The sequence below is a fragment of the Cryptomeria japonica genome, chromosome 6 (assembly GCF_030272615.1).
Source record: "Cryptomeria japonica chromosome 6, Sugi_1.0, whole genome shotgun sequence".
Lineage (NCBI taxonomy): Eukaryota > Viridiplantae > Streptophyta > Pinopsida > Cupressales > Cupressaceae > Cryptomeria > Cryptomeria japonica.
Window position 1 is genome coordinate 282,697,200 of NC_081410.1, and position 72,089 is coordinate 282,769,288.

Sequence of the window (72,089 nt, forward strand, 5' to 3'; positions counted from 1 at the left end):
GGGAAAGCACTAAAATCAAGAAGAGCTCCACAAAATCAAATGAATGCAAATGACCAAATGAAAGGGAAAATTCACTATTTATAGCTCAAAATTAGGGTTTTTCCCACTCGAACAACTGCGGTCCCCCTAACCTTCAACACACTCGTAGCACAGTCAAACGAATTCGAAATCACATGAAACTTCACATAGTTACTCACTAACACAATATCAAAAAAATGGTCTAAGTTTCATAATTTTTTGACCACTTTCATCGGGGCATATTGGGGCATAAATTTTTGTTTTCTTTGAAACAATGTCGTCTCGACATTGTGTCAAAGAGGGGAAAATGTAGACACTAAAAATTTTCTTTTTTATCATCACTAATTATTCATCCTAATTAATTAAGTAATTATTTAATTATTTAAATACGCTAATTATTCTTCTAAACTGACTTAATCATCACCATTCAACATTTCTATCTATTAATTGATTCATCATCAAGCCCCTTTTCCAAATATTAATTATTTAATTAATTACGATTATTTCCATAATTAAATAATCTTTATTATTTAATTAATCACATTTCTAATATTTAAATATTTCATTTAAATTATTTAAATCAATTAACTTATTCCTACAAATCCCCAAATGCGAATTTCAAATAATTTCATCTAATTTCATTTCTCTCAAATTCACAATTCCCCAAATGTGGATTTCATTTTTTTTCATCTAATTCCAAATCATCAAATTAATATTTCACCAAATCTAAATTTCAATAAATTTTTGTAAATTTCATGTGCATTTTAACATTTGAAAGTTCAAATTCAAATCCAAATTGAAAATGAAAATCAAATTCAACTTCAAAAACACATGTTGAAATCATAACTGGTTGATCAAATCAGTTGATTAATCGGTTAACTCAGTTAGCTCTCCAATCACCCATTTTCACTTCAAATCACCTTTTCTAATTGATCAATCAATCCCTTTATCTCTCCAATCCATCCAGTCAACTAAGCAATCTATTTAGTTGAGTACTCAATCAAATGAGTTAACAAGTCAATCAATCTGAGTTAACAAATCAATCAACTCTGTTAACTGATCAATCTAAATCAGTTCACTCCCAATCAGGACTTGAGAGTTCAAAATCCCTCCCCTTCTCTCATGAAAATATATATAAACAACATCATTTTCCCAAATCAATCTAGATCACACTTTTCAAAAGCAATTACCAATCTATGTAGGAATTTCAGTGCAATACCTGAGAGCCACCCCAATTTCGAAGAAGAACAATGGAAGCTACAATGCGATTGAGGGGGTTTTTCAATTGTTTAATTCCTTCATATTTATATTTATTCTACTGGTTTACGTTTGGCTTTGTTTAATTAGTTAAGGATCTATGATCATCCTTATTTCCTTATTAACCATATTAAATTGATGATATTCAAGCATGAACCATTGGATCCCTGTTGCAAATGCCAGAGAATAGTACTAAATGTGAATTCCTAGTTGAACATATCTTCGTGCCTACATATGACATGCCAGAATCATATATGGTCTACTAACTTGTTGGCCTCGATTCTCCTTAGTATCAAGACACGTACGCAACCAAGCCATCCCCCCCATCTCACTAAAACCCAACAACAAACATTCATTTGCCAATCCTCTCATTACACCTGTAGACACCTAAAAATGGTCAACGCTTGCGGAGTCATACTTTAACATTTGCGCATTGCCTCATTTTAGGTTTTTGCGTCGCATTAACATTTCTCCTATGTCACGCACTTGGTTTTTATCATTTGCGAGCATCGAGTCATTCTTCTACATTCTTCATTCATCTTACTCTGGAATTTGGTCTTGTCGACAACACTCTCCAGTCATGATTTTAATCGATCTTATCTTATTGCATCAATGTGTGTGCTCATTTGTCATCATTTTGGACATCGTCAATCCTAATTAGGGTTTTGTCCTCTTGTCAATCTTGCGATCGATTTGTCATCGATCGTTGTCCTCTTGTCAATCTTGTCATTTTGCGATCGATTTGTCATCTATCGTTGTCATGTTCGATCTTGTCATTTTGCGATCGATTTGTCATCGATCGTGGTCATTTTCAATATTGTCATTTCGCAATCTATTTTGTCATCAATCCTTGTCTTTTTGTCAATCTTGTCATTTCGCGATCGATTTGTCATCGATCATCGTCCTTCTCAATCGTGTCAATTTGGATCAATTTGTCATTGTTCCTCGTCAATTGGCGCATTTTATCAATCAAATCATTTATCACATTGGTCGTTTATCAATTCAAAATCATGATCGATATCAATTATCTTCAATCAAGACCTAATTGTCATTCCCGCATTGCTAATTCATCTTCTAGGGTTTCATGATTTAATCATTTAACCTTGTGTGTCATTTCTTCCTTTAGGATTAATAAATTATTTATTTATCCTAAGTCTTCTCATTACAATTAAATGTTCTTTTAATTGGCTAATTATTCCTCTTTGTGAATTAATTAATAAATGATAAATTATTAATTAATTTACCTAATTTCTAATTTCCATCAATTTCTTAATTCCTAATTCTTAATTCTCTAATTTCCTAATTTTCTAAATTCCTAATTTCAATTTCCTCCTATTTCTCTCCTAAATTCATGGAAATGACATGTCAATTTGTCATAATTGACAATCAATCAATTTTTGACATAGAAGTTTGTCATAATTTGTCATAAATTATCAATCAACAAATTTTGCATAGAAAGTGCATAATTTGTCATAATTTGTCATAATTGACATAATTGACTTGCAATTTCCATTTAAATTGAATCATGCTAATCTTGTCATCTATCCAATTTCTCTATAAATTGGATGAATTTCTTCAATCAAGACCCCTTGATTCTTGATCCCTAATCAGACTATTGAATTTCTAATAACTTTGTCAAATCACGCTTCGAGTATTCTTGTGTCAATGTCAATCTTGCTTTCACAATTAGGTTTATGCACTTGAAGGTGAGATCTACAACAAAACTATTTGGAGAAGAAAGAAGAACAATGGAGCCGCATGAAGGGAACATCTAGTTTGCATAATCTTTTTGAATGTTTTATCTTTATGTCTCTATTGAATGTGTTTAGGACAGATCATTGCAATTGTGCTTTCGTGATTGAGCTAATGATTAATATGTTTATAATGTTTGTGATGATTTCCCGAATTCCTATGCTACAACACCATCATTAGAGAAACCCTATTTCGAAGGCACTTCGATGGAACCCTCCTAAGGGGTTTAGACAATGAAGAAGTTGAACGAGCACTACGAGAAGTACATGAAGGTATATGCAGAGCACACTCAAGTGGCCTCATGTTGACTAAAAAGCTCCTAAGAATGGGGTTACTATTGTCCTACTATGGAACAAGAGGACTATCATTATGTCAAGAAACGCATACCCTATCAGAAGCATGGAGACAAGATACACGTGCCATCTCGAGCATTACAATCATTCATCACACCTTGGCCCTTTTGATAGTGGGGGCTCGATCTCATTGGAAAAATCTAGCCCACTTCCGCCAATAGCCACAAATTCATCATCACCACAAATGAATATTTCACTAAGTGGGTGGAAGCAATGCCACTTACTTATACCACTGGCACCCAAATATCAAATTTTATCCTAAACTACCTCATTTGTCGGTATGGCATTCTAAAGGTCGTCATCACAAACAATGAAAGACCTTTCAAAAATCAGGATGTCAAAGAACTGTGTCACAAATTCAGTGTCCAACATCGCTTCTCCATGACTTATCCACCTCATATTACCCACAAGGTGTTGCAAGGTGTGCATCCTTGGTCTCCTTGTGTTGTGCAGTGCAACACTCGAGTTTGTGACATGGCTTAGTTGCCTCCTTTGGATTCTATAACTCTAGTGGTTTTATCATGCATTAACAGGTCGATCTTTTGGTGCAACGACAACCGCACTTGTAACAAGTGGTATCAAAGCTTGGTCACAAGTTCAAACCCCTCACTTGTGCTAGGGGAAATTGTTGCAAGGTGTGTGCCCTTGGTCTCCTTGTGTTGTGTAGTGCAACGCTCAGGTTTGTGACATAGCTTAACTGCCTCCTGTGGATTTTATTAAGTCTAGTGGTTGTATCGAGCATTAACAGGTCTATAATTTGGTGCAATGGCAACTGCACTTGTAACACAAGGTAATGGTCAAGCTAAGGCTTCAAATAAAACCCTTATCAAAATCTGGAAAAAAGGCAATCCAAGAAGTTGGCTATGGTTGGCACTAGTAGATTCACCTTGCCCTTTGGGCCTACCACACCAGCATTCACACACCCATCAAATCCACCCCATATTCCCTTATCTTTGGTACAGAAGTTGTCCTACCACTTGAGATCAAGATTCCATCGCTGAGGATATCACTATAGAATATTCTTCTTGATGAAGAATACACATTAGAAAGACTTCAAGAATTGGAACTATTGGATGAACGATGCCTCAATGTTTTGAATCACCTCACGGTTTATCAAAACCACCTCTGGCTTAGTTACAAAAAGAAATTCCAAGTGAGAGAGTTTGAAGTTGGTGATCTTTGTCCTCAAGGAAAATTAGAGAAATCTACAAGATCATGAAAAGAAAGGCAAGTTTGAGCCTAGTTGGCTTGTACCTTATGTTATCACTACTAAATATGGCTCTGGAGCCTATCAATTGGCTACACTTGAAGGAGAACCATTGGATGAACCAATAAATATCATCCATCTGAAGAGATTCTATGCTTAAATCTTTATGGAATCCCAACTTTCAAAAAAAAAAAACATAAAAAAGCAGAAAAAAATACAAAAAATCAAAAAGCATAAAAAAATACAATAAAAATTGTAAAATACAAAAAAGTAAAGAAAAATCATTTCGTCCATCAGTGAAAACCACTCTATGGCGCTATGGGCAAGTATCTCGGTGAAAACCTATTTTTGAGGTGTCAAGGTAAATAAATCGAATCCACCATCTATTTGGACAATTATCGCATTCTCACTCACCCCTTCATTCCATTCATGCACAATCCATTTTATCTAGTCATTCCATCTTCCATCGCAACTCTAGTCCTACCCTTGTGCAGGCACTCTTCACCCTAGTCACACACTTTTAACACACACCACTTTCATCCTATCACTACCTCCTACCACATGAGATGATGAGCTAATCCACTACTACGAATAAGGATATCCCCATCAAATCTGAGCTTCCCATCCATCTGAACTGACCTAGACTTGTATGCAATCCAAACACCTATCCATAATGTGATCACCAAATCCAAGCATAGATCCTCTTGACTAGCATTTCCCCCAGTCAGCTTAATCTATTGCCTATCATCAATCTATCCTATCATCAATGCCCATCAAGATGCATCCTTCCCATGCATGGTAGTTTATCCAAATTTATGTCCTACTCTTAGTAAGAGATGTTTGTTTGCCAAACAAGTCATTTGCCAGAATGATCTTTTCACTTTGATTTTATTTTTTGTCCTAGGACTACACTTATTCATGGCTGCCTTAATCATCCTATATCTTGGTACATCTAGGTTGGTGTACCTCGGGGCATAGTTTTTGTGGTATGGAATGCTTGTGATTTCTCTTGTACGATCCAACAAGTCTCACATTCACACCATCAGGAGTGTTTGTGAACTTGTGTACATTGAGATAATAGATTGTCTGAGAGTCTAGTCCATGCATGGGATATTCATAACATTTTTTATTCCTATAATCAGTGATGTCGATAATCCTTTGCAATATCAAAACCTAGGATTTCTCTCCACATAATGCATAATAATAATCCCATCCTCTTGGTTCATAAGCCATTCAACCCATCATAACTTCTTTTATTCCATCTCCCCTTTTCCCGTAAGGCTCTGGTCTATTCACCTTCCTCATCCCTCCCCTTTTCTCTTTCATCCTATGGTCCTATACATTTTGAGTGCACACCTGTGTTCTTGGAACCTACATGTCCTCTCGAGGGGGCATGCTACTACCTCCTCGTCATCTTTCCTCAGCCCACCAGTGATTGAGGCATCACATTACTAGTCCTTGTCTTTTTCTATGAACTATGTTTTATTCTTCTTTGATATAACATCACCTCATGCTGCTATATCAAAGAGGGGTAAAATGTAGACACATAAAATTAATTAAATTAATATTCAATTAATTATCCCATGTTGCATAATTAAATAATTTAATCGCATTAGCCCTTTTCTGTGGCCAAATTAATTAAACTCCCCTTCCATCCATATAATTAATTTATTAATTAATTATATTTGTCTCATTTTCCTTTAAAGTTTGATTTATTTGAATAAATCAAATTCAACTTTAGTCAAATATTCCAATCCTCCTCCTAATCCCAATTAATTAAATTAATTACAATTAATTAAGTTAATTTGGTGATTCTGACAAACCCACATTTTAACCCCCTTCATTAAGCAAATTTAACCTAAGCCTAATCCCTATTAACATGTGTCCTATATTTAAATGTTACACACATACCCAATTCCACATGTGACTCCCCTCATAAATGACCTACATGCACAAGTCATTTCACCTATCTACCTCACCTTTGACCAAGGGGTGCTCACACATGTGTGGGAATTCTCTTTCTTATGGAGCCACCCTACATCTTCCCCTTTTACTCCGCATGTCATAACCCCCCTTCCAATAGCCCTTACAATTTGCTAAAAGTGTTTCCACTTGTTAGCCTCATGGTCTTCCCAAAATTTTCTCACACACGTGTGAGCAAATCTTACCCTCTTCCCCATGACAAGTGTTCTTCCCGAGATGTGCTCACACGTGTGAGCACACCTTGCCCTCTTCCCCATGCCAAGTATTCTTCCTAAGGATTGACACTTGGTCTGCATGTCAAAAGGCTATGTGCCTTGCCCACTTCATCTCCTCACCTTCAATCTTAGCCCTTGATTTGACTTCCAATCTTGACCATCCATTTTGAATCTCCAAAGTCTATAAATTGAAGCCTTCATTTATCAAAAATCATCCACTTTTCATCACATCCTGGTGCTGGCCTTTTAGTCATAAATCCATCCCATTAGAAAGTTTATGTTTTCATTGTGAAAGCATAATCATCTCTACAGCACACTCATCATGTTCACATCTTCATCCACCCTTCCTTATTTTGTTATGCAAATGTGAGCAATCCACATTTCACCCTCCATCAAATCTCCCACTCTTCATTCGTCAATCTTGGAGCAACGAGATCGTGGAGATGAGGATGACAAGGAAGAATCAAGTTGCATGGGAGCGTCATAAGGGAAGTGTCTTTCATGTATTTGCCTATTTTTTATATATGCCAACCCTCTTCCTTGAGAAGCCATTAAATGGATAATTCATAGGTTATATTGATTACTAATGATTGGTAACAGTCCATTTTTCATGGCATTATAGTAAGTATGGGAAACAATAGATGGAACATAAAGAATATCAATGATAAAAGAATAGATAACTTAAGAAGAGGCAAAACAACACTACAAAACAATGAAGGTGTGATATTAATAAAATGAGATGTAAGAAAAACACTAGTAATATAACTAACACCCATAAGGCTGATAAAATTATAAGGTACTAAGAGGGGGGAGTGAATCAGTGCAAGCAAAAACAATATAAATCTGATCACCACTTTAACTAACTTGAAACTTAACAAACATGCAAGGAAAATAACCACATAAACCAACACCCAATAAAGCATCCAACTCATAACACAAAGTTTTTCACGTGGAAACCCAAATGGGAAAAACCACGGTGGGAATTAGCACCCACAAGATTAATTATCTACAGAATAGGGATCTGACCGGTTAAGGTCTTACAACTACTCTATTAGGAGCACACCCAGTTAAGAGTGTCTTAGCCCGGTTAAGAGCTATTACAATAAGGCCTATTAGGACCAACCCCGTTAGGAGCTACCCAGCTATGGGATTTAAACAACACAAGTTAATGTGTGACCCTGTTAGGGGATTTAACCTTCGGACCTGTGAGGATCCTACCGCACTCGGTTAGGAGTGACCTTGTGAGAGGATTTTATCTTGTTGCAACTGCTAGGGAACAACAATTTTAACTAATCTGCATATAGAACCTATGTGGCTAATTAGATCTACTTCAGTTCCGCTTCTAACACCGACTAAACAGCAATACAGAGCTTCACCTTTCACTGCACAATCAAATTCGCACTACGGATTTCATATATGATACATCATCACACAATATACTCCTTTTTTATAAATAACTCTACTAAGTCAGCTAAGAACCCTTGGAACAATTTCCTAGGCTCCATGTATCTAGACAATCTTTCACAATATGCTTTACTCATGTTGGCCACAAACAACTTAGCTCAAAAATAAAACATTAAGTCTACCAGTTTACCGATCTAAGTAACTTTGTTCTACCGGTTAACCGTTCTTCCTGACTGACTGCTCTGGACATCATAACTCGCTCATTCCATCAAATCTACTGATGCGGTTTCGGTCATAGACTCCTACCAATGTCATGAACATACATTCCAAACCGCAACACTTAATTCTTCATCGATCTTCCGTACCGGTTGCTTGAACATTGCACAGTCCCTGTTTATCGGTTCACTGTTTAACTACTTCCACTATCGGTTTGGCTTTGCCAGTTGGACTAAAAGACTTAGATGACTAACAAAACATGGTTTCCATTAATGACAACACAAAAATAAGTCATCACTCAACCTATTACAACAAAATCATCATCATCAAGCCAACAATTTCCCTCTTTGGCATTGATGGCAACACTTAGGAATTTTTTTGTCAACTAAGTGTCACATTACAAAAATTATGACTCATAAATACATTACATGACTCCCCCTTAGCAATTACATGCTATTACAAAATTTTAACTGACCAATACTACTCCCCCTTTGACATAAATGACAAAGGTAATAAAATACATGTGAAACAAAATGAATACAATAGACCAAAATTTGTATTACTGGTGCAAAGTGTATAGGAGTCAACAGGTTACATATTACATTTTTGAAAAAATGTCATCAAAATTAATCTTCAAAGCTTTCAAGTCATTATCCCATGTTTCCAAAATAGTGGATTTGATCTCAATGTGTGTCCAGATCTGGTATGCAAGATCTTCCATGACATCTATAGTGCTCATCTCCGGTGTTAGCAATATTGCCTCTATTTCCTTGTAGCCTCTCTACAAAATTTATAACTTGGGAACTATATGTGTATGTAACTCCTATAGAGTTGCAGTCCTCTTAACCTTTTCTGCCTCATATGACTTCAACTTATGATGTACACTTACAATAGAACGACCAAAAATTGTAGCTGAATCATTTAGAGGATCAAATGATTCACTCATAACCTTTATTGGTTGTTGTTCCGCCTTGAAATTCTTCTCTATATCATCAAGAAATAATGAAAAATTACAAATTGTAGACAATATTTTACCTCCAGTCTTTAGTACATCATTTATTTGTTCCATATTATCACTAAGACCTACCATGTCTCTGTCAATTTCCTTGATCAAAATTGCAATCCTTCTCTTCTCATATTCCTTCTCAACATTCTTGATTGCAGCTTCTTCCAGGCTCTTCATCTGCTCGCTTGCTGATGTAACCAAATGTTCCAGTTTGTCAATAAGTGTAGGAAGACTGTCAATATCAGTCTCCGGAAGTGTACTGGAAATTATATCTATTGCACTTTGAATAGTTTGAGCTTCTTTTCTCTGTGCTTTCATAATCTTTTTCTATGCCTTAGATTGCATGACAAATGCAATCTCCATTAGCTCAGTTGGACTCAACATGTCCATGTTAATCGATCCTTGTATAGATATAGTGTCATCCTCATCATCATCATCATCATCAACAATTTTATTTGATGTAAGTGACCGGGGAGTCACTTTATGTTCTTGCTCTTCCATTTGTTTTTCTTCCTCCTTTCGTTTCTCTGCATCCTTCTCATGTTTCGTTGCTTTCTCTTCAGCTTTCTCCTCTTCCTTTTCCTTGTTCTTCACTAGTGGTGTAGTGGTTTGCACATCTTTTGTTTATGTAACTATCGATGGCTCTTATGCTTCTGTCTTGTCCGGTTGCTCAGTGGGTTGTACATTTTTTGTTTGTACATTTTCTTCAGTCTCAATCTCTTCTACATCTTTGTCTTTATCCTTACCAGTGGAGATGTCTTACGGTAACATTGTCTCTTCATCAATGATAATGATTGTCTCTTGCTTAGTGCTTGTGTTAGAAAAAACAACCTCATATGGTATGATATCATTAATATTCACATTGTCAAGGAGATCTTCTCCCTTAAGTCTCTTTGGTTCCTCTTCTTCTTCTTCAGGGACTAATCCTAAAAACTTATTCAAAATCTCCTTAGTCTGATCTTGTACTGACTGGGATTCTCCAACAAGTAATCTTGTAAGCCTTTTCTTTGATCTAAAGAATGGTTTTGAATTCAAAAAGATATTTTGTAATTCCTCCTTGGAGGCTTCCGATTGTAAAATTACAAGAACAAATTCAATAATTTCCTTGTCTTGTTTTATTGCAGCTTGCCATCTTGCATCTAATTTACTGTACAACGAATTTGGTATTTGCCCTTGCAATTCAATCAGAGCTTTACTGAACTTATTCATTAACAAAAGTACTGCATCTTCAATTTTCCTTTGCTCTTCTTCACTAAATTTGTCATAAAGTTTATTCAAACCAGCTAATATACCATACTCCTTAATGTGTAACAATAATTTTTCAAAGGGAGTAAGTTTAGTTACTAGTTTCTTAACTGATTTTACAATAGACACTCCAAAAACCTTTGATTTCTTACCAATGACTCTTGTCTCTTTCTCCTCTCCTTCAGACTCTGTTTCTTCTTCATCTGTAACTCTCTTTGCTTTCTCCTTCTTCCTCTTACCAGTGACTACTGGTGCTTTAGGTACAGGGGGCTTGATTTTTTTCCCCTTTCTCTTGAATTGAATTTTAGAAGGTTTCTCCTTAGCAGTTGTGCTTCTTGTTTGTCTACTGGTACTAGTACCGGTTGGGGCACTAGAGGAATCATCTTTCCTTTCTTCAAACTCATCTCTAGCCTCTGCAATTGCCTCTTTAGTAAAACCTTGTTCAATTGCAAATTGTTCCACTTCTTTTCTTACCTTCCTTGCAATGACTGGTTTTGCTAACTCAAAATGTACCTCAATAGATTTCTCCTTATATGTTTCAAACCTTGTTGCATTTGGATCTACCGATGTAGATAGAAGATGATTAGCATAAGCAATCAAAACAACAACTTCTACCTCATAACCCATGGGCATCACCCATGATGTCCTAGGTTCTACTGCCTCCATCTGACAAGTGTTAGTATCAACCATGAAACAGATAGAATCTTCGTACTTTTTAACAACCTATTTCAATATCCTTTCTCTTTCATGCATCCTCTTCTGAAAATCTTTAAAATATCCCCAAATTACCTTTGTAAACTCATTGCCAATCATCTTGATGTTGTTCTTGATTTGTAACATTGTTGGTGTACCTTTTGACCATTGTATATCACCAATACTGGGAAAGGAGTTCTGAAAATAGAAAAATAAACCTATGATCAACTGTCCAAATTTAAATTTCTTCTTTTTATCCTTCTTGATAGATTCCATATTTAATATCAATTGGGTTCTCAGGGCTTCAACGAAATCATAGTTTGTATTTTCTTTTATCATCCGGGAGGCAGTGTGAATCGTAGCTCCGGGAATACTGTTTGTTCTGCTTGAATGATAAACCCTATATCCGATGACCATAGATGCAAATTTCACCTCAGGGTCTTCAATCTCATTTATAGTCATTGCTCGACCATCCCATTTAGACTTTGTTAATCGGATGACTTCATCCTTCGAGATTGATCTCAGCATAAGAACTTCACCGGTTGCCCACAATCCAATGATGACATGAATAGCTTCCTTTGTAATCTTATGTGGTCGATCAAGCCACATAAACTGGCCATGTATTCTTCTCAAGACATATCTGATATGGTCGTCTTTGAATTCATCAAGAAAGTTCATCGCATGGTGAAAACCCTTGTCGATAACCCTTCGGAATTGATCTTTTATAACTCCTTGCTTATCACACAAAGTCCGATACTGATTAAAGATAGCAATAGTTCCCAAATATTCTGGTTTGCAATGAATATAGGATCGGGCATCTTCCACATGTAATACACCATAGGGTATGCTGGATAGGGCTCGAGTTGGATCGGTTTCCATCGACTTATGTGGATGCATCTTGAATTCCGGTCGAGGCCTTTCAGTAACATCTACAAAGTGTGGTGTATCCATTGCAAAATATCAAACTTGGCCTTAGATTCTCATATAAATACCTTTTCAACTTCTTCGCTGCTAGGGTTTCTGCACTTTTCGGTCTGAACGCACTTCACCAATTCACTTCTCCACAAATCTCTTCAATCCGGAATCAACCTTACCAATGTAGTAATTAAAACCTCTTCTCTACTTTAGTTGCTCTCCAAATGCTCTCGATAATGAAAAGGTAACAAATGAAACTTGTAAAACATTTTTTATTTACCTTTCACAAACTGCATTAAATGCTATACCTAGTTGAACAAACTCTAAACACTGTTCAACCCTAAAACATGCTACCAGTTCTCATAACACATCCAACTTACCGGTTTCAACTCAAAATCATTACTCATCATCAAATTACATCTGAATATGCAGATTTAACTTACCGCACATTCCTTCAGGGGGTCCAAAAATGGATTTGACAATAAGCTCCCCCTAAGCTTTATAACTAGCTTAGTTTACTGGTGAGGGGTTCTCCACACTAGGTGAAGAATTAGAATCTTTTGATGGTTTCTCCTCACTTTTATTTCTCCAGATCTTGTTCATCTCTTCTTTGGTGTCCTCTACATCAACCTTCTTCTTACCTTTCTGATCATAGACTGATTAACCGGTTGGTTCATTCTTGCTATACAAAACTTTGCAAGGTGTCCAGGTTTGTGACAATGAAAACAAGCCATTCCAGATGCTCTCTAGGGTCCATCATTGTCTCTACTAGTTCTTCTCTGACAATTCATAGCAACATGTCCAAAGTTGTGACAAATTGAACAAGTCACATTCTGTCTATACTCCATCTCATAAGGATTAGATCGATTCACATAAGGTCTCTACCAAGTAGGGTTTCTCAGATTATTGAAAGATCTCTTCCATTCACCATTAGGTCTTTGATTCATGTAAGGTCTCTGAATGTTTGCTCCAGACTTGCACTCAATAGCTCTATGCCCATACTTGTTGCAAGTGTAACAATAGACATCAAAAGTTCTAGGCTTATATCCTTCATAAGTATTAGACCTATAACCATCAAAAGAACTAGATCTGCTTCTATAAACATTAGCAGTATGACCTGGCTTATGACAATTAAAGCATACTGGTTTGTCGGGTTTCTTACCGATGTTCTTCTTTGTCTTAGGTGCAGATTTGCCTTCATGCATGATGTCCTTAGTACCAGAAGGCTCTCCTTTCTCAAAGGTAGTGTATCCCAAGCCATGTGTATCTCCATTCTGCCTTTGTGACTGGATCTGCTTATCAAGCATAACAGAGCTCTTGTTGTATTTAGCTAGGATCTCATTAGCATCAACCAATTCCTTAGTAAGATCTTCATTCTTCTTCATAAGACTTTCTCTAAGAGACATAGCCATGTCTAGATTAGCCTAAATTTCTTCTTTTTCTTCTTTTTCCTCATGAAGATGTGCATGCAGAGTATCAATCTCTCAGTTTAGCTTTAAGATCTCATCATCTTTCTCTCTGATTTTGTCTTCAGCAGCCCCCCAGGCTTCCAACTCTTGACTCATCCTGATAGTTAGGGTTTCCATCTCTCTCCTCAGATTTGTCTTATCATCATTCAACTTTTCCACCTCATTAGCCAAGAACTGTTTTCACTAATTTCATACAATTGTTCAACCAACTCTCTCCTCTTAGCCAATGAAGCTTTATACTTGACCCTTAACTCACCTAGGGCTTCTTTAGATTCTGCAAGCTGGTTAGAAAGCTCCCTATAACTCATATCCCCCATGATAGCCTTAAGGATCCTTCCCAAGCGGTTAAGCCTTAAAGGAATTGGGCTCTGATACCAATTGATAAACTCATAAGGCATTGAGAGGTGGGGGGGGGGGGGGTGAATCAGTGCAAGCATAAACAATATAAATCCGATCACCACTTTAACTAGCTTGAAACTTAACAAACATGCAAGGAATATAACCACATAAACCAACACCAAATAAAGCATGCAACTCGTAACATAAAGTTTTTCATGTGGAAACCCAAATGGGAAAAACCACGGTGGGAATTAGTACCCACAATATCAACTATCTACAGAATAGGGATCTGACCAGTTAAGGTCTTACAATTTCTTTGTTAGGAGCACACCCGGTTAAGAGTGTCTTAGCCTGATTAAGAGCTATTACAATAAGCCCTGTTAGGAGCTACCCAACTATGGGATTTAAACAACACAAGTTAATGTGTGACCCTGTTAAGGGATTTAACCTTTAGACTTGTGAGGATCCTACCGCACCCTGTTAGGAGTGACCTTGTGAGAGGATTTCATCTTGCTGCAACTGCTAGGGAACAACAAGTTTAACTGATCCGCATATAACACCTATGTGCCTGATTAGATCCACTTCAGTTCTGCTTCTAATATCGATTAAACATCAATACAAAGCTTCACCTTTCACCACACAATCAAATTTGCACTATAGATTTCATATATGATACATCATCACACGATATACTCCTTTTTATAAACAACTCTGCTAAGTCAGCTAAGAACCCTTGGAACAATTTCCTAGGTTCATTGTAGCTAGACAATCTCGCACATTAAGCTTTATTCATGTTGGCCACAAACAACTTAACTCAAAAATAAAATATTAAGTCTACCGGTTTACCGATCTAAGTAACTCTGTTCTACCAGTTAACTGTTCTTCCTGACTAACTACTCAATACATCATAACTCGCTTATTCCATCAAATCTACTAATGCGGTTTCGGTCATAGACTCCTGCCAATGTCATGAACATATATTTCAAACCGCAACACTTAATTCTTCATCGATCTTTCGTATTGGTTGCTTGAACATTGCACAATCCCTGTTTATCGGTTCACTATTTAACTGCTTCCACTACCGGTTTGGCTTGCCGGTTGGACTAAAAGACTTAGATGACTAACAAAACATGGTTGCCATTAATGACAACACAAAAACAAGTCATCACTCAACCTATTACAATAAAACCATCATCATCAAGCCAATAAAGGCATGAAATGGGTGGAATAGTAGTAGGATAAAGAAAGGTATATTGATAAAGAAGGGAGATAGAACATGAGTAGGAACACAAGAGCAACAAACATGAGAGTTAGGTGTCATGCTAAAAGGTATACGAAGATCCTAAGAGGTGGGAGGAATGAAAATGGTAGGATGTTGGGATAAAGAGGAACTTACACCATGTAATGAATTAGAAGAGGTAATCTTAATGCCAAATCTTTGAAGATTTTGTGAGCCAAATGATGAGCCAAGTAGCAAATTATATAGAGAAGGAAATGTAGCATTACAAAGCTCTTGCTCATCCTCATATGCCGCATGATTAAATTATTCCCTTATGTGATTAAAATTATCCATAGAACCAATAAGAATATCTTGATAAGTTGAGTGAGGGGACTTATGAGGATTGAGACAAGCTTGTATTCTTAAAGGGAAAAGGTGATATCAATGATACTTAAACATGAAAACAATACACAAACTCTAAGGAATAACAAAATCTAACACACAAAAAAGGTATTGATATGAATGCAAGTTAGATTTGTAAAATAAATAAGAGATTAGAAATAAATCTTGGGGCCAAAAACCTAATAATATTCATATTTGATCCTATGATTTATGAATCGGGACAAAAAATGGAGAAAAGATATATGACTTAGAAAGTAGTTCACTTTGATTCCTACTATCAAAATTTATACGAAAAAATGATACCTAATGAAACTATTTGAAAATTCACTAAAAAAGAGACTTTCCTTTGGTCAAACCCCAAATAAACTGATTATAAACAAAAACTAAATAGAATAAGCACCTATCGATTGCCAAATATGTATACCTTGATGGCTGAGTGCTTAAATGTACTAAGAAAAATAAGAAGTGATAAATTCAAGATCAAATCAAATTCCAAAGATCAAACTAAATTCGATAAATATACCATGAGTAAGAAAACTAACACACACTAAGCATTGAATAAAAAGCTAAACGAGGATGCTAGTTTCACCGTTAAAGAAAGTCCTTGTATTCTTTTTCTTCGGGTTTGGGTGTGGAAATGGAAATTTGTTAGAATTTAAGGGAGGAATTGGTGAAGCGCGAGGGTTGCTTCTCTCTGTCCGTGAAGTTTTTCATATCTTCGTAGGCAGACAAAGACAAGAAACACGCATTAACATACATACGCATTCCTCCCTCATACTCCTCTCTCTTTTTTCCTGATAGCAATCGCAATCGGAAAACAGCAGAGAAACTTTTGCTCTCCTCCTCAGCCGCACGAGGCTTAAACAATACCAAAACAAAAGCAAGCACACCAAAGAATCCAAGCGCTCAGACGCACCGCAGCGGATTCGACCGGGCGACCGTGTTCAATTGGATTGGCTCGGCTGTGGGGATAAGGGTTTGGGCATAAATATGTATGTATCGCGTTGAATCCTTATTAATTTCACATCAGGGGGCATTATTAGGGTTTTATAAATAAATACCAAGTTCGGCTTTCTTAACGTGAATCATTCACGCATGCATACGAGTGAGGTTCCGATCCGATTTTTTTACTTTGGATGTGATGTCACATTTATCCTTATTTTTCTTGATCCGTCGCCCCAAATATTGCATGGTTCCCGTTGGCATTCTGGATTTGTCTTATTCGATTAACGCTGCAATTAATATTTCCATTACCCTATTCGTATTGTTATTGAGATTGTTGGAGTGAGTCGGTTATCCAAATTCAATTTCTCTTCTAAGTTAAAAAAGGAAGAGAAAACTTTCCTTTGTTCCCCTTGGTTCACAGTGAGTTACTCACAATTGAATTTACTTTCTCAACTGCTTGTTTGCTTAATATCCAATGTTACGGTTGAAATCTACTTCTTGTAAATACATTTCAGGAAGATATGTTTGTTCAGTAAAATTTAAATTTAACCTCTAACAATTTTTAAAGCACTGCTTAAGCCTAATTGACGTTTTATTGTTAGTGTTTGACATAGAAATAATTCAGCCAGCATTTCTGAACAAGGCTGATTCCCATGTGAATGAAATATGGCATTTTATGGTACTGCTGCTGATCTGACAAATGAAAAGGTTGAAGAGAGGGCGCAGCTTTCTTTGCATAATATTGGGAGGGTAGATGGTGGTTCAAGTGACAGGGATAAAGATTTTGTTGCACATATTCTGAGTGAAGATGAAACAGTTGGAGTGGGTGGTCATGATGCCTTAGGCAGTAGGGGACAGGAGCAGGGGCGTCCGCAATCTTCGAGGAGAATGGTGGGCAAATGGGGCTCTGGGTTTTGGAAGGATCGCCAAATGGTGGATATTGAGGATGGTTCTACTTCTGACTGTGAGAAGGATTCGAAAAAGTCAGACTCAGATTTCCAAGTTGAAGAAGGAGGAGGATCAGAAGCATCTGATGTTGGAGAAGCAGGGGGAGATTATTACGAGCACAAGGAAGGTGAACAGGATAGGAAGGACCAAACAGAGGTATCTGCTGAGGAGATGCTGTCTGATGATTATTATGAGCAAGGTGGGGAAGAAAGAAGTCAATCAATATCAGGCAACAGGATTGGATTCTTAAATTCTAGGTTGCCATCAAGAGCTATTAATGGAAACAAGAGTCTTGCAAAGAGAGTAAAGACTGTGAAATCAGATGATGATTACGAATACCATGAAGAGGAGGAGGATGAAGAAGATGGTAGGCATTTTGCTACCTAATCCTGTTATATCTAGCATGACCTTTGAAGCAGCCCCGAAGTTATATAGTTTTTGTTATTTTTATTATTGACAATTTTTAAGTTGTTGAATACTAATTGTTTGTTACTTGGCAACCAACAATTACAAATTTTTGCTTTTCCTCACAAAACTGTAGAAGATGATCCAGACGATGTGGATTTTATTCCTATTTCTACTGGCAGCTGCCGAGGTCGGCGTCAAATAAGGAAGGTAAGAATGGGTTAAGAAATACCTGTTTAAGGTCACTTGGAATAAAAGCACTTGGAAGAAAATCTTACAGTCAGAGCTTGAGGTACATGAGGCTTTGGTCTTTGTGAGCTTTGTTTAACTATGCAAGTGTTAACTTAAAGTGTTATACCATTCAACAGAAGGGTAAACAAGATAGATATAGTCTGTTAATTATACCTACTAGTTTATGTCCAGTGGTATTTGTATGGGTGTAGAATGCAAGATTCTTCACATCATAGTGGGCATGCGTTAGGAATTTGCGGTAGCTACCAATTGCCCAAGCTGTGTATACTTCTTGTCCATCATCAAACCTGAAAAAATTAGGCAGAGGACAAAGTACAAAAACTAAGCCAAATGACAGCCTTCATAATAACTGTAGCGTTCTTATAGGAAGTCATGTAAATGTCTGCTCAAATTTGATCCTTGCTTTATCAAGAGTAGTACCCTGCAAGTGAGTAAAGAGGCTGTATGTGATAAGTAGCTGTCCAATTTGCAGTGACAGATTGGCCATTAAATGTCCAATCATTTCACGTTATCAGTACAGTGTTTTAGTGCTTTGATTCAAACATAATGAATTGCATGGACTGTAGATTTGTGGTTATTTTTCATCTCAAACAACATTCTTTTTTTTGCTTATCTGTGAGGACATAGTTGTTTATCTTGAAGGCTGTTTTTCATATGTTTAGCTTTAGCATTATGTTTTATTTTTTTTAAAAGAAATAATTACTTACTAGTCACTATGATTGTCAGGTTGAGCTCTCTGAAAGTGAAGAATATGTGGAAGAAGAAGAAGAGGATCAAGATGCAGGATTTTCAGATAGTGATGAAGATTATACAGGGTGTAGTTATCGAGGTAGCCGCAGAGTTACAAGAGCGGCTCAATCTGGGAGAGGCACACATTTTTTTAGTGGATCTACACGTCCCAAAAGGGGGAGAAAAGCATCAGAAGAGGATGAATCTTCTGCACAAGACACAGATAAAGATAGTGATGAAGATTTCCATCGCCCATCAGTGAAAGTTGCAACACTTAATAAAAAAAGTGGGATTCGGCAAACATCATCTGGGAGTAAGGTTATACGCTCGAACGAATTACGCACATCAACTAGATCAGTTCGTAAAATATCATATGCTGAAAGTGAAGAAAGTGCAGATGAGGAAGAAGAGAGAGCAAAGAAGCGGGTCAAGGTTTGGACCAAACAACCCTTTGACATTTTTAGCATTCAAAAGATGGATTTAAACAATGAACAACCCTTTGACATTTTTAGCATTCAAAAGATGGATTTAAACAATGAAAATAATATTGTAAATTCATAATCTTATATATGAAAAAAGGACCTTGAGATTGTGATTTGACTGAAGATCACTGACATTTATAATGAGGAATTTTACACATTTCTTTTCATTAAACTTCTATTGTGTCTTCATTTTTGTAAATGGTAAGAAGCATGTTCCCTTTGCCATCAGATATCCCAGAATTGGATAGATATCTGCTGCGAACACTTCTGACCCCGTCAGGGTGCTTTCTCACATTGGAAAAAATTATTTATGTTTATGTAGATTTCTGTGGAAGATGTGGAAGAAGATGATGCCGATGCAATTGAGAGAGTGTTGTGGCATCAGCCTAAAGGAATGATACAAGCTGCAGTTGAGGAAGAAGGGCAACCTGATCCTGTTGTATTTACCACCTCAAGAGATGAGGACCTAGATTGGAATGAAACAGTATTTTTGATTAAATGGAAAGGACAGTCGTATTTGCATTGTCAGTGGCAAACTTTGGCTGATCTTCAACATGTAAGCTGCTCATCTTCTCAGTGGAAAGGATTCTAATCAATTTACGGCTGCATGGACGGTTTACACATAAACAAATTAAAACTTACACAAAACCATTTATTTCTCTGTCTAGGATTCACAAAATTTCTTTTGTTATGCAAGTGATTTGTAGAATTAGTAACGACATCCACTCCTATTGTTTTTATATAGCTAAGTGGATTCAAAAAAGTCTTAAATTATATGAAGAAGGTGGAGGAAGAGTTTAACCTGAGGCAGGCACTCTCACGTGAAGAGGTACTCTGATGACTGGTTTTCTAATGTTGTTTCTTATACACAATTCTCTTACAAACTTTTTAAATACTTGTTAATTTCTTTCCTTATATCCATATTATCTTATTCCAAGTTAGGGTTTCTTCTCTTTGCGTCTGTTTATTCCATGCTATATTTTTTTTTTTATAATTTGTTCAGAGGTGTGTCATAAATCATGGGCCTTCTCAATATCTTGTAATATAGTAGCTGTTATGGCTAATTAAAGTCGTGAACTTATCATTGTGCTTGAGACTTCCAGGCAGAGGTTCATGATGTTGGCAAGGAAATGGAGTTGGACCTTCTTAAGCAATACAGACAGGTTTCATTTGTAGTTTGGCTAATTTATCTACAGGTCTATTTTTAGAAAAAAATAAAAGTAGCTGCATTTTTTTTGTCTATATTGTTTTAATAATTATGTATGTATATTGAATTTTGAGTAGGTTGAGAGAGTATTTGCAGACAGAACAGTCAAAACTGAGTCAGATGAAGAGGTCCAGAATTACTTGGTTAAGTGGAAGGGTCTCTCATATGCAGAAGCCACGTGGTAAGTTAATTTTATGATTTTGATATCTTTGATTGAATAGATATGATACTGTAGATGCACTTTATGTTAATATGATATGCAATACATATGACTCAATAGAAAAGATAACAATACGACATTAAGTCAGTGTTTGTATAAACTTTATCAAGAAGCTTTCTCTAGACACACAGTCGAAGGTGTGTTAGATTGCTAAGGATTTTTTTTGGAGCTGATTTCAAACTCTTCTAAGATTAGAAATAAACATTCCAACTAAAGAGTTTTTATAATGAATAAATATTTATCTTTGGATGATGTTTTTGGGAAAACCAAATGAGTTTATTTAAATTGTCTGTGGAGCTCTTGCAGCAATTCTCATCTTTATGATCTCTTTTGCATGTAGGATAGATGGTACACAGAATTTAAAGTTATGCACCATATGGCGATAGAATTAGTATTTAGTATTTATGCATAAAAAATTGGGTGAGTAGTATTATTTCTTATACTTTACAAGGTGCATTATCTAAACTCAGACTATCGTCTTCTCATTTTAGGGAGAAGGATACAGACATTACTTTCGCTCAAGATGCAATTGATGAATATAAGGTAAGACCTCCTAAGATAGTAGGTCTTTCTGAAAGTTGACATGGGTTGCCTCAGTGAAGCCAGGCTATCTGTTTAAAGAATCATAAATATCATTTATCTGATTGTTTTTTTCCACCATTTTTATAAGTCCAATATTTGTGTCCAAGTTAGTGGTGGATTTTGTAAAATGTGAGATACATATGAAAATCTCAAAGAAGAAAACTTAGACAACAAGGTTAAAATAATAAAACATACAATAAATCTAAATGTGATTATTTATCGACGAATTGCTCCCGTTGGGACTTTTACTGTTTTGATCCTTTTATTGCCTGAAATATTTTCTGTGCATTTGTATTTTGTGTTCTTGTTGATATTCAGGCCCGTGAAGCTGCAATGACTTTTCAAGGAAAAATGGTGGATGCCCAGAGAAAGAAAAGCAAAGGTATATTTTTCTATCAATGCTATATACAAACGTTTATGAGTATTTGTGATGGTTATATTTGTAGATATGATCCATATGCTTGATCTCTCATAAAACTGCCAAAGAATACCATTCACGTTCATTGCAAGCTCACAGATATGAATTTAAGTAGCAGGTATACTGTAAATAATGTTAATTAGATTAATTCCATCAATGGTTAAATGTGAAATTAATAAACAGAATTATGCTAATTACTAATCTAGTTCCATCAATGGATAGATTTATTATATGTTCTTGAGTGAACTGTTATACTTACACTTGTGAACCCATTGAGTTATTCCTTTATGGCACATTGTTGGGCACTTTTCTTTTCTTTGAAATTGAAAAATTCCATTTCTAAAGTGGGTTGCTCAAATATTAATAAATGGCAGGGACCTCCTGGCCTCATCGAGTAATCATTTAGGTGCCACTTATTTCTCAGTTTTTTATGTCTTGGTTGATCATGTTACTATCCCTGTGTCATTGCGGTTATTCAGTTTGTGGCAATTTCCATTTGCCAATAAACTTATCCTTTCTGCTGATAAGAATATCCAGATGAGCCACTATCAGAAATTGGAATTTGTGTTTTTGTTTACTGATAGAATGAGTGGGTATCTTTTAGCTGGAATACTAGAAGTGAGGGTTTCCAAGGTGATAGTTTGGTAGGACTACCCAAACTTTCATGTTTCCAAGTTGGTAGTCTTTTTAGTCTTATATCATTTGTAGTTGTAACCCTGTCTAAGATGATATTACATTGATTTTGATTTGGTAGCCTTTTGATTTCAATTGGGATTTAGATTCCTTCTGTCATGTGCCTATTACCAGACATGTCTGTGCTTGTGTTAGAATGAGCTCTGCATGTCGATCAGATACATCTATCCAGAAATAGAGAGTATACCAGACAAGTCTTTGTTCCAAGTGACAAAAAAAGTAAGTTCACTAAAATAAAAGACTACAATGAAAAAAATTTAGATCTTTGTCTCGAATACCATATATGAGCTGCTTGCTGTTTAAACTAAAGTACTTGTCAACCTGGTTTTTGGATTCTGTGCTATAGATAATGTATAATAAAATAATAATGAAATGATAAGTTAGAGGATCATATGCGGAGAAGGTAACATTTAAAACATAGGTTTCTTTGACACAAATAGGAGAGTTCTCAGGCCCATCAATCAATATGAATTCTTGAAATCTTTAAGGTGATTGTAAAGGTAAAAGGTAAAGGTGGATTTTTGGTTACAGCCTAGGCACATGTGTCTTAGGCATATGAGAAATCTCCCTTGGGTTTTGACCTCATGAACTATCTAGGTTTTAATACGAGCCTTGCGAATACATCTACACCATTATCACATGACTGAAATGTTTTATCATCCAAAGTGGAAAATTTTATCTGAAAGGAGCTATGGGAACCTTTTATGACCATTTGGAGAGGAGTTTGGAGTGAATTACTCTCTCATGAGAGATCCTTGGTTTGAAGGGTAGGCATCATGTAAAGAACTTACCATTCCTTCAGATAATTTCTGAGTTATTTCATCTCGAATTTGCATTATCTTCATGGGTAGACATTTACATGAGATGGTGTTTCCCATTGCAGAAGGAAACACTGCACATGGCACTTTGATATCTTATTTATAGCACAGGGTGATTATTGTGATTGGAAGTCATTGGAATCTAAAGACATGCACATGGTTATATGGAGGAAGCTATATGCATGTATTATATAGAGTTGCTGGATACTTACTCTCCCCTCTGGATACATGTATCTGTGTATCCGATACCAGATAGGGATATGATACTCTTGGATACTTTATCCAGGTGTATTCATATATGAGCTTACATTTGGTCAGTATCTGAAATGTCTGAATATACACACACACATGCATAGTATGTTTGCACATGCTGGTGCCTAGTTAGATCGTACATGGGTGACACATGGAACATCGACATCCACTTGTTATGCTTCCATATGTGTGCCACTTGGCCGCCTCTACACCATAGGAAACAATCATACAACTGGTATCATATGCATCTGATACATGGCGGTATCCCTGCCATATGCAACATTAATAGAATTGGCACAATATGGGTTTGACATTTGGTGTTACACTGTCAACTTGCGCCACACGCCGTACACATTAGACACCTGTTAGCATCCACACGGAGCCTAACTGATGGCCTTCCTATACTATTGTGTATAAATATGCTTTATATGTCTTTATAGTTACGAGAGGAACACATATATAGATTGTCATCGAACCCTTTGATCATTTCCCTTGTTCTTTCTAAATAGAATTGGCATATTTGTGAGAAGCCTTTTGCATCTTGGATGTGTTTTTGGTATGCATATTTGTTTTCCATTATGCTTTCTATCAGCTTTTTCCATTGCTAGCTAATTAGTAGGATCATTTACCAGTTCACTTGGGAATTAAATCATTGGTATTAAAGCTAATACACATTTCTTTCATGCCATTGCAAACATGTGCACATGTAATTAGCAATCACATCACACCTTATTCAATTTGGAAAAGTTTAGACAAACATTAAAGAAAATGTCCAATGAATGAATACTGAAGGTCTCAATAAACATTTAATAAATGCATGATGTTGCCTTGGAAACAAAGTGCCAATAATTATTTGTACAGTTTTGTGACTTCATAAATCAATTTGGACTAGCACCACAAAACCTGACAGAATTTGTGTAGCATCACAATCCTTTCAGAGTTCAAGTCAGTCCAAATATTTTTATGTTCCAAGGCAAAATTAATGACATAGTACTAGATGGTTATATTTTTTTGGTAACTCAGGGTATCCCCGCATCCCAGCCCAGCGCCCAAACCTGTTACCTTACCTTGGCCATTAAGAACCAAGTTGGGGCTCAGGAGGGGTGAGGTGAGGCAAGACTAGTCCCTGGGGATGGACCAAGCAGCCCGCTTGCCAGACCCATCGGGTGAGTACAAGGCCTCAGTGTCGAACCCGGAACCAATGGGGAGCAAATCCATGGCCCAAGCCAATTACGCTACCTTGTCAGGGTACATAGTACTAGATGGTTGGTCTCAATAGCTTGAAGCATTTTTTTTTGTCAATTGCTTCATTGATGCTAAGAAGATTTTATTTGTAGTGCTGAAAATGTCTAGTGACATGGATAACCAGCCAATTCTGACTTGGGATGTCATGTTTCATCAATAAGTGGAATTGCAAGCATATTAATAGGGTTGCAGCCATAAAACCCAGGTAAGCAGGGCCGACTGAATAGGATAAGGAAATAAAAATAAATGAATAAATAATTAATAAAATCGCATTTCCTTATAGGGCCAACCTGGTATCAATTTGTAATGTCCCTTACTTGATTTACCCTAGAATCTGCCCACACAAATAATTGACAAAGCTATTATCAGTTCGATATCATAAATCTGGGCATGATCTGTTATGGGCCAGATCATGGTTCACACTTGCTGCTTGATATGGGTATAGCCTTTCTTGGTCTGGATTGCTGTCCTCCTTTTATTGGTTGCTGAAGATATTTTAAATCTGATTTGATTTGTCTTCTTCTTGGTTCAATGGTAATTGAATTGGTTTCCTATTGATATGATTGTTTGATTTGATAAGATGAGAGCAGGATTGCAGATTACAGTGATGCCCTGCAGTAATTAATTATTCTATCTCAAAGATGGAACGATGCTGTTGATACCTTAAATTTCTGTATTTTACTTATATGTTGACCTGCTATTCTGCTTTTATCCAATCAGATCTCCTTTCATACTGTTGATACAAAGGACATAATTCCCAGGGGATGTTTCCCTCTTCCTTGAAGCGAACCCTATCCACTGCTGGGTTTAATTAATATGTTTTTTTGATAAACATTCCCCCCTCTTATCCCAGTTGGCCCCCCTTTTGAATTAATCCAGGTTGGCCCTATAGGGAAATTCAATTTTCTTTATTTTTATTTCCTTATCCTATTTGGTCAGCCTGGCTTACCTGGGTTTTATGGTTGCGACCCTATTAATATGCTTGCAATTCCACTTATTGATGGGACATGACAGTCCACCCTTCCCCCCCCTTTTGAATTAATCCAGGTTGGCCCTATAGGGAAATTCGATTTTATTTATTTTTATTTCCTTATCCTATTTGGTCAGCCCGGCTTACCTGGGTTTTATGGTTGCGAGCCTATTAATATGCTTGCAATTCCACTTATTGACAGGACATGACAGTCCACCCTTCCCATAATTGCTTGTCCTCAAGCAATGTCATTTTTTAAAGATGAATTATTTTGCCCATGATAGGATCAAATCAACTTTGGGTATTTAGAAGTGAGCCATTCCACAACAAAACAAGGACTGGAATTTTGCAAGGATTGTCATTTTAAAAGAAGTTTCTTTCATCTTGTTTCTCATCACCTCGTAACAGTTTAGATTGTCCCAGTGTTTGTCCAGTATTGTCGACATCTCTCTATATTAAGGCAAGAACCTATAATTAAGATGAGGATTACAAGCATTACATTTTATGCACTGTTCTTTTCTAAATAATTTCATAATGTAATCATAGACCTGCATGAAGTAGACATGCTGGAAACACATCAGGTATGAACCAAACATGGAGCATACACATAAATATATGCATACATGGCGCATACACGGACATAACGTATTGTTAGATCACTTCTTATTGTCTAGAATGCATCCATTGATTTATTTTTACCTTGCAGGCAAGCAGGATCAAAGAAGAAAGAAAGAGTATTTGAATCTGCAGAAGGCAAGAGCATCGAAGGGTTTGTTAGGAGCTAGGAAGGGGGCCTAACCTTGGCTTACTACTCCCACGAGCCCGGAAGGGGGCCTAATCCTACCTTGCTGCTTATAATCCACTTAGAGCCAGAAAGATGCCTAATCCCACCTTTATGCTCCCATGAACCGGGAAGGGGGCCTATCCCCACCTTGCTGCTTATATGCCACTTAGAGTGAGAAAGAGGGCCTAACCCCACCCTTTTGCTCCCATAAGCTGGGTAGGGGGCCTATCCCCACCGTGCCACTCATAAGCCACTTAGAGCCAAAAAGAGGGCCTAACCTCACTCTTTTGCTCCCATGAGTTGGGAAGGGGGCCTATCCCCACTTTGTCGCTCATAAGCCTCTTAGAGCCAAAAAGAGGGCCTAACCTCCCTTCTGCTCCCATGAGCTGGGAAGGGGGCCTATCCCCACCTCGCCACTCATAAGCAACTTAGAGCCAAAAAGAGGGCCAAACCCCACCTTTTTGCTCCTATGAAGGTCCTCAATTTGTTGACCATTTGTTTGCTCATTCTGGATTTACCCCAAAATTCGCCCTAGTATTCAATCATAGTAAGGTTTGGATGATGAAGCATGATAGGTTTGCCTGAAGCCATCCCCACACTATCCCAAGAGCGGATACTCACCCTATTGGCCCAGTGGCAGGCACATTGGACATCCACTCGCGGTGGTCTATGTAGTGCGGTGCTTGTATCTGCTTTCCCTAGTCATGCTTCATCCCTTTAAGTCAATAGTCTAACCTCGTAGAGATGGGAGAGGAGATCGTAATAGGCGGCCCCATAATCTACCTATGTAAGCCCAAGACCGGACACTCACCCTATCGGTCCCAGTGGCAGGCACATTGGACATCCACTCTGGGTGATCTGCCTAGATGGTGATTTTATAATTGCTCCCCTTCCTTACACCTCCTTCCCTCCCTACAATATTAATTATTAAAGCTATTATCTGTTTGATATAGCGAATCTAGATCTGATTTGTTACACATCTGATCCCAGTTTGCCTTTGCTTCGCAGAATGATCTTTTGTGATCTGTATTGGCATTCTTTGTAATGATCGGTGCAGATACTTCAATCTTCCTTGTTCGCTTATACATATTAGGAGTCGATTTGCTCTTGTGAGCGCTGATGCTAATTGATCTCCTTTCCATGATGATTTCTGCTCATAAGGTCTGCAATAATTCTCCAATAATGTATGCTCATAAGGTCTGAAACAATCTGCTCATAGTTCTGCTCAGATCTCTCTAGACTAGGAATTATATTCAACCAATTGACAAAGCTATTATCAGTTCAATATCATAAATCTGGGCATGATCTGTTATGGGCCAGATCTTGGTCCGCTTTTGCTGCTTGATTTGGATATGGCTTTCTCTCAGTCTGGATTGCTGTCCTCCTTTTATTGGTTGCTGAAGATGTTTCAAATCTGATTTGATTGGTCTTCTTCTTGGTTTGATGGTAATTGAATTTGTTTTCTTTTGATATGATTGCCTGATTTGATAGATGAGTGCAGGATGCAGATTGCAGTGACGTCCTGTAGTAATTAATTATTCTAATTCAAAGATGGAACAATTCTGTCGATATCTTAAATTTTTGTATTTTAATTATATGTTGACCTGCTATTCTACTTTTATTATCCAATCAGATCTCCTTCCGTACTGTTTGATGCCCCTTCTCCACAATTAGACTCACCCTCTAAGTCGCTGAATCGGGTACGGGAACAGGAATGGGGGTATGTGGGTACAAAACGCCAGTATGACAGAATTTTTTTGGGGGTTGGGTATGTCTTTGGTACGTTCATATATATATATATATGCATGCATGCATGTATGTATATACAATGATACATTCATATGTACATATACACATATATATACATACATATGTACATATGTATGTATGTCTTTGGTATGTTCATATACATATATATATATATATATATATATATACATACATATATATACATACTTATGTACATATACATATATATATGTATGTATGTAGCTAGAGAATAGAATTAAGTTTAAAATGTCATATGCCAATGCACATGTTTAACAAAACCATTACAAATTTCAAATTTTGAAACATAACATACTAATTTAAATCGAGTTTTCAATATCAAAAAGATCAAACTAGAATCACTAAACATTTCAGAAACATTTGGGCACTAAAAAACACAAACCCCAGATGCACCCATAGGAGATTTGGTTCAGAAACTGATTCCGGTACGTTTCGTACCCGGGATCACTCGAAAAGTCCCACAATTTAGCAACTTAGCTCACCCTTTATATTCCTCATGAAGGGATGAAGAGTCCCCCTTCCTCACAAGGGACATAATTTCCTGAAGGGATGTGTCCCTTCCTTGAAGCAAACCCTACTCCACTGCTGGGTTTAATTAATATGTTTTTTTTGATAAACATTCCTCCTCTCTCTTATCCCAGTCGGCCCTCCTTTTGAATTAATCCAGGTCGGCACTATAGGGAAATGCAATTATATTATTGTAGACGTATAAAAATGACCACTTTCCTAAGTGAATAATTAATATTCATTTTAACCTCATTCTTCTATTTTAATTAAATGAATTACTTAATTTATTTAATTAAGTTCACCTAAGCCTTTCATAACCTTTGATTAAATAAATCATTTTATTTAATTAATTCCCCTTTCTCCCTTTTTAATTAAATTTACATTTAATTAAATTGATCTTTGCAAGTAAATTCCTTTTTCCTCCACTTGCAAAATCATACATCTCCCACATGCCTCCTAAAACATTCTTTTAGAACCCATCTAATCCTAATCAATTAGCCTAATCCCTTCAATCATCCCCTTTCCTTAAATTTGAGGATGTCACTTCTCAAAATTGGAGGAAAGTCTTCCAAAAGCATTAAAGACTTTATGTCTTCAACAAGCTAACTTGTTGAGTTCCCCCAAATTTGGAAGAACTCTTACAAATTTGTCTCCAAAGTCTTTCAAACGATTAATGGTTAACTAACCCTTTTGGCATGGTTAAAGGCTTTCCACCTAACTCAACCTTCATCTTACCCAAGGTTCTTATCAAGCATTCATGGCTTTAACCTTGGTTATCTCTTTAACCCTTGCACAAGAGTTTACCCCTTGGGTAAAAGCTTTATCCAATGGATAACTCTAGCCTAACCTTAACCCTTACCTCCTAAGGTAACCATCATGTCTTCTCAAGCATTTAATGCTTCTTACATCTCCTCTCAAGTAGTCTCTTATTGACAATTGTCACCATTTCATTGGTGAGAATTGTGAGCATAAATTGATAACTTTCAATCCGGGCCCTTGTTAAGATTATCCAATCTTGACCATCCATTGCCCTATTTTTCCTATAAATAGAGCTCTCATTCTCTCATTTTGGGAGATTCAAGTTTCATGCATCTAATCTATAGTCATTTTACTAAGCATTTAGCCTCTCTTTGATAAAATCATCTTAAATAGCATTTTAGAAATAATTTTAAATATCATAGCATATCCATGTTAGACTAGTATATATTGTTAGGATAGGATTACTAATCTTTATCATAACACCATATTCATGCTAGTTTAAATCATCATATATCATACATATCTAGGAATGCATTCATGCTGAATTAATCAAACATCACTCATTCTTGGAGTTATCATTCCTAAGTCACTTTGCCTAGTGATCTGAGAGCAAAGGCATTGGCTTGAGGGATCCTGTGAGATAGAGAACAATGGAACACCCCTTGGGAAGTTGAGCTATTCAATATAGCTCCATAACTTGCACCAAGAGTCCCATTGGTGTGTGGACCTTTTTGAAACCGAATTTTACGTTTCTGCTAACCACTTTTCCCGCACACATTTTTGGTGCCCACCATGGGGCATAACCTTATTAATCTTATCGTTTTTGATGCAGGATCAATATGGCAAGCACGCGGAAAAACTGAGTTAGCGCATTGGAGCATTCTGTTAGTGCATAGAAACCTTTAGTTAGCACTTCTGGTTTATTGTTTAGCGCATAAGACCTCTTCATTAGCGCATTTAGCATTTTAGTTAGCGAATAACAGTCTGACTGCTTTCTGTATAATCATAGCGCATTCGAAAAACAGTGTAGCGCGTACAGTAAACAGCTTAGCGCATAGGAGGCATTCTGTAGCACATCTGTGCTTTTCTGTAGCGCATAGGTGCAGCAGTATAGCGCATTGATCTGACAGAGAAAAGACAAATTTTTGTAACCGAAGAAAAACAATTTTAGGCTTGTGTAAGCCCCCATCAGATTTTGGTTTTACTGACGTTCATATATATATATATGTATGTATGTATGTATGTATGTATGTATGTACATACATATGTACACACACATGCATATATATATACATACACATATATATTTATATATACATATGTACATATACATATATGTATGTATGTAGCTAAAGAATAGAATTAAGTTTAAAATGTCATATACCAATGCACATGTTTAACAAAACCATTACAAATTTCAAATTTTGAAACACAACATACTAATTTAAATTCAGTTTTCAATATCAAAAAGATCAAACTAGAATCACTAAACATTTCAGAAACATTTCGGCACTAAAAAACATGAACCCCAGATGCACCCACAGGAGATTTGTTTCAGAAACTGATTCCGGTACATTTCGTACCCGGGATCACCCGAAAAGTCCCACAATTCAGCAACTTAGCTCACCCTTTATATTCCTCATGAAGGGATGAAGAGTCCCCCTTCCTCACAAAGGACATAATTTCCTGAAGGGATGTGTCCCTTCCTTGAAGCAAACCCTACTCCACTGCTGGGTTTAATTATTATGTTTTTTTTGATAAACATTCCTCCTTCTCTTATCCCAGTTGGCCTTCCTTTTGAATTATCCAGGTCGGCACTATAGGGAAATGCAATTATATTATCTATTTACTTTTATTTCCTTATCCTATTTGGTCGGCCCAGCTTACCTGGGTTTTATGGCTGCGACCCTATTAATATGCTTGCAATTCCACTTATTGGCAGGACATGACATGGGAGCCTTTGTTAGCACTATGTGGAAGCATGAAGAAGACAAATACATGAAGGTTCAACAATTGCACCAATGAAAGGAGCAATCAGTGGAAGAATACAACCAGTACCAAGACTGCTCTTTATGCTTTGCATGAGAACCTTCTTGAGCAACATAGAGTGCTAAAATACATCAACATATATACGATCATCCGGTTCTGTCCATGCTAAGATGGAATTCCTGACCTAGGCACCTTGAGACTAGCATTTCAAATGTGTCAAAGATTGAGGTGTAGACAAAGTCTAAGCAAAAATTCTCCCTGCACAAGAATAAGCCTACATAGGAGACTAGCTGCAAACCCTTTGTGTAGAGACAATCTTATGTGCAAAAGGAGCTGTGATACTCTAAACTATCTTCATAGAGACCTAGGATGACCCCATTGCCTTTACTAGGCTAGGACAAGGTTAAGATGTTGCAACAAGGTGATATGTGGGGCTATCATCATTGCACCAGCTCTCACAACATTTAACTCAGCAATGAATAATCCTTGGTCTTGCAAGCTAAATTAAATTCCAATTCTGTCGAGGATACTAATTAAGAATCACAATGTTTCAATGCCAATACCATGATCACTAACAGTTTGCAGGAATGCATAATTTCTCCTTTTCTGTTAATTTGTCATGCAAGAACCCATAAGCCCATTCCTTTACTTTTCCCGATGGGCTGGAGAAATAAATTGTCTCTAAGGCGGTTATGATTTGGGTGAATTGGCAATAACAAATAAATAATATATAATGGCATTTTCTGTTTAACTTTGCCAGTTTCTGAGAGTGCATTATGGGAGTTACAATTGACTTTTCAAAGAGAGTGGTTATGCTGTCAGAATGGGGTGCTAAGTTATGGTGGCATTTTGACTATCACTTGCTATTCTGGGAATGCAATCAGTTTATGAGAGCACAGGGTTTAGGGCCCTACGTTTTGCTATAAAATGAGGTGTTGGGCCATTAGAAGTCATCCTTGCTGTTATATTTATGCATTAGTGTTTTGTAGCTGACTTGAGGACAAAATCCCTTTGGCTCCCTTCAGCAGTCTCATCAAGGGGGTGCATTTGGGCTGAAGATATTCTCTTTCTCCAATTTTGGTGAGTGTTTGGTGGTCTGTCACAGCTGTTATCTACCTGCGTAATCCAGTTTTCTGTTTTCAACAAGGTACAGTATTCCAGTGTGGTGTGTTTTTAAATTTGGGTGTAGTCAATTAGTTATATTATTTTTGTAGAGGTTTTCTTAGAACACAATTGTCTCTTCCACAGGAAGTGTTGGGTCAACAAACAAGCTGTCCATGTCATCATTGATTGTGGCAGTCAAAAGAACATTATCACACATGTTGCAGTCAAGTATCTAGGTCTCTCTACCACTGTGCGTAATCTAATGCAGGACACCATCACATGTGACGTTGTGCCATTGTAAGTCTGACATGTTGCTTGGAAGATCAGATGTGTATGATTGGGATGGCATTAAACATTCCAAACCTCGATGGTAGATGATACATGTTGGCAAATCATAGTCCAGCGTCCGTGAGTCTAAATCACAAGCCAAATTAGCTTTTTGTCTTTGTTAAATGGTGCTAAGATCATTACTCATGTAGAAATTTGTGCTTCTCATGGTCTACTTAGAGGCACCTGTGCAGGCAAGCTTGTGAGTGCTAGTAGTGTGCATGAAGTGCAAATATCGTTGCAACAAAAAGGTATTGCAGCAGTATGAAGACATCTTTGAAGAATACAAGGATCTTCCAACATTGTGTGCAATACAACAATGAATCAAATTGGTTCTTAGATCTTCTCGCCCAAATAGCTTAATTGTGTTGTAGATCAGTTTGGGAGAATGATGAAGTTCAATGTCCAGTCCAAGAGCTGATGATCAAGGCAAGATCTGACTTAGTTCTTCACCATGGGACAACGGACAACCCAATAGTTTTTGTGTTCTCAAAAGGATGATAACTAGTGCCTACGCATTGACTGTTGTTTGTTCAACAATATCATGATGAAAAACAAATATCATCTGTCGCACATTGACATCTAGTTGGACCAGTCTTGAAGTGCACAATACTTCACCAAAATTGATTTTAAATTAGGATATTATTAGGCACTTGTTCAAATAGAAGTTATTTGAAGGACATCTATCAAGATTGACGAGGGATTGTACAAATGGATGGTTATGCCCTTTGACTTAACCAATGCTCCTACCACATTCATGCAATTGATGAACATCTCTTGACCCTTGACTAGCTCCTTCGTCATCATCTACTTGGATGACATCCTCATCTACAACAAGACTTGGTCAAAGCTTGTAGAGTAGGTCTCTTGTGTACTGGATACATTGCGCCAAGATAGCTGTAAGTCAACCTCAACAAATGCACTTTTGGCATCACACAAATCTAGTATTTGTGCTACATCATCGACCAAACTAGTACACATGCTGAGCCAAACAAAATCAAGTAATCACCAAGATTTGCCAACATTGTAGAGTCTCACCGACTTGCATAACTTCCTTAGACTTTCCAGCTTCTAAAATAGGTTTTTACTTGGCTTCTCTCACATTATGTGGTAGCTTAACCAAATCATGCATGATTAGACATCATTCTTATGGACAATTGCACAACAATGCACTTTCACTAGCTCAAGCAATGGCTTAGCGCAGTCCTTGTTCTTACAATGCTTGAACATTTGGTCACATACAATTTCACGACTTTCAGTGACATGGTTCAGTGCTACTCCACCTATGAATAGGAGTTTTATGCTATTCTACAAACTATCAACCACAATGGTGCCGCTATATCCTAGGTAAGGGGGCAATCATTCACACTAATTGTAAGTCACTTTAGTTCTTGCATGCTTGAAGCAAATTGAAAAACTCGCAGCACATGAAGTGGATGGCATATATACAATATCATTTAGTGATCATGCACAAGAAATGAAAGACACCAAGGCAATAAAATCCCTCAGCTGATTACCATTTAATTCCCTCATCATAGTGTTGGACTCGCATGACCACAACTTCTTTGATTGGGAGACTCTCTACCCAATAGACATGGAATTTGTGCTAATCTATGTTGAGCTTATGCAAGGCAAATAGGTTGGCGAATTCTATTTGTTTGATAAGCTTCTCTACAGGCTTGAAAATCTGTGTTCCAGACAATGCACCAATCAAAAGGCTCACCTGGAAGGCGCACTATGCCAAGACAATTGGACACTTAGGTTTTACCAAAACATTGGAAGTGCTTCAACGACACTTCTATTAGCCTCCCATGGATTCAAACATCAATTGCCACATCAAATCCTGTATTCCTTGTAAGATTGCCAATTATGCAAACAAGAAGCTACACTTCTCTCTTGGTTCCAATGCAATCTTGGGAATCCATCAACATAGATTTCTTGAGTGGACTACCTACAATGAGCTAGCATGGTTCAATATTTGATGTGGTCGATAGATTCTCTAAGGTGGTCATCATGATTGCACATAGGAAAACCCTCACTATGTTGGATGTCACGTGCCCTTCCTTTGCCCAAGTTTGAGTCCATTTTGGCTTGCTCATATCCATTGTTTTGGATTGTGACCCATGCTGTGTCACTCATTTCATTCAAATTTTGTGGACCATGTCAGATATGTTTTTGGATTGGTGTACAACCTTCCATCAATTGAGAAATGGACAAACAAAGGCAATCAACCACACACTCAAGCACAATGCATCCATTGAACATCTACAATAGTGTGCATTTGCGTACATGGGATGGGAACATGCAATACGTCCAACATGCCTACAATAGAGCTTCATGGTTCTATTGAGCATGGTCCTTTATAAACATGTGTTGGATTCCAACCAACAATGCCCTTGACATATATTACTGTGCACCATTCATGTTGAAGTGGTTTGCACAAGGAAAGGAAGTTAACAAGATGCAAGTTTTTGCAACACATTCAGAATTGTGGATAAATAGGTTCAATAGATACACACTAGCAATAGAAGTACAAAGATCGCCACAACATGTGTTGTGCACCTCACACTTTTCAACTCTGTAACAAGGTGTGGTTGCATATTTGGAAGGAGCACTGGAAGATGAAGCTTCTGCACTATGGTTCTTACACTATTCTCCATTAGTTGGTGAGAAATGCTTTTGTTCTTGGTCTCCCACAATACATGGGCCAGCACTGAGTATTCAACATGGAACTCCTTAAGCTATATTTTACCTCTGTACTAGAGCTTGCAAGAATCCAACATGTGACAAAATTGGACCTAACACATTCACACCAAACACTGAGGGATGACAGCAATGACACTACTATCACTTGTACTAACCATGACATTCATCAACTCTTTCAAGTTGTCAAAATTGGGTTGCATACAAATCAAGCTAAATGGTGTACTCTTTAGCAACTATCCACGTAGTTTCCTCAACATCATAGCTGATGTAATGGGGACCGGCACTCCTCAAGGGGGATCAAATGACCCGAGAAGTGCCTCGTGCATCCACTTCATTATAAAACTACATTGCTCAATGTCCCAACATAGTGCTCACACATCTCCATGCAACACTATTCATACAATTCCATGTATATTCCTTTTGTGCAACTACACAACACTGCTCTTGTGCATAGTGTGGCCCTCCACATGGCCACACATGTTGGTTCCTAGTTAGGCCATGTGTGTGCAACACATGGAACATCAGCATCCACTTGCTATGCTTCCATATGCATTCCCATATGCTGGTCTCTACATCATATGCATTTGACAGATGACAGCATCCATGCCACATCCTATAAGCCTATAACAATACAACTAGCACCATATGGGTTTGAGACTTGGTGCCACCTTGTCCACATGTGCCACATTTCATACGTGTTGGACACTTGTTAGCATGTGTGGAGTCTACATATACAATTGTGCATAAATACCTACTTTGTACATCCTATATAGTTAGGAGAGCAAAACATAGATTCTCATCTAACCCTGCATACATTTCTCTTGTTCTTTCTAAATAGAAATGGCATATCTACTAGAAGCTTTTCACATCTCAAATGTGTCTTTGGTATGCATATTTGTATTCCATTATGTAGTTTATGATCACGTTGCCTTGCATGCACATTAGTTTTTGATCAGAGACAACACCTCCAAAGTAGGGTCTCTGCCTCGCCTCCCTGTGGGCATGAAGCTAAGTTGGACAAACAAAATCCAATAGTGATCAAGGCAACCTCTGCAAGAGCTCATCATGTGAATGAAAATGAGATGTGTGGAGATTTAATCCTCCTTGCACAGGCCTACATAAGGCAGAGTGAATGCACCCTCCAAAGTACCATCAATACATGTGGGGGAATGGGATGTTGTGGTAGCTGACATGAATAAAATATACACAAGTTTGCTGAAATCATTAGTGTAAATTGACATTCCATTGAGTGGAAAGTAGGGGTAGGTGGTGACCAAGGAGCTACATCAGCTTTTATTATTTCGTTATGATGCCAATCACTTGATATGAAGCTAATTTTGGCAGAAGGGGAATTGCAAAGGTCCTGCATTAGCCAAATAATTGGAAGCTCAGTTTTTTTTGTTGAAGTAACTGTAATAGCAATAATTAATTACCTTAAAACTTGCTGCTAGCTGTCTCAATTCTTTTAAAACAAAGCTTCTAGTCTTGCATCCAGCTTTTCACACAACCATCAATAATAGTTTTCAAATCACCTTCTACCTCCAGCGAGCACACCTGCAAGGCAGAAGCTAAATGCAAATCTTTAAGGAGAGCTAGAACTTCTGCTTCATTGTTAGAAATTTAACTGAGGAAGAAAGAACCCCCTTTCAAGAAGACACCTGAAGATGATCAGAGAAGCATGCCAGATCCTGCTATTCCAGGATGTCCTTTGCGGTCCCATCAAAATTTAACTTGATGAATCCATCAACAAGGGGCCTTTTGCTCTCTGTGTAATATTACTTTTGACTGATTACACCATTAACAGAATGTCACATTGTCAAGTATTTTGTTATTATGTGCATTGGAGGATATCAATATGTTAATAGGATAATTCATAAAGAATTGTTCTTTTAAAAAATTGTTTTAACTTTCAGGAAGTTTGCGTAAACTGGATGAACAACCTGAATGGTTGAAAGGAGGGAAGCTTCGTGACTATCAATTAGAAGGTTTAAACTTTCTTGTTAACAGGTGTGCCTATTTATTGTTGTACTAGCTTTATTCTAGATGTGACGTCTTATTTAGAAAATTCAAAGAGTTAATGTCTTGCATGCAAAACTACTATAATTATGAATGCTTTGCTTTGCATACAGTTGGAGAAATGATACAAATGTTATTCTTGCTGATGAGATGGGCCTTGGAAAAACTGTGCAATCGGTTTCTGTTCTTGGGTTTTTACAGGTATTTTATGAAATTATTTTCAAAATTGGAATTAGACTATTAATGGAATTTGTTGTGTTGGTCTGGGTGAATTTCTTATTTGCAGTTCTGATTGATATTTGTTTTTCTTGCTGGATGCAGAATGCTCAGCAGATAGAAGGACCTTTTCTTGTAGTTGTTCCCTTGTCAACACTAACAAATTGGGCAAAAGAGTTCCGGAAGTGGCTTCCAGACATGAATGTTGTTGTCTATGTTGGCAACCGTGCAAGCAGAGAGGTATATTTTATCTTGTGCTTGTAGTTATTGGTGGTTTGTTTTGATTGTGCTGTTTCTGAACATTGTGAATATTTTATATTTTACAATTTCGTTATTTTAAAATCATGCCATGCTGCATATATTGCTTGCCATTAGCCCCAAGTTCCCTGAAATGTTCTAATAAGGTTGTCATTTGAAATGACAAACACATGAATATTATCATTCAGTCCATGATTTATGGGTCAATTTTCATGGTCTGTAGTTGGTGACATGTGCCTGTTGGAAGATTGTGATCTCTTATTTACCATTACAAAATCCTCAATGTTCATTTGCATCTATCATCCTTTTATGTGTGAACTTTTTCTTATAAGTACAATGATTTGGAGTGTGTGCTTCAACCCTGAAAATAAATATGCGCTAGTTTCTTTGAGCACGTATACATCACAGAAATTATAGGGGTTTTATGTGGAACTGTAGTACCAAATTGTCTAATCTGTTCCAGTAGACAATTTGATTGTGCACTGATATGGTAAATGTATTACTTCTGCAATATCAGGTTTGTCAGCAGTATGAATTTTATTCCAATAAGAAGTCTGGACGAAGCATTAAGTTCAATGCATTGTTGACCACATATGAAGTTGTGCTTAAAGACAAGCACATTCTTTCAAAGATAAAGTGGAACTATCTCATGGTTGATGAAGCACACAGGTTGAAGAATAGTGAAGCCTCACTCTATACATCTCTGTGTGTACGGCCCTTTACCTAGATTGTCCCTGCCTGCAGAATTTTTTTTTGAGATAGATTAGAATTTTGTGTATGTTATTGATGGTAGCCATAAGGATTTGCTTCTGTTTACAGGAATTTAGCACAAAAAATAAGCTGCTTATTACTGGAACACCTCTGCAGAATAGTGTTGAAGAGTTGTGGTAAGCATTTATTCATTATGCTTGTTTCAGATTTGAAATTGACGAATGGAGATGTCAACCAAACAATATCACCATCTAAGTATATAGTTAGCATTGAAGTTAGATTAAAAGTGAAATAATGTTCAAGATATTTTTTTTTTGCAAACTATATGATATTTGGGCAAATCATTTTATTTCTTCCGTCTTTATGAACTATATTTTTTGTGACTTTCACTTCAAAATTATTTGATCCTCATCAAATTAACCTTCATATTATCTATATCTTAAAATTTCTTGTGAAATATATTGACAGCTTTGACAAGGATCAGTATATCAATTAAGAAGATGCTGCTTTTTAGAATTCACTAAGCAAAATTTGTTAGAATCCAAAGACAAGAAAAATGAAAGCCAACATTTATTAGGACACAATATAGATGCTCAACATTTAACATGAACTGAGGTCATTTATGGTACATGGTTTGCTTTTTATTGCTTATTCATGTCGATATCCTATATAGATATATCTCTCCTTTTAAAGTGTTTTAGTTGCATTGTTATGAAGAGCGGAAATTAATATAAAATCATGGGCATTGTGATATTATGAATTTATAAAAAACTGAAATTCAATTAGTTGCCATGAAATTGAAGTTTGAACTTAGAAAATCAAGATCAGAGTCTCACATGACAATTAAAATCAGAAATAAAAAAAATTAGCATTTATAAATCATATTTAATTGTGGCAGTGATGAAAAGTCACAAAATGCTTAGCTACAGGCATTAAGCGGTGATGTCAATAAAATGTATCCCATGAAGCCTGGAAAGCTCCTCATCACTGTTGGACTTTGAACAGGCTGTCTTCCTCCAATGGGAACCCAATTGATACTAGCAGCATGCCCTAATCCCAATCAACCATTGCTGGCTGTTCAGATCAGATCCCATTGTGTGATAGGGGTGTCCTTGTACTCAAGTGTCTTGTCATCCATAGGATGCAGGGCACTAGTACAATAACTAGCTTCTCTGCTTTCATAGAGGTAAGTCTACTCGTCTTGATGGTCGATGAAGCTATAAGTGGACCAACTCCTCTCAAGTCTCAACAGTAGAGGAACTAACAACTAGTGAAAGAAAACTAATGCCATGTTTGAGTAGCATCATTGAACTTTCATGCAGACACCGCCATCCTCTCAGATGTTTTTTGTAGAGTAAGTCTATGATTGTCTATCCTCCTTTGCTCTTCTATCATAGCTTGTGAGACTAGCAAATTTGCATTAGTCAACCTGAATGATTGCAGCTTCCACATGACAATATATTTTCTTAGGGTCCTTAATGATGACCCTCTAGACCTCTTCATCAATTATAGTTACACTCCCTTGGCTCTTCATGTACCATTCATGAATTTCTACATATGTGGTCATCACTGCAAAATCTAATTTTCATGAGGCACAAGCACCATGTACAATCACTAGCTTGTTTGGTCTCAAAGGTAAGTCGATTCATCTAAATAGAGTGGATGAAGCTATAAGTGGACAATCCTTTTAGCAGTAAAGGAACTAGCAGCTTGTAAAAGAAAACTAATGGAATTTGTCTGTAGCATTATTTAGCTTTAATGTGGTCACCACTGTTGTTTGGGTCCTTGTGTGCTAGAGAAAGTCTATGCTCCTTTGCCAATCTCTTGTAGCTTGTGACACTAACAAATGTGCTCACCTGGAATGGTTACATCCTCCACTCTACTACGTTTTTTTGTAGGGTCCTTAAAGAAGCCTCATTTCACCATGATCCTTATAGAAGGCCAATGTGGGGTCTTTGATGAACTGTGGCCGTCATCTAGAGCATGCTATCAATGGTATCATTTATCTCTTCGTAGTCTCGGCATTCTGATGTCATAAAAACAAGGAATGCAAAGGACTCAGTGATTTGCATCTGCCCAAAATGAATCTTTATCACATCCTTAATCGTCTTTACCTGATTTTGCTTGGACCCTCACCTTGTCCAATCCATGTTATTATCATAAGTTGCAAGAGCTCCTACAACTTGTTGGTGTACGTTTTATCATATACCGAACATTAGAATAAGATACCCAAAGGTATTCTATCCTCTCCTGAAAAATCACCGCTTATCATATGGCGATTCCAAGGTCTATATGTGCAAACAAGCGACTTTAGTGGGATAGCTACTTGGGTAGTGTATGCTGAAAATCTCAAGGGGGACTTACATTTACAAATGTCTTTCAAGCATCTGGACTTAAATAAATTTGTCAATTTCAGGCTCTCTCTTTTTTTTTTTTGGATTTTCCAAGATTTAGGCTTTCAAAAAGGGGAAAAGGGGATAGGGTTAAGAAAGCTGATCTAAACCTACGAATTCTGGAGACGGTATTAACTAGGTGTTCTCGAGAAACCACACTTTGCTTCGCCACACTAAGGACAACTACACAAAGCGGAAATTAATACTCTTATCAAATCCTTCATTCAACTCTAACAACTTTGAAAGCAAATCTAAATTAACTTCTAACTAATGTGTTGAGGAAATTGAAACCATGCTAATCACTCAAATAATAGAGATTATAAAGCCTTAAGAGAAAGTGCACATGCAATGTATTATTTGAAAAATGACCTTCACGCAACAATATATCAAAAACCTCACACACTCTCCAAATGAGAGGAGGCAACCTTATTTAGGAGTCCAGAAATTATGAACGGTCGAGATCGAATAATGATTAAGGGCTCAGATTGAAAGCTAAAAAACCCTAATTAGGGTTTCCCAAAACTAACTACACAAAGCGGAAATTAATACTCTTATCAAATCCTTCATTCAACTCTAACAACTTTGAAAGCAAATCTAAATTAACTTCTAACTAATGTGTTGAGGAAATTGAAACCATGCTAATCACTCAAATAATAGAGATTATAAAGCCTTAAGAGAAAGTGCACATGCAATGTATTATTTGAAAAATGACCTTCACGCAACAATATATCAAAAACCTCACACTCTCTCCAAATGAGAGGAGGCAACCTTATTTAGGAGTCCAGAAATTATGAACGGTCGAGATCGAATAATGATTAAGGGCTCAGATTGAAAGCTAAAAAACCCTAATTAGGGTTTCCCAAAACTAACTACCCCTCAACCAATAAGAAAATTACATTTGGGGACACTTGTCCTCCTTGCTAAATATGAACCAACGATGAAAATAGAAGGTTGTTGCATTGTGAAGTGTGCCCTTCTAGAAGCTTCTAGATAAGTTAGGTTCATTGAAACTGGACATGTTGACTCGGAACAATTTGATTGGCTGGGAGATGACGAGGCACCACCTCAATGTGTTGGATGTCTTTTCTGAATTCTCCAATTTGTGTGAAGAAATTGTGAAGAAATTGTCTAAGTATAGAAATTTGATTTCTTCTTGTCACCATTTGATTCTGATTGGGAGCTTGTCTTTTTAATTTCTTCAGGAGATGAAATCCTTCAAGAAGTTGGAAATTTATTTAACTTTTCCATATCTTCACCAAGTCTGAGAACTTTTCTTTCTTGATGCCTTGAGATTCTTTCAAGTGCCTTGAATTCGGAGAAGAATTTCTCTAGGTCTTCGTCATTATAGCTCTTCCCATAATTAGCCAAATTTTGGCCATCTTTATGCTCAGACGAACCTCGCTTGTGGACCTGTCTTCAACTCTGAATTTGGCTTGAAACTCAGCTTTTCAGACATTCATCGCGTTCAGCCATCATCCAAAACCTGCAAAACTAAAAGAAATTAAATTAGAATCCTCATTTTGAGTGTAAACTTTGAAGGTTTGATGGCAAAGTGCTCTGATTTCCACTTCCTCAACACTTTTAGCTTTCAACAAGCTGCGAACACTTAGGAATTTTAGAAACCCTTGAAAACAAAATCCGATTTGAAGGTTCGGGAGTGAAATTTGTCTTTGATTACTCCTATCACCTTCAAATTTTCAGAAAATATGTGGCTTTTCTCTTCAAAACAGTCAAGAATCTCCTTCAATCTGCGTGTGAACTTATGAAAAATGTTGGAGATCTCAGACTTAAACTTAAAATCTCCTTCGAAATTACTTCAATCTGCAGAAAATTCTTCAAAATACTCTCAACCTGCACAAAACTTCTCTCAAAATGCCTCTCAACTTGTTCTTGAAATTTGAAGTTGAGAGAATGAAAGGCATTAGTATGAAGTTCAAAATTCATAATTAGAAACACAAAGGATTTGTTTCTAATTCACTCTTCATTCATCGAACTTGGACATGTCTTGTTTCTTTGTTGAGTTCAGTCTCTTAAGAAGGTTTCTAATTTCATTCTCAGTTGAACTCAGTCACATGGGAAAGTTCTGATTTTGAATCAAGTCCGAGTTTAGTTCCTTGAGAAAGTTTCTACTTTCAGTTTGAGTTCATGAATCAAACTCTATCTTTCTTTCTCCTTCTAAATTCGAAACTTTCTAAAAACTTTCTTCTTTCCTTTAGCAGTTTTTCTTGACAGCAAGGTAGATTTTGTCAATCTTTTCCATATAAGGGCGGACTTGGTTAGATTTGCTTCAACCTTTATCGAAGACAGGGTGGACTTTCTTTGACTTGCTTCATCCTCCATCATAGATAGGGCGGACTTTGTTGATTCTCTTCCCAAGTAGAGGAAGGCGGACTTCATTGATCATTATGAGCTTTACTTGCAGCAGGGCGGACTTTGTCTGACTTGGGCACCATTCATGTTGATCAAGGGCAGACTTCACTTGACTTAGGCACCATCTTCATACCCTTGGGCGGACTTGAATTGCTTCTCCCCTTCTTCTCCTTTCACATGGCAGACTTTATGAGTTTCTCCACCATGGGGCGGACTTCATCAGATTTAGGAACTGCTGGCTGCAAAGTTGGGCGGACTTTCTTAACATTAGGCACCATGTGCAATGATAGGGCGGACTTTGTTTAACTTGGGAACCTTTCATTTGCAGCAGGGCGGACTTTGCTCTCTTCATGACTCATGGCAGACTTTACCTTGGTTCTTTCCATTCTTCTTCATTTGAGCGGACTTCACTTAGGTTGTGCACCAAGGTGAGGGCGGACTTGGAAATACTTGATTCCCTTGGCACACACCATGAGGGCGAACTTGCTTGTTACCTTGACCATGCTCACACACCTCTAGGCGGACTTCATTGAGTGTTACTTCCATAAGTTGTAGGGCGGACTTTACTTGTTCTCTTCTCAATTAGGAAGGCGAACTTCGTGCCTTTCATTCCCCAATGCAAACTAGTCCTAGGCGGACTTTCCTTGCCTTATGCACTTGGCCTTCAATTCTCCCTCAAGGCTGACTTGGTTAGACTTATGCACCATTTACTTGCTTCTTATCTCACCTTAGGGCGGACTTCAAGAGGAACATGATTATGCTTTTGCCTTGGACTCATCCCTAGGGCGGACTTTGAGAAGGTTTAGAAACCTTGGAGAGCGGACTTCATTAGCTTCATGCCACATTGCTTGGGCAGACTTTTTGGAGTTCATGACATTTATACTTCACCTTGGGCGGACTTTATCACTCATGCTCCAATGCTATCAAGAGTAAGGCGGACTTTGTGAAGCTTGAGGTACCATTGCACCTGCACCTTGGGCAGACTTTTTCCATCTCTCCTCCATGGTGGACTTTGTGAATCTCCCTCTCCATCATGGGGCGGACTTTTGGGAGTTGACATAACATTCGACACCAAACGTGATTAGCTAGACTTAGAGAAATACTTGGAAAACTTCAAAATTTGATAACTTCTTCAATTTTAGCCAGATTAATATGATATTTGAAATCCATACTCAAGTAACCCATCCAAAGTGCCATGACCCCTAAAATGTAGGAACTTAGCTTTTTGGGTCAAAACTTGAAAAATTTCGATTGCGATCGATGCAGGTCAGTGGTACCAGTGCAAACTCTAGGTCCCCACTCCGAAAAATCAAAAAGCAGACATCCCTAAAAAAAATAAGTAAAACTTTCTAAATATAGCTAAAAATGCCAAAAACGAAACTTTCTAAAAAATAGGAAAAAGCAAAAGGCACATTTTCCAAAAATAGAAAGCTGTCCGAATTCGTTCAAATCAATTGCGTTCTTTGTCCTTTGGCCCTTTCTAGGCACTTTGACGGTGTCTAGACTCTGTTATAACCATGGCTTGCTCATAATGTTCAAAACTCAGGTCGCTCAAAACTGACAAACTTGACAATACTGACGCAGGAAGGTCGCAAGGCTCTAACAAAAACCCTAGAAAGCAGGAAAAAGGGAGGGTCCCCATTCGCAATGGGGTTATGTGTGAAAAAGGTCACAACACAACTCAATCATCCTCTCCGGTAAAATAAAATAAAATAAAAATCTGGACACAATAGGTTTGAGGTTATCTTTATTGAATGCTAATTAGATGTGATGGTTGCACATAAACATTTGCATCTTCTCTAAATGCTAGTTACCACTTATCTGACCCATTCAACTTTGCCAGTGTCTTTTAGTGCTTTGTTCGTTGGATGCAGACAAGGGGTTTGGAAGATATGCCAATAGGAAAGTCTCAATCAACATTCCTGCGGCCTTGCACACATAAGCTGCAGATGTAAGCATGTGCACTACAATAGTGGAGCCAATCTTCTCTATATCATACCTTAAAATCTGAAAATGAAATTAAAGAGCACAATGAAAATAATCACCTTTCTTACATTTGACACATTGATGAATGGGCAGCATTTATTATCTTGCCACCCATCCATGACAATAGAGTTGGTCTGTTTTCAAGAATGAAGGTTCTTGATTTGGTTTCTATTGGAAATCAAGCCATGAAAAGGCAAAGAACAATTTATTGTTTGTAAAATTTTTGTCCCCCCATTTATATGAATTAAAAATAATCTTCTCCAATATAAATTTTTTTTTGCAAGATGCTGGGATGTTTCAAATCCCTTGATGCATTCAGGACAGTCGAGGGGTGCTTCCATTAGGCTTGGATTACCTTAAAGCCATCTTATTCTGGTCAGAACTTAAGCATCATTACAATCCTAACTTACTTTGGTTACATTAATTATCAAGTAGATCATTTATTCACCAAATGGATCATACAGTCAATCTGACACTTAAACGGTCCATGCAATGTCAGTTTGATAGTGTTCATTGTTGTTAAATATAGGCTTTTGGAATTTCTAATGATTTTGGTCTTTCTTATAGATATTAATTTATGCTCAGAATTTAGTTGAAAACAAATGCTTTTTACTGTAAAATTTATCTATAAAGCTATTTCCACAGACACAATTACAGAAGGATCATGGGGAAAAATTACTGACGTTGCATTTTTTGTGCAAGCATTAATGAGGCCAGCTATTTATGAAACATTCAAATCAATACATCAAACTTTGAAAAGAAAAATCTTTGTTAAAATTTCTTTGCAATGCCCTATCTAAATCAACATGTCCTATTTTTCATAGGGCTCTACTCCATTTCCTAGATCAAGACAAATTCAGTAATAAGGATGAATTTGTGGAGAAATACAAGGACTTGAGTTCGGTGACTGAGAATGAGGTTAGTTAATGAATTTTTTCTTTTTTCGTTTTCCATATATTCTCATTCGTTCATTGGAGTTCTGTGGGAGATTTTCATCTTTATAAATTGAAAATCATTGGTTGCACTGTAGCTTGCTAATTTACACAGAGAACTGCGGCCTCATATTCTACGAAGAGTCATCAAAGATGTTGAGAAATCTTTACCCCCTAAAATAGAAAGAATTTTACGAGTTGAGATGTCTCCTCTGCAGAAACAGTAAGAAATTCTGGTGTTAGAAAATTTTATCCATATTTATAATGGTGTATAGTATACAATTTTTTCTTGCTAAACAATATTTGCATAAGCTATTTGTACTCTATTGATTATTTTCACATCCAATGGAAGGTATTATAAATGGATTTTGGAGCGAAACTTTCATGATTTAAATAAAGGAGTACGTGGGAACCAGGTTAGTTTAGCTGTTTTAGGTCTTTGCTGAGAGATAATTATTAAGATTTGCTTAGTTTCCAGGGTTTTGCATGCATGTGTGTTGATTGGTATAAATGATATAATGTGACAAAATGGATGACATCTCTATTTAACTTGTTTATAGTGAATACAGCTCTTTATACTTTTCTCCTGCTGTAATGCTTTTACTTATGACTGTTTATCAATATCAGGTATCACTATTGAATGTTGTTGTCGAGTTGAAGAAATGTTGTAATCATCCATTTCTCTTCGAGAGTGCTGATTATGGGTATGGTGGAGATGGTAACTTGAATGACAGCAGCAAAGTTCAGCGCCTTGTCTTAAGCAGTGGCAAACTAGTTATTTTGGACAAATTGCTTGTTAGGTTGCGTGAGACAAAACATCGTGTCTTGATATTCTCACAGGTTTTTACTAAAATTTTATCCATCTTTGTTTGTTCATAGGACTTTTTAGGCATCACGTACTTGAAAGAAATATGTCATCTTTTATTATTGTTATGGGTTTGATTCTTAATGCAGATGGTCAGGATGTTGGATTTACTAGCCGATTATTTGTCTTTGAGGGGCTTCCAATTTCAGAGATTGGATGGCAGCACGAGGGCAGACTTGCGCCATCAGGCAATGGAGCATTTTAATGCACCTGGAAGTGAAGATTTTTGTTTCCTCCTTTCAACCCGTGCAGGTGGTCTGGGAATCAATCTGGCTACTGCAGATACAGTTATTATCTTTGATTCCGACTGGAATCCTCAAAATGATTTACAGGTTATATTCAATTCTTAAAGCTTTTTATAGTTTCTGTTTCCATAATTATTGCCAGAAACAAAATTGTAATTGAAATCTTGGCTAATTTTGCAAAGAGTACATTTTTTTTTTCATTTTCTGTTTCTTCTATGTGTTGATATATTTTTAGTAGCATATATTTTTCGTCTTCTATTTACAGGCAATGAGTAGGGCCCATCGAATTGGGCAGCAGGAGGTGGTGAATGTTTATCGTTTTGTTACCAGTAAGAGTGTTGAGGAAGACATTCTAGAAAGGGCTAAGCAGAAGATGGTACTCCAATTTTCATTAATTCATGATTTATATTGTGCTTTTTAGCTCATACTGAACATTAACATATTCTGTCTGTTTGGTAGGTTCTTGACCATTTAGTTATTCAGAAGCTCAATGCAGAGGGTAGACTAGAGAAGAAAGATCAAAAAAAGGGAACTTCAATGTTTGATAAGGTATTTAGTCTTTTCTCTCATCCATTTATAGATCTTGTTATATCCAACAGCTTTGGAGATGGAAATACTCAAGAACTGTTGGGCTTGTTTGTTTTTATATTAGGTATCTGTAGAGTTTCACATTCTGGGATAAAGAAAACTGTAATAATAAAATATTAAAAATATTATTCAATTTCTAGTGTTATTACTGAAATGCTATTTGTGACATCTATTTGCTATGGATTTTGATGTTCAGAATGAGCTATCTGCAATTCTGAGGTTTGGTGCTGAGGAGCTCTTCAAGGAGGATAAAAATGAAGAGGAAGCAAAGAGGAAGCTTGAGAACATGGATATTGATGAAATTCTTGCAAGAGCTGAAAAGGTTGAGTCAAAGGGTACTGGTGAGCAGGACGGAACTGAACTTTTAAGTGCCTTTAAGGTGGGTGACTATTTTATAATGATGATTTTGCTATTCTTCTTATATTCAAGATTATATTTGTTATATTCGTATAACTGGCCTTGATAATTGAATATTGCGTTGACGGTAAGGAGACTGTATTTTTAATTTCATTAGATAAGAGATTTCATTTATTAAGTAGTAATGCTTACATTTGATTCGAAGGGATTTAGTTAATTAAGTAGCCATGTGAATTTTTCTATAATTTTGATTAATCTAGTTAGCAACAATCTAGGATCAACACAGGGTGAGGGGGATACCTTATAAGATTTGAGGAAAAATCTTTCTGGAGATTATATATTTTGACAGTTGTATCTCTCTGTTTACCCTTCTAGGTTGCAAGTTTCAGCAATCCAGAAGATGATGGGACATTTTGGAGTCGATTGATTCATCCCGAAGCAATATCACAAGCTGAAGTATGCATGAACCAAATGTTCAGTCCAAAATATGTTCTTAAAGTTTAATTGGTTTTGTTAGAAAGTGCATGATAGATTTGTAGAGATAAGAATCTTTTAGATCCTACCTTGGTATTAATCTTTGGGCTAATTTGTAATTGGCTTAATGTGCTGCCCTTGATTCTTTTCTTGAATTTCAAGGAACTGTGATCTTAGAGAAACATTAAGAGTGGCATTTATCTTAGCAGGAATTTTTGGCACCCCGTGCTGCAAGAAACACTAAAAGTTATGCGGAAGTTTCCCAACCTGACAAAAATGGGAAGAGAAGGAAGAGGGGGGGTGAAGTACAAGAAAGGGTTTCAAAGCGCTCTGGAAAAGTTTCAGAAGCACCTATTCAATTATTGCCACGGATTGAAGGGGCTGCTGGCTATGTTTGTGAATGGGCAGGTGGTGGTCTTTCAAAGAAGGATGCAAGTAATTTTGTAAAAGCGGTGAGACTTCTTGCAGTCACTTTGACTGTTTCGTCCAGTCTGCAATAAATGACAGATATTTAAGACACTGAATGATTGCTTATAGCTGTCAAGATAGATGCTGATGCATTATTTTGTATAACAAAGACTCAAAAAGTAAATTGTCTTTTACAGGTGGAGAAATTTGGTGATTCAATTTGTATTATTTTGAATTTTGATAGCTGAATGTTGTCTTGTACAGGTGAAGAAATTTGGTGATTCAAGTCGTATTGTTTTGATAGCAGCAGAAGTTGGGGGATCGATTGAATCTGCTGCATCTCGTGCCCAGGTGGAACTTTTTAATGCTTTGGTTGATGGATGCAAAGAGGTTATCAAAAAGGGAAATGGTGAAGGCAAGGTTTGTGCTTTATTGTATTTGGTTTGAATCTTATACTTTAGCTGGTTCCTCTGTTACAAATTTGGCAACTTATTGTGCAAATTTCAGGGGGCTATCTTGGACTTTTTTGGTGTGGCTGTTAAGGCATATGAATTAGCAGAACGTGTAAGAGAACTTCAACTTTTGTCAAAACGGATCAAACGATTTCAGGACCCTGTCACACAGTTTAGGTTGAAAACACACCCCAGGAATCCTCCATGGTCAAAATCTTGCAGCTGGAACCAAGGTATGTTGGGAATGCATAATGAATGGCTTCTTGTAATATGAATTTACATTTTAGTTTGATATGTTCTATTTTTGTCCTGTTTATACAGTGGATGATGCAAGGCTGCTTCTAGGTGTCCACTATCATGGATATGGAAATTGGGAGAAGATTAGGACTGACCACAGGTTGGGTCTGACTGGAAAGATAGCTCCAGCTGGTCTTTCAGCTTCAGAAACTTTTCTTCCACGTGCTCCACACTTGGATGCTCGGGCCTCTGCTCTTTTACGAAAGGTTGCTTTTGCTTTTGCTTTTTTTATTTGTCTGTACTGATGTTTTCTTTTGAATGTTGGCTTTGCTTTTGCTTTTGCTCTGCAGTTATTGTTTTAAATAATCTGAAATTTAAAAATCTAGCACACTAACATTTTGACACCTACATGAAAGCTTGAGAGATGAATGCCTTGATATCCATCAAAAAATCTTAAATTTGAGATATTAAGCACTGGAGAAGCAAATATAATTAGAAAATGATTCTGCAGTTTTGAAAATATTGAAATTATCTAAAGAGGCTTGGATTATATTATTATTGACCTAGAAAACAAGAACACCTAAGATGCCGGAAGAATAAAGAAGTAACAAAAGAACCTGAGCAGGCTGCTGTCTCATTGTAGCTTGGCCCATAGACTGGAACCTTGTTGATAATTCTGTCACTATCTTATGGAGAGCCACTTGTATTATACTATTAAGTGATAGGGCATTAAATTGATTGTCTGACTCATTTGGACTGCTCACAAGGTGACATTTGACTACTTGCAGTGTATTAGTGCTTGAAAATGTCACCTCAGTCCTGAAAAAAAGTGTATGAATTGCATAATTGATAATAACAGTTTCTGCTAACAGTGTGCAAAAAGTACCAGGAATAACGTGAGTCTCTCTGTATTTGAAGGGGTAGTGTAATTATTCTTGGAGCTTGATTTGGAGATTTTGGAATATTATGGATCTTGCACTACTGGGCTTAAGCTGAAACAATATTTAAGCACCTCATGAATATTATTTTGGTTTTTCCCGAATTGGAGAGATATGCATGGATTTCTTGGCAGATTGTAGAGTAGTTGAGAACAGAAACTCTGTGCATACACAAAAAATGATTGATTAATTAAAAAACAGTTTAGCAAATTAACGAGGGAGAATGGCAGATGAAGGAGCAGATACCACCCCCTTACCAATAAACCCAGTGCGAAGGCTGAATTCATCAATAGCTTTCCTACATTTTGCAAAATCTTACACAGAGCTGCAAATCAGAGTTAAACTATAAACTTTTACAGCTATCATAATAAAATTCACCATTCACACAGCCTTGCATACAGATCTGAATAACAAAAATGCACGTATAATCTATCATAATGCATTTGCCTTTCAAACAGGGTTTTATAATGAAAAACTAACTGACAAAAGTTCGTTATTGTGAAAATTCTTACAATGACTAGTTCTTGCATTGTGCACAAGGCTTATTAGTTAGGTTTTGATAAAAACTTTCTAGACTGTTGCATGACTTTTTAAGAGATAAAATAGAGACCCGCTTTCTTATTTTTAACCTGTTACTCACTTCTACATTTCCTAATATCATGGAGGATAATACTGTAAGACAAAAATATCTCACCACACATAAAAATCTGAAATTTAAAAACCACATATACTGGAGGATAAGTTGTTAGCATTAAGGTAATAAATGATACAAACATAAGAACCAGATATATGTGGTGCATAGGCCGAAATTTTCCTTGCAAACTTAGTGCTGGTTGTCTGTTGCCATTGTTGGCTGCTGTTGTGGCCTTGGATTTTTTTGTCAATCATTTGCTTCTGTGGTTCAATCTTGATATAGAGTTATCATGTTTGACATGACACTTGAGTCCTTGGTGGAAGGAGTTTACTGTGAGCTGCATTCATGCTAAATGATCTGCAAGCTGATTTGTTCCCTTTCTATCATGATTAAATTTTGTGAAGGAGAGGGACTAGAATTTCACCACAAAATGAAGAAAAGTAACTACAAATCACCCAAAATTAGTATCATAACAAAAGAAGAATCTATTTTCAAAGAGCCTTTCAGCTTACACTTTAAAAATAATATAAATACTAATTAGCTTCACATGGGTAATACAGGTAAGAAAATATTATAATCAAATATTTAATTACGGGAGCAAATAAAAAATATAATACTTGGTTTATAAATCTCGTTATAAATCATCTCTATATAAGATAGGCAGCTCAAGGTTTAAACTTTATACCTCTCAGTGTTTAACAGATGTTTGTTTAAGATATCTGAACTAATTTATTGTAGATATCCTCTTTTGTGGTGTTCTTGAACATCAGACCATTGTAGGTTTTAACTCCAATATTATTTTCAACCTTTATAGCTGTCACATGAATAATGCTAGGACCGAATTTTCTGCATAGTTCCTTATCACCAAAATGAAGAAGCTAGGATTAACTCTGTTTATAAAAGATGTATGCTAAACAGATATTCACAAGACTTGGGAGTGTTTTTATCACAGATTTATAATTTAGTTGTCCCGAATTATAATCCTCTTGTAATATGGAACTTAATGTTTCTTCTAAAGCTAAGTTACCGATTCGGGTATGGATACGGATACGGATTTGCGGATTTGGCAAAAAAAAAATATTTATATGATGATTTTTTATATATATATATATTATATATATGCATATGTCATATATATTATATATATATGTTCAAAGTTCAAACATCAAAACTAAAAATGTTCACAGTTCAAACATACAAATATGAAACATACAAATATGAAACATACAATGTAACTTTCCCATACAATGATACATAAATGATAACAGATAAATCATAAATCATAAATCCATAATTGCCAATGCCAATAAATAATCTGATATTCATATATTGTAAATGTAATATCATATTCATAATTTGCAAAAAAGATAATATTCAAATTTCAAGTTTCAAACTGATTCAAGTTTGTTTATACTTTTTTGACATTTTTGACCTATAATTTTCATGTTTGGTTATAATTTTTTTACTTCTATGACCTGTGGGCCCCATTTTTTGGGAACCCATGGGCCTTGGTTCTCCCGGGTCCGCCTGGCTTCTCCTTGGGTTCCACCTGGGTTCTACCCAGGTGGCCGGATTCTCTGTGGGACCAGGACCGGCAAGAACCAGGACCCGGACCCAGCCTTTTTCCCCAAGAACCAGTATCTGAGTTCTAAAGTTCTAACTGTTTTACTTATATATTAAGCAAGCCACTGTTTTTGGCTGCAGGAATTTGAATCTGAGAAGGAAACAAATACAAAGATCCTCTCAACTGAAAAGCCTAGTGCTAAGGGTGAGAAATATCTCTCAAAAACCTCATTTGGAGATTTCAAAGAAGGGCATGGAAAGTCTTATCATTCAAAGCAGAGAATTAAGCCAAATAGGGAACATTTTCAGAAACATCTTAAGATTGAGCGAGTGAAGGAGGAAGGTGAAATATCTGAATCAGAAGAGCCTCAGTATCAAAGATACAGGGAGAAGATTGACCAGGAGACGAAGGAGGAAAGATGGAGAGAATGGTGTGCGGATGTCATGTATGATCAGTTACGCACTCTAAAACGGCTGCAGAAATTGCAGGCAACTAGTGTAGACCTTCCTAAAGAGGAGGTAACCCTCTTTGATGGCCTTAAAATGATTTAATTTAATTTAAAGCAGTTCCTTGTTATGCTTAATTATGCTGAGCAATTGTTTTCTGTGTTTATACCTTTCTGAAATTTAAGTGTCTCTGCCAGGTACTTTACAAAGTTAAGAACTATTTGCAGCTACTTGGCCGGAAAATTGATGTTATTTTGAAAGAACATTCAAACTCGCGTAATTATTCAAGTGAGTGTTTTGATGTAGATAATTGCAATTTCTGCATGTGTATTGTTCTGTTTACTTTTGAATATGCTCCTCTGCATTATATGGAAGATAAGAATATGCTCGTGTTCCAAAATTTGACTGGGAAACAATTTTTTTTCTGGGTCCAATCTTTTCTCGATCCAGCTTCCAAGCTTTACCTACAGTTCACATGGACAGATTGATCATAATAGCTGTTGCTACTGCCATGCTGCCCTCTGGATGTCACCTTACAAACCCGCTTACAAGCTTTACCTCTAGTTCACACGGACAGATTAAAAACATCATGCCTTGAGCTCTTGATATTATGTGTTTAGCAACACTGATTTTCCAAAATGAACTTATCTTGTCTAGAAGTTACTTTTTTGTTGGACTGCATGTGCAATTCAAGCCCTTGGATTATTTTTCTTTGCAAATTTTGTAATTTCTGGTTATTCATAAACATTTGGATCATCAGACCAAACAATTTTAACAATCAGTGTGAGACTAATAAAATTTGTCATTTGATGCTTTTATTGATGTTTCTCTTGACTTAATATAAATATGAAAACAGAAGTAAAACACATCATAATCACTAATGTGGATATATCCATCATTTTTTGATCTGATCATCTCAGGGCAGAAGGCATTTTAGTCACGACCAGTCAATTTTTTACTGATCTTGATTACAATCCCCCTTTTCTTAAATATATCTGCAAACTCCAGCATCTCACACGTAGGGTAAAAGTTGGATTGTGAACATTCCAATTTGAATTTTCCTAATTTTAGATGTGCATTCATTCTCATTCTAGAGTACTAATGCTGTCTGTGCCTATTCTTTCACAATTATCACCATTTTGAAAATTCCTTTGACCAGGGTTCTGCATAGGGAATCTTGCTAACTGGAGCTGACGGTAGAGCACTTTTTCTAGAAGTAATTGGCAGTTCTTTCAATTTGTTATTGTACACAATATGGATGTTTCCTTTTGTGGAATAGCACTCATGCCTCTAAATACATGTTTAGATGATACTAGTTAATTTGAGCCCTTCTAGCTTGTTGAGAAAGATGTAACATGCTTTACCATTATGAATTGGAAAGAGACTGGCGAACAGTTTCTCAATGCTAAGCATTTTGCACTTCAAAACTATAGATGACAAACCATGTTACATTTATTTTAGTATCTTTACTTACCGAACTACTATAAGTTCAATTCATCTCTTGCAGGAATGGTTACTCGGCTTTGGAACTATGTTGCTACTTTCTCCAATTTATCTGGAGAACGCCTTTCTGAAATATATAAGAAACTTACTCAAGAAGCACATCAAGATACGGGTGTCTCGATTGACAACAGCAGCTTTGCACCTGGCCCTAGTAGCAGAGATGTTGATTCTAGTCAATCGGCTTTGTTCCCTGCTGACCATCAGAATGCACGGAGGTATCCAACTCTAGAACATCTTGCGGGTACATTTCATAGGGACCAGGAGACTGGAAAGTCAGAAGCCTGGAAGCGACGCAGGAGAATTGGTATTTTTGAGGAATGTGGTGGGCTGGAGAGTACAGAAAGGCCACCAGTGAGCACATATACACCATATGGAGCCTCAGCAAATGGGAACAGATCACACGATTCAAGTTCAGCAGGTATCTTAGGTTGTGCTCCTGGAGAACAAAGGAAGATTGGAGAAAGATGGAATAGACAACATTCAAATTATCCTTTATCTGGACAGGAATTTAGTATACCCAGGCAAGGCAGGCAAACTGAACATTCTTCCATCCAAAATAGTCATTCTCCCTCTTTCATTCGTTAAATTGTTAACTGTATGCTAGATCTATCTCAGTCTCACAATACCTTAAATCAAAATCTATTCTATCTTGCTATTGTATGCTATATAGAGCACCATTGTGGTAGATAAGAGAACTGGCTACAAGGTAGTCGGAACCAATTCCTTGTGAATGGGTGAAGCTGGGCAAAGCAGGTGGTCCATTGTTGGTCAAACCTCCTGCATGACAAAATGACTGTAAATATGAGTTGATGGGGTTTATCTCCAGAAAAAAAAATGTCTTGCTACTATGCCCTCATTTTTTGTTCTATGCAGGTAATAATGGTATATCCTTCATTGGATTCTCAAATTGGAGAAATTGTAAATCAATTTTGAAGGTCACCATCATATGAAAGTCTATTTGAAGAATTGTGAAATTTATCTGGATTTTTTTGGCACTGTGGTACTATTTGCTAATTACATGTCCAAGGCATCCTAGTAAGGAGAAGTTTAGGTTCTCACACTTTGTAAAATGAAATTTCTCTTGCAATTCCCTTTCTATCTGTACAATAACAGATTTCTTTGACTATTTGGGAGCATTTGACATATATTACAGTATGAACATTGATATCGATAAGGGAAGCATCACAACAGGAAAGCAAAGAATATGCTTGCTATTTTATAGATGGAAGCTTAAATATCATTGGTATGGTGCAATTGGTGAAGTTGCAGTTCTACTGTCATCTGCTAAGACCTGCCATATGACAGTTGCCAGGTCAATATTATCCAGGTAAGGGGGTGATCTGTTGTGCCAAGCAATTGAAATGATCTGGTCTTGTCTACAATTTATCACCTATTACAGGTTACATCAAATAGTTTCATACTTTTTTGTAAGGCAAGAAACAGTTTGGAGTCCTATTCCTTTCCCCAGTTGCTGTGATATAACCGCACAGGCAGGCGTCATATGAAAACCAAATTATAGATTGCTGCAAACATTCATGGAGGGAATAATCTCCAGACAGCATTCATTGTCTTCATTACACACAGTAGGCATGATGTGCTAGATGTTTATGTAATAACCTGTTCCTGTGTTGAATTCTTTATCCTCTCTAATTTATACAACTGCACATCAAGGAATTTTACTATCTGATAAGCTGATTTGTTTTGCTTATAATTAATTGACATCTAAGCCATTTATTGAAATTTACACCTTTTTCTCATTTGTTCCACGGTTCAACAAAATTTAATAGTTCAATTGGCAATACATTTTGTTGTGATTATTTTTGACAACGAATAATGGGATGACAATTATTTCCGAATTTGGATAATTATTGGAGTGGTCGTGTGAGACAAAATTTGCAGGTTAGTCATCAGAAATGAAAGCTAGGGAAAGTAAAGCACGAGGAAATTGCAAACTACTGGAGTTGATTCAGCATCAAAGGATAAAAGGGGAGAGCTTTAGCTCTGATACGCAATTGATTACTCAAGCTTTTGCTTGAGAAAATTTTGTAGTAAGTTGTGAGAGCTCTAGGGATAACTTATTTTCATAGTTTTTTGACAAGGCTATAGGTGGTAAAGTTTTCAACGAGTCTTTTTACTCCCAAGGAGTAAGTGTGGCAGTAGCTTTGGAAAGAAAAGCATGACAAAATTGCAAATTGCTGGAGTTGATAAGCATGAGGAAACTGCAAATTACTGGAGTTGGCTCGGCATCAAATGATAAAGGGGATAACTTTAGCTCTGATGCCTAATTGTTTATTCAAGCTTGTGCATGAGAAAATTTTGTAATAATAAAGTATTTTCATAAGTTCTGTGACAAGGCTAATGGTTAAAGTCTGCATTTAAGTTTTCAACGAGTCTTTTTACCTCCAAGAGGTTAGTGTGTGGTTGTAGCTTTGGAAAGTTGTATTTGGTACAAGAAACTTGGTAGTTAGAAAGGTTCCTTTTTTTTTCGTAACAAATTTCTTTCAAAAAACACTTAGAATTTGTTATTTTATTCTGCGTAAATTGAGAGAATCTTTTGGGGCCTCAGCCAATGCCAAAAGAAGGAAAACCAGCATACAGTCTTAAAATAGAAACTATATCTATTTACCCAAACAGCCCACATTGAAGGAACTAACATTTTATACCCAGCCCTTGGACAACAAGAAGACTAAGCCAAACAAACCCTACCTCCACTAACTTATCATTAAAGAAATACAATCTAACCAATCAGCAAAAGCACTTCTCCTTCCCCTTTAAGATAGAAGGGCCATCATCGTCCATTGAAAGCTAATTCACAGAGGCAAGTGTTTCTATTCTCAATCTTTTGCTTTTATTGTTTGCCCTCTACGCCCAAGTGAAGAAACATAGTTAAGTCGTCAAACTTCCAAATTGAGAAATAGTAAGAATTTCGGTAGAAGCCAATTGCATTTCTCCTTCCTTTAGATCCATTGCTTCCAAGCAATCTTTTGATAGAACATCCGTCAAAGCCACATCACAGAATTCGTCTGCACTTGGCAAAACTTGGAATGATACGGTGATTCGGAGCTTTATAAACAATCTATCTTCTTTGGGGAAGTAGGTCCAGCAAAAACCTTTACATGATTACACCGTACAAAGTCTTCATTTGAATCAACTGACTTATGTTGCCAAACCCGAAGCTGAAAATGCCTGTGGCCCAAAGGAATCTTTAGGAGAATTGGCCACAATAAACACCAATAGGTTGTAGTGGCAGCATCTAAATGATAAGCCATCAAAGTTGAGGAATCGAGTCTCTGAAAACAATTTTTATGGAATGACAAAGCAGCTTTGAGTCAACAAAAGTCCAAACTCTTACAAACTGCAAAACGGAGATCCCAGAGGATATCATTTTTAATGAAGGTGCCCAAATTCTTTATTAGCTGTTGAATGAGCTTTGGATTCAATAGAACCAAAGGTAAATTGTATGTTCTAGCCACAAAGAAGCCTTCGGGATGGCAGCTATGGGAGGATCAAAGAAAGGAGACCATGGACAAACAAAACTTCTTGATTTTTTTAAAACCTCTAAAACCCTTCTAATAAATATAATCCGATTCTCCATTGGATTTAAAAAGAAAGTAAAACAATATCTGGCAGCTATGGGAGGATCAAAGAAAGGAGACCATGGACAAACAAAACTTTTTGATTTTTTTAAAACCTCTAAAACCCTTCTGATAAATATAATCCGATTCTCCATTGGATTTAAAAAGAAAGTAAAAACAATATCTAGTAAAGATAAGGATGGTTCCGCCGCCTTGCAAGAAGATAGTTTCATCATGAGACGTTTTTCTCTAACAACCAATATCCTCAATGACACACCTGGAATGAGAAATTTTGGTGACTTGAATTTTTTTATTATGTGATTAACACCTTTCTTGTTTGTTTGTAGTTGAGAAAGAAACGCCCTATGAAATTTAATAATCTATCGAGTAGAAAAGTGCATACCCTAATCCTTTTACAATCTGGTTTATACCAATTTGGGTTGATGTCGTAATGCATGATTCAAGCGCACAATTGACCATTTTGGTGCATTGATTGACCCAATACCCATTCTAGAATTCAAACATGCCTTGGTCACTTTGCTTAGAACTTTTTGAATTCCATTTCCAACATATCAACCTTGGACAAGATCACTCTCCCTCAGTGGCACGACTAACTGGATCTCCCATCACTAGGAGCTGCTCATTTCTGGTATTGTTCACATCTACCTTTTGGCTAGAGGTTTTTTTGTTGCAAAATTTGAGCATGCCGAGGATAGAAAGATTATTTTGTGTGATAATTATTTTTGTTGGAAGGACAACTTTCCTTTAATGATTAAGCCTTGACACTCTGATTTTTGAAACGTGACTCCCTTATCTTCCCCTACATTTGTGGGCTAATTTTCTTTTTGAGAAAATTGGCAATGCTCTTGGGAATTTCTTGTTGGTGGATAATGAATCTAATGACCTTCATTCTACCTTTGCTCGCATTTTGGTTGAACTTGATGTTTCTAAAGGACTGCCAGCTGAGATTGTTATCAATTCTTCGAAGGGCAGTTGGGTTCAAACCCTGGACTATGAAGGGATTCCCTTCAGGTGTTGAAGATGTTTCAAAAGGGGTCATGCGGCTGAATGTTGTGGACTTGAAAAGAAGACCGTGTCAGCCTCATGGTGGAAAGGTGCTTTAAATCAGTATTATATGGTTGTGAAGAAAATTGATTCTCACGAGGTTCCTAATGTGGAGGGTTCGATTACTGCTGTCTCCTCTCCCGTAGTCTTGGATTCTTGCGGAGGAGTTGGTGAGGCTAGTCAGTCGTCCCCACTTCTTCCTGTTGATTCCTCAGATGGTACTCCCCTGCTTGGTGGTGTTGGAGTTGCTATTTCTGGTTCTATTCATGTTGCTGCTTTGCTTGGTGGGACCTTTTGTGCTCCTGAGAAGGTGGATGCTTTTGGTTCTTTTTCTCAGAGTTTCGTTGTTTCAGGTTTGGGTTCGTCTGATTGGGTTGATGCGGCTACCAAGGTTGAGGAGGGCTGGATTACTGTTAAGGGAAAGAAATCTAAAACGCCCACTCCCTCTTTTGACATGACTCTTCAATCTCACAAGGGTACCACTAAAGGTAAATCTTAAGGGACTCTGTAGATGTTTGAATTGTCACCCGATTGGGTTTTTATTGGTTCTTTGGCTGCTATTTGTAATGATCTATCTTTTGCAGCCTGTCTCTTCTTGGTTTTTTTTGTTTTGATTCTAAACTTTTCAGAATCTTCTTTGTAAAGGGTTTCGGGACCCCTTCAAAACCTGTTTTTGCCTTAATCCAAAACCTTAGACAAGATCACAATAGTAATCCTATCTTGGACATCATTGCGACACTAGGAAGATAGGATTGCAATTGTGATTTTGTTCTATGCGACCAATTTATTTAATTTTAGTCATTGCTTGATCTAGAATCTAGTTTCAATCCAAGGTACCCATCACCAAGTTCACATGGTGGGGCACATAAAAACCTTTATCTTTTTCATTTCTATTTGTAAAATCTCTTACTATCATGTTAGCTAACTTATGTCAATTATTCTACACACTTAACTCCTATATTTAGATTGTTGCACACATATAATTGATTTTATTTATTTAACATGTTAAATATTTTGTAGGGTTAATTTATTGCCTTTATAATAGTAGGTTATTATTAGTGGAAACTTGAGTGATTTTTTGATTGCCCATGGATCTCCCATGCCCCTTCTACAACTATATTCTCTCACTTTAAAAACATGTTGCATGCATCATGGTCTCTTAGCTAGGGGTGCCTCATCATGCTAGCCACTTAGTTAAAATATGAAGCCTTCATGGGCAACCAATCCTTTCCACGCAATAATTTAGGATATTCATCTGTTCATGCTCAATGGATGTTGGTAACACTGCCCTTCCTAGCTAGTTTCTAAAAGAAAAATTGTATGTAAGGTGTACTTTGTACACAACTAAATATACAAACATACCAATTTAAATCTAATTATAACTCGAAGACTGAATAACAATAATTGTCTACCTTGTTCTTATAACTTGATGAAAAACATGCCCTTGCATCACTTGAGAATTTTTACAACAAAGTGACTAATCTTACTACTTCATATCCACCTGGGTGATAATGCTGTTAGTGGATATCACATCCTAACATAGAGATGTATGGTGGTAACTTCATTGGGTAAAAGATTTCTGCATTGAAGGAATGCCTTACATGTTGCTAATCAAATTTAAGTCTAGTTGTAAGTGGGATTTTGGGAGGAGGTGAATATCATATTTTGTGTTACAATCTCAAAATTTTTGAGTGCTTTCTATTCTTATAACGTCAACAAGTTTTGCCATCTACTTATTTTCATAAGATAAAGCTATCTTAGGGTTAATAGGGCTTGAAGACACAACTCAACTATAAGAGTGAGTTTGACTTCAAAGGAGTTATCAAGGTATCAAAGCCTTTGGAACCTTTGAGTCTTGTGAGAGTTAAAATTGATCACTATTGATCTTCACAAAGCTAATAATTGATCTAATGAATAGCAAACTTCTTTGGAAATCAAGGAAAAGACCAATGATATCAAATGTATGGGGCATGACCCCTTAAGCTATGTAGCCTTGGATATAAATCCAATTATAAAATATAAAAATACAATTAATGAAAAATAGGCACCTTGTTGGATGTGCATCATTGGAGAACTTTCTCAACAAAAAGAGAGTGATTGGCCTTGCTTTGTTCGTCTCCACCTAAATGATCACATTGACTAGGGCTTAACAAGATTCCTTGAAGAGGTGTAGAAAGATGTAACATGACAACCAAATCAAGGGAATTTATTAGGGCTTGCTAGTGTTCTTTTCTATGAACTCTTAACCCTAAGGCTTTTACTAGAACATAGGCAAGGTGACCAACTTTATCAAATAGAAATACACCTATCTTGAAATTAGGGGTTGAAAAGGTCAATGAGTAAGCTGATTAAAGACCCCTTTTGCACTATGAACCTTGCTAATCTTACGAGGGTAATCCTAGAGGCACTTTAAAGATAAAATAGATAAAAAGTTAAAAAAAGTCCACACAAATGGGACTACATATTAGGCTTAAACTATTGTTCTTTGTTGAGGATATCTTACCTTCAAATAATAAATCTCTTACTTTGGGTAGTTAGGTTAAATGTTGCAACTTAAGATAAAATTTGACCACAAATATGTGTAGATATATTCATTGCTAGTTTCGTATGACATCAATAACATTATACAAGAGTCCTCTAATGCTTTTGTAATTCACAAGTTCACAACAATTTTAGAAGAAATTCACAATAGATTCTACACAATGGTAGAATGAATAAACTAAAAATAACTTATTTTAATGGTTTAAATGATTTTAAATGGAATGAATGGTCAATTTTCAACTGTCAAACCATTGCCTATTCTTGCAACATAGAGTCAAATGAAACCATAAAAAACAAAGTAAACCCTAACTTAGATGAGTTTAATGTGCTTGGCTCTGTCTCGTAGAGGAAAACACTTAAATGCCCTTCTAACAAAAAAAAAACCTCTACTTAATAATTCACAACTAGTTTAAGAGCTATACAAATTAACATTGAAAGTTTTCTTCCCTTGTATACATTTGCACAAAAATAAGATATATTGTACACCACCACTTGGATGCAAACTAGAACAGATCATCACAAAAAATAACAGATGCGAACTTAGGGATTCATTGAATTCCCTAAAACTCTTAAATAGAAATGGAGAGAGGTTGCAACAATGGAAAATAAGTAATATCTTATATTAAGTTATTAAGAATTTAAAAAAGACATGAATTATTTCTATTAAAACAAAAATGGATTACATTCACATACATAAGTACAATGAAGATATGTAGCTCGACCTAAATTAGCAGACTCTAAAATATGAACAAAGACCAATCAGTTACAAGAGAAACGTAGACCCATAAATAGATTTGCAACTAGGTCATGCAACCATGAGAAGAGTAGATGTGGCTATTCTACACTTAGGGAATAATCATGCCTTTGACAAGATGGATCCAAAACCCATGCACCAAAATTCTTGTCTCAAGACTCAAAAATACACTCGTAGGCATGAAAGATTGGTTCTCTAGCGATTCAACATCATGTTGATCAATAGTGGCCTATGGATTTGCATGCACAAGGTGAAAAGTGCCCACAAAAGTAAATGATGTGAATACTTGGGCTCTTTACTTTTCAACTACTATGACAAATGAAGGTATGGCTACCACATGATTTTTCTCCTTTGAATCCATGGCAACTTGCATAAATAATATTTTTGGATGCTATCAATTTCGACATGGTGGTTTTATGCAATTTTATGCTATTTCTCCTATAAACTAGAAAATTGCTTGCAAATTTGTGCCCAAATGATGGAGTTTTGTTGGTGGGAAAAATCTTTTCTAGTGGTTACCATATCAAATTTGATCATAAATGGCCTTTTGGATGTGTAGGGAGGTCGGTGGGACTATACAATAAAAATATGGGAGTTTTGGATGCCTAAGGGTTTAGGAATACCTCATAACTCATGGTAGGCATAAATCAAAGTTTCAGGGAATTAGAGGTGATTAGAAAGTCATATTCAAAGATGACTTATACTTGGTACAAGTTTGAAAGGAAGTTCACTCCTCAAAATCCAACATGAAGTATATGGGAAGTTATTGAGTGGTGGAGACTTCAAAGATGTATTGGAAGAAGTACCAAGGTAAAGGGATGGGTGGAAAGTACAACTCTAAAAAAGTGAATAAAAGAATTGACGGGGTTAAGGAGTTGGGAGTGACAAGAAACAATTACCCAAGTAGACGAAAGTTCACAAATTCAACTTTAATAGACTCTAAAAAACCATTCAAGCAAGAAGCTAGGAGTCTGGAGGAGTCTAAATGAAGTTCTTGTGTAAGGTATAACTTGAAGCTTTAGTTTGAAATACAAACAAATTTTGATCAATGAGGAACTAGGAGATTGGGGTTGGGGATGACATATGAAGAGTACTTGGGGAAAGGAAACTTTGATAGGCCAACATGAATGAACAAGATGCATGGTGGGAGAAGGAAGTCCTAAAGTCCAAAAACAATAATAACATGAGTTTGGAGAGGGATTTCAGGGGTTGAAACTTGGGCACACCATGGAAATAGTAACAAGGGAATCACACGCCTGAAAATCTAGCTTTGCAAAAGATTTAGTTCAAAATAATAGGAACTTAGAGTTTGGTGGAGGAAAGGAGATGATACCTATATTAAGAGATGCCAAAAACTTAAGTGCTAAAAGAAATAGAATATTTTTATAGGAACAAGATCAATTTTTTGGGGCTCAAATGGATGGTATGTAGGTAAGAAGGAGGTTGATAATTCAACAACTTAGAAATGTTTTACAAAGGTCATAGAATGAATTGTCAAGATTTAGTGGAAATTTATTTTGGGAGGATGAAGTTTGATGACCTAGTAAAGACAAAGGGGGAAGGTAGAGATAGATGGGATGGAAATACCCTAGATGGACAACCCCAAAAGTCTAAAACTATGACAACTTACAAAAATGAAAGAAATGATCTTAATACACCCCACACTTGAAATATTTTGGGCTTTTTGAAAAAAATCATATATAATGAGCACATTGGGGACAACACAAGGTAGACTTGGGGATTTGTTTTGATAAAGGGAAAACCTATTAATATTATTTCAAAATCAATTATAAAATGTGGGTTTACATAGAGTAACTACAAATATTGGAAAACAAAACCAAATCTATACATTTTAAACTAGCACTAGCTTTAGTTTGGGATGTGTGCCTCTTATAGACACAACGAGAGATCCCCATTATCTCTACGATCAAAGAGACCAAAAATTGACTAGGACTAACTATTCATCATTTTGAACAAGTGCCAAGACTCCACGAGGACAACATCACAAAAACATTCACAATGAGTTATAAACAAATCATCATTGCACAAAACACACAAAACAAAGAAAAACTAACTATGCATGGATGCAAAATAGGCCAAAGCCCAAGATAAATGATGTTTAAATAATTATTTCATGCACTTGCATTTCTTGAAAACTCACATCATTCAAGCTCTTGATAAATAATGAATCTTCACCATATAGATTTTCTATGAACATGGAATAAAACTTTCTTTATTTTCATTGGTATTGTGCTTGAGTGTTCTATACTAGGACCAAGTCTCCAATTTGAAATTTTCTAGTGCTAGCCCTCTTATCAAATAAGTATGTTACCCGTTGATGCTTCTTCACATTGATTGTTTGAGCCTTTCTTATGCTCTCATCGAGTTAAGTTAGCTAACTTATTGAGATGACATCACAAAATCAAACTCCTCATTGGTTTCTTGAATTAACTTTTAAATAGGAAATAAATTACTTTGAGCAACCTTGCATAAAGAACATATACGAATTCAAAGGGTGAATTTTCTAGGAAAAGGTTGTCATTGATGACAAAGGTGTTGGATAGTTTTGTCATTGATGTCAAGGTATCTGAAAGAGTACAATTATTCTCATGTCTATGAGCATTTGAGTTCTAAAAGGACAATAACAATGCAAAAGTAGAGTGACAAGTTATGTTGGTGAAATCAATTGTATTATGATTGTAATGTAATTTTGTATCCCTTCCATTTGTTGAAGGTGATCCAAAAGTGTTTGTGGTATGTTACCAAGGTCTGTTTCTCATACAATGTGTTTACACTAGCAACTTGTTTTGTTTTGCAATCTGCCACAATTGAAAGTTATGATCTATGGATTGGAAGGAGAGCAAAGCCTCATGTGACATTTCATATTCTAGAGTTCCAGTGGCTTAGGTTCAATAGACATGAAGTTAGAAGTGATAGAGTGGTCACTGTGCTTGTTGGTCGATTGGGTTGATGTTCCAGTTTGATGCACCAAAAGTTTGTAACGTGTACTCATCAGAGATAGCACGTGGATGGTTGTTGGGACCAAATAAGTCTACATTGGTTAACACATTGTGTACCTTCTTCTAGAGTTATGTGTGGGCTTATGGACTTGGTATATTACACATTTGATTAAGGATATTGTTTGTGGCCGATTTGTGGATATTGTAATTATGTTTTAGGTTGACATGTGAATGTAATAACAATTGTAAAACATATATAGTTGATATAGGTTCATTCCTAATGTGTTTTTTATTGTAAGACCGATAAGGTGAAGTTGATGTGTGAGTATGTGGGTGATGCAATGTGAGTAGTATCCCAATCATTGTGTGGTTTCATCTAAAGATCATCAACATTGTGTATGATAGTTTTGATGCAGTTTAGATCCAATAGAAGCTAAATATTCAGCCTTGAAGGTCCACAATTCATATCTATTGTATATTGGTGAGATTAGTATCTCACATTCTTATTGGTGCTCAGATCTTGCATTGGGGGATTGACATCTCCTGCAGTTTGGTGCCTACAAGTGTATTTGAGGATTGTTGTCTCTAGTAGGTTGGTGCCTACTTCATATTGTAAGTGAGCTATTATTTTGTGAGCTTAGATCTGTTAGTAGATCCAAAAAGCTATTCTCATCGTATTTTTTTCTTCAAGGTTTCCACGTACATGTGGTATTCTTTTGTGTTGATATGTGATTGTGTTTATTACTTGATTAGCTGCACTAATGCTAAAGTAAGATCTGGTAAATATGTTAATGATTTGTATTTGAGATTGGTGTGACTCTTGGAGAAGTTATGAATGGTAATTAATGTTGATTGAGTTTGAAAGTGGCATATATTGATTCATCCCCCCTGTTAGTATATTGTGTGCTCTTCAGATTTTTCTATAGCATTTTTGGTGTTAGACTATTAGCCCATACAACTAATTTAAATTTTTAGTCTCATTTGTTTTTGTTTTGGCACATCAACCTTTTGATAATATTTAATAAAATTTTTGTTAGCTGAATCAATTTGTTAATTCCCCTATAGATGGTATGATGATGAGAGAGAATGATTCCATTCTAAAAATAAAGTTTATTACATTTTTTAGATTTACAGTACATTGCAAATTGTCAACTATGATTTTGTGTGAAATGCAAAATTGTGTTATTATATGGTTAATAATGAAAACAATCACACTCTTTCTTGTAGCCTACCTGGTAGGGATTTCTTCCAACCTATATTGTAAAGTAATGTGGCTACAAGGATCCATTTGAAGATTCCATTGGGCTTCTCAATAATTTTACCAATTAATTGTTGATGAGAAATAAATCAATGTGAATAATCAAAGGATTGAACTACTAAAAATCTCAAATTCACAAATAATTATAATATATTAATAAAGATAAAAATGAACGCATAAACCATAAACTAAAACAACAATATTACCTTAATACAAGTTACACCTTGCTCATCTCCATTGTGTCTTTGAGCTCTCTAATGAATGATAACATTATTGCTCTCAGATTTTGCACAAGCACAAACACAAGTAGTGATATGATAGTGCGAGAGCTTATAGATTATGGTTAGATAATAACATGGGACGAAGGTAGAATTTATAGAATTTTTTTTATATCAATCAACAATGGAGTTTGGTTGAGATAGACTAAAAGATCAATGAGTGAAAATTGATGAGAGGAATTGAAGGTTAAAACATGAGCTAATTAATTACATGATTCAATGAATTGGATGCATGAAAGAATGATTGATGAGTAGAATAGAAGCGTGCCAGTTGACTGGATGAAATGAAGATATTAATAAAAGTAAATAATTTTTAATTATTTAATTCATGTGCATTGTGGAAAAATAAATAAAACAATTTTATTTATTTTAAGAAAAATATATGTAGAAAAAGAATAATTTAATAAATTAAAATAATTAAATAATTTAGAAAAGGAATAATTAAATAATTTATTCAATTATAAAAGAATAGGTAGCTAATTAAATAGTTAAAAATAATTGTTGTAAAGAGTTCAGGTATAGTAATGCTAATTAACTATTGGCAAATAACCAACTTGCAATGAATAAAGAAGGTATAGTAATTCTATGGATAATCTAATATCAAATACTAATAATATCAATGAAAGCACATTCTCTCATATTCCTAGACTTGTTAAGCTCCCTATATTACTATAAAATCAAGGGTAAATTGATCCCATGAAAGGAAGAGAATAACTGAAAATGAATTATATAAATAATTAAAAAATATTTAATTAATGTGCAAGGAGAGAAAATTAATAAAGCAATTAAATAATTAAAATTATTTATTATTTAATCAATATAGAAGAGTTGAATAATCAGTGAAATAAACAAGAGTCAATGCTATAAACAAAAAAAAGTCAAATCTATAAACAAGGAAATGTCAAAGTTGTTTTCGATTAATGTTCCTTGGTTTAGCCGAGACTTGAAATTTTTTGGGATTGTCAACTTGAAGTGTTACCATGCAAATACTTAGGTATTCTTTTTTTTTGGAGGAAAAGTGGACAATAGGAATGTTATTTGTGAGTCAATTAGAAGTAGAGTATCATCTTGGAAAAGTAAATGACTCTCTCAACCTGGAAAAATCACAATGATTAAGGTTGTGTTAAGTGCTATTCCTATCTTTATGATGTCAATGCTTAATATGTCAAGGTTTGTTTTGGATAAAATTCAGAATCTCTGTCGTGATTTTCTTTGGAACAATATGATGTCGAATAAGAAATCGACACCGTTGCTTGCATGGGATAAGGTATGTTCAACAAAAGAGTTTGGAGGTTCAAGAATTAGGCAGTTAAAGCTATAAAACATTGCTCTAAGGGCCAAAATGTTTTCAAAATTCTATACTCATTCAAAATATAAATGGTGCAAAATTTTAAGATACAAGCATCTAGACTCAATGGAGAGAGAAAAGATCTTCACTCTGAGGAATCTTCCAAAAGGATTAGCCTTTTGGAACTTAATTTCTTCATGTAAAAAGGCTATCCTTGCACACTTATCTTGTGTCATCAAGAATGGGGAAAAGGCAAATTTTTGGGATGATGCTTGGAATGGTCATCCACCTTTGAATAGGTTAGGAGATTGGTGACCCTTAGAATTAATCTTAAAAGAGACTTGGGGTGTCAAAGTTAAGGATTATGCCATTATTGATTGGTCAACTCTCCCCTTTAGAGTCTCATGGAAGTCTTTTGATTTTATTCTTCTTCCCAAGGGCATGAAGGACTCTCTGATGGAGATGGACATATATTTGGTGAAGGAGGGTTACAAGGCATTAGAATTTAAATCACAACCCTCTTCTAAATGGCCAACTCATCTATATATTGTATCTTTAAGATTTCAATGATATTTCCTACCAACCAATCATATCTCAAAGCTTTTATCCATATTGCATGTTTCTTTATCATGATATTTTTAAGAAAATGTATTACATATGTAGATCACATAAAAGCTTTTGTAGACAATGATAATCCTAGAGATGACATTGGAAGAGCCAACACTTGTACCTCTCCCAGGGCATCTAATGTGAATGAGGAAAGAATCAACACTCCTATCAATGATCTCTCCAATGGAGAAATAGCATTGAAGATCAACATGACACCATCCTCTTCTCATATGCATACTCTAGTGCAAGGGGGCCAAGATCAAAATGTTGGTTTATCAATCTCTTTAGATCCTCCTTATTCTCCTAGAGATTATCTTAACCATCAAAAAATTTGTAGGGAAGATGATGTTAAGCATTTTATTCATGACCTTTCTCCCCACATAACATTAAGCAAAGATGAAACCTTAGATGATAAGGACCTTCCTTTCCAACCTATCAAAGAGGGTATGAATAATGGTGATAGAAAGGATAATTCCCCTACAAATGATATTCCTTATTCATATAATTCTCCCTTTGATCCTTCCATGCGCCCTTACACTACAAATTTTAAAGAGATTCATGATAATGGTCCTTCTTCTTCACATTAAAAAAATTATTGTATGAGTGGTTATAACATAAACTTGAAACAAGGTTATAATGGACAAGGAATTGACTAATATGAACAAGGAATCAAAGTTCTTATAAACCCCCCTTCACAAGATATTAAAGAATATCTAGGACATCCTTATCATTCACCTATGGATGATCTCTTTAGGGTGAAAAATATTAAGGATTACTTTGCAAAACATAAACTCTATCTTCCATCTAAAGGTGCTTCTTCAAATAATCCTTTTTTCTCATATCATCAAACCCACGATCATCATGCCAATGATTGTCCTAATTTTAAAAATGGAATACAAGGACTCATTAATAATGGAACTATCAAAATAATAGAAAACAATCCCTATCCTTCTACTACCACACCTTGTCCAACATCCCAAGTGACGAAACCAACCCCTATTGACATTCAAGAAAAGTTATCTACACGGATATTTTGGAGATTGAAGTATGATAGGAATGTTGCATTTCCTACCCTAAAATACAATTATAAGAATAAGGAAGGTGATGAGTATTGTGTGTAACCTAGAAAATAAAATAGAAACCTGAAATCTCCTTGATTACCAATAAAACAAATATAGAAAATAAATTCAAAAGAAATAAACTTCCCTTTGTTGTCCCATTATGTCCTATCACCTTCTGCTCTTGAATCAAATGATTGATTTCTCTCAGACTGCACTGGTAATGGTCTTCAAGATGACAACGATGAACAAACAATACCATTTTTATGCTAAAATGCAAACTAAATATGCAAAATGATATTATAAAGCTATATGATATCTAAGCTAAGACAAATACACATTGTGAAAAATGCTCAAGTGCTTTAATTTCTCCAAAATGACTTGAGTGCAAGATTATGATTAGTCTCATATTACTGAAAAAATTCACTTTTTATAAAATTTGCATGAATAAAATCCCATGTGGCAAAGATCAACAGTTGAGAGTGAATCTTGATAGGTTGATGGCTATGATTTGATTAGTTAGGATGTGAGAGAAAAAGGTGGAAGATGTTCCTCTTACACATACATGATAGAGGAAAAGGTGGAAGAAAGATCCAAGCGGTAGTTTTCTAGAGTTGACTAGAGTTAGAAACCTTGAATATAGGATAGTTGGAGACAATCTAGGAAATGTAGGACAATTAGAGTTTGACCAAGATGAGGTGGAAACAACCTCCTCCAAATATGTAGGAGTAGTGGAGGGAATATAGGAAGTGGGAGTTGGAGATAATGTAGCTATTAAAAAGTAGGAAAAATTAATATTTAGCCTCATGAAGAATGAGTTGGCATGATAAGATGATGTGGAAAAGCTGAATAATTAATAATTTTAAATTATTTAATCAAGAAGACCTTAAGAAGATAATTAATTAAATAATGAGTATTTAATTAATTAATTGAAAATACAGGAATAGAATTAACAAATTAAATAAATAAACTTTTCAATTTATTTATTTAATAGAAGAATAATTAAATAAATAATAATATTTATTTAATAAATCATAGCCATTTCTAGGTGTAAACATTTTGCCCCTCTTTGAGACGATGTTGGAACAATATTGTTTCAAAGAAAAATTAAAATTAAAATTAAAATCAAGCCTCGACTTTGCTCTCAACGTTGATAAAATATTGATAGTATGCCCCCTCAAGAGGTTGATTTGCGAAAAAACTGGATAAATTTGGATGAGCAATCAATTTCACGAAAAGTATAGAAGTACACAATTAATTATGAAATAAAAAATACCCCTCACTTTA

General features: G+C 36.2%; 1 protein-coding gene across 6 annotated transcripts; it reads left to right on the forward strand.

Moving 5' to 3' along the window:
• The first annotated feature begins 16,297 nt into the window (after window positions 1-16,297).
• Window positions 16,298-56,400, forward strand: LOC131032034 (protein CHROMATIN REMODELING 5). 6 transcript variants are annotated; one of them, XM_057962976.2, is made up of 31 exons: window positions 16,298-16,685; window positions 17,241-17,953; window positions 18,128-18,201; window positions 18,970-19,404; window positions 19,777-20,010; window positions 20,200-20,283; window positions 20,558-20,617; window positions 20,739-20,842; window positions 21,373-21,424; window positions 21,782-21,845; window positions 37,737-37,830; window positions 37,953-38,040; window positions 38,161-38,295; window positions 38,831-39,022; window positions 39,133-39,200; window positions 46,598-46,691; window positions 46,804-46,928; window positions 47,058-47,121; window positions 47,333-47,545; window positions 47,660-47,902; window positions 48,081-48,191; window positions 48,275-48,364; window positions 48,600-48,782; window positions 49,136-49,216; window positions 49,441-49,686; window positions 49,907-50,062; window positions 50,150-50,327; window positions 50,416-50,597; window positions 53,608-53,985; window positions 54,111-54,201; window positions 55,073-55,402. In XM_057962976.2, exons 2-31 carry the CDS (start codon window positions 17,305-17,307, stop codon window positions 55,105-55,107), a joined length of 4,803 nt encoding a protein of 1,600 aa, XP_057818959.2. In that variant the 5' UTR covers window positions 16,298-16,685; window positions 17,241-17,304; the 3' UTR covers window positions 55,108-55,402. The 6 variants fall into 6 exon arrangements, with proteins under 6 accessions (XP_057818959.2, XP_057818949.2, XP_057818925.2 ...); XM_057962966.2 differs by lacking the exon at window positions 55,073-55,402 and adding an exon at window positions 54,364-55,065; XM_057962942.2 differs by lacking the exon at window positions 55,073-55,402 and adding an exon at window positions 55,421-56,400 and having other exon boundaries at window positions 16,299-16,685.
• The last annotated feature ends 15,689 nt before the right edge of the window (window positions 56,401-72,089 follow it).

Coding starts and splice junctions, on each gene's coding strand:
- LOC131032034 (XM_057962942.2), top strand. CDS start 17,305: ATGGCATTTTATGGTACTGCTGCTGATCTGACAAATGAAAAGGTTGAA. Junction 47,546..47,659: donor GTGTCTTGATATTCTCACAG/GTTTTTACTAAA, acceptor TTCTTAATGCAG/ATGGTCAGGATGTTGGATTT. Junction 50,328..50,415: donor ATCTTGCAGCTGGAACCAAG/GTATGTTGGGAA, acceptor CTGTTTATACAG/TGGATGATGCAAGGCTGCTT.